This window comes from Aegilops tauschii, chromosome 2 (genome assembly GCF_002575655.3).
Source record: "Aegilops tauschii subsp. strangulata cultivar AL8/78 chromosome 2, Aet v6.0, whole genome shotgun sequence".
NCBI classification, from domain to species: domain Eukaryota; kingdom Viridiplantae; phylum Streptophyta; class Magnoliopsida; order Poales; family Poaceae; genus Aegilops; species Aegilops tauschii.
The window spans coordinates 392213738-392285826 of NC_053036.3; the positions used below are offsets into that span (position 1 = coordinate 392213738).

At 46.8% G+C, this 72089-nt stretch overlaps 1 protein-coding gene across 1 annotated transcript; it reads left to right on the plus strand.

Annotated features, from left to right (window-relative positions):
* Positions 1 to 29249: 29249 nt before the first annotated feature.
* LOC109738235 (uncharacterized) lies at positions 29250 to 29870 on the plus strand. Its single transcript, XM_020297338.1, has one exon. It carries the CDS (start codon positions 29250 to 29252, stop codon positions 29868 to 29870), a length of 621 nt encoding a protein of 206 aa, XP_020152927.1.
* The last annotated feature ends 42219 nt before the right edge of the window (positions 29871 to 72089 follow it).

A 72089-nucleotide genomic window follows, 5' to 3' on the forward strand; every position in this document is an offset into this window, starting at 1 on the left:
GGTGCGCCAGGACGTGTGGGCAGATTTGCTTCTTGCCACACACGCGAGGTGAGGATGAGTTGTAGTTTGTTGAGCGTGTGGCAGGAGTAGCAGCGCCCACATGTGTGGGCAATTTTAATTTCGCCCACACATGACCTGTGTGGGCTGTCTCATGCTTACGCCACACACAACATATGGGCGGATGTCTAATACCACACGTGTGAGCGTTATCAGCGTCCTTTTTCTAACACAGTATAGACGCGACGCTCATACAAACGCGCATAGACTCTCCCCTATGAACGCACACACTCATGCCCTATCTCTGTGAGCACCTTCGAAAAACTGAGCCGGCATATCATATTGAGATTTACGAAGTCACCGTAGGCGTCTCGTCGTCAACGAGAACGTCTTCTCCCACTGAAAGCGCATCGCCGAAAATCCTGAAATAAATACAGGAATAATGTGAGCACCAGGACTTGCCCTGGTGGGCTGAGATACCACTGTCCCTCTAAACATTCAATCACAGGTTGGTTCGCTTCGGTGTCCATGTTAGTAGGTTATTGTCACTAACAGTACTATATCTCGCGAACGTCAGCTGATAGGGTGCAAACAAACACAAGTCTACGTTGTGGAAAATGACAAATTCTTCCTTTATTCAGTAAAAAAAATCTCCTCTTCGAAAGTTCTCATGTCTTTCTGAATAAAATTGTCACTACAACATAAATTATGGGCCAAACCGTTCACAATTACCACCCCTTTGGGCATCCCGACACCATCCCCTAAAACTGACCATTATTTGTTCGCACACTTTGATTAGTTTACGAACACGAATGTAAGAGCCGGTCATCAAACCACATTCCCTAAATATTTGCGAAGACCCCCGCCATTTTTATTTCAAATGCATATTAATACGAGAGCAAGATAAATTGCGGTTTTCATAGCTCCAATCACAAACAACTAATCAGACGGTTGTACCCGGTCACAAAAGTATCAGTCCGCCAGTCCGTGCGAAAAATGGAAAATTTTGCCCTACTAGACCAGCTATCCGAGCCTCTGTGCTTACTGTGTCTCTGCCTCCTCCTCACCATCCGGCTCCTTCTTGGCCGCCTCTTTCTACGCGGCATCCAGCTCGGCCGCCAAGCACTTCTACATCTTGACACAGACGGCGCGCACGATCATCGCTACATCCTCCTCCAACTCGTCCATCTTTATGGTCAACATCTTTGTATCCTCTTAAGCAGACGCGAGCTCAACCCTCGTTTCTTCGAGTTTGGTTTTCTTCTCTTTGAAGTTGAGCATCTTCTCAGTCGCTGTCATCAAGATGTGTAATCTCTTGGCCTTCTTTTCCTCCTCCATGTTGGAGTGCTTGACACATCGCTCCATCTTCGCCAAGATGTCCTCGAACCACCTGTCATTTTGGCCATTGCCTCTTTTCGCTTCTCCTTCTCCTCCTCATTCGACTTTCTTTCTCCTGAACCTTCTTGGGCAGCTCTTTTATTGGGTCGGTTGAATCACCCGCTTCTTCCTTGGTGTCGATGTGGGCGGTCTTGATGGAGTTGGCAATGGGTAGTTGATACTACATGCTTGCCCCATTCAACTTCAACCAACAATGCATGAGAACGAAGCTCCTCTTCTCCACCTTCAACAACAAGTGACACGCGCGGGAGTGCTAGAAAGAAAATTATTGTCAATAAGTTGCATATCTACCCAAATGACCAACACACATGTAACACCGTGCTCACTCGGTGATTAGCGCACCACTTGGCCACCGGCGGATTAGTTGTTTCAAATGGCTGCAGTACTTGCTCATGGCCTCTTGGATTGTGTACCATCGATGTTGAGGGACTTTGTTCCACGATTGTGGATGAGTTTATTGAGGTAGGCTTGAAATTCTTGTGCTCATGGAACCAAGTATGAATGTTTGCCCAAAATTTTGTGCCCTTTTGCTCCATGCCATGGATCTAATCAATGTTAGTGGTCAATCACACAGCGCACAACAATTCATCATTTTTCATGTTTAACTTTCTTCTCTACCCCTCTTCTTGTGATCGTCCGGTCATTCCTCCGGATCAATGTCATCGTCGTCATCCTGCTCTTGCTGGTCGGTGTATGTATCCGACTACTCAATGTATGTGCCCGGTTGGTTGTTGTATGTGCCCGACTGATGGGCATGCACCTCCGGCTCCGAGTCATCCACCTTCCTGTCCTCGTAGAAGCTTGTGCCTCCATCACTGAAAGCACATTTGTGCCCTTGGTGGTTTTGGTAATTCATGTCAACATGCATATTGTTGGACTAATGTTTCTCTTAAGTACATTTTAGGAAAGATTCAACGTAGGCAAGTACATGGATGAAATGTGGACCCCTCAAAATGGAAATGACAAACATTGGCAAAGTTTCAAGACTCTACATTTTTGGTTGAGTGATCCAAGATCACATTGAGTACGTAGGAAAGCTAATACTTTTAAAAGGGGATGAATTGCTCAAGTGCTTAGAGATATTGCTCTGAAACCCTCAGCCACACTCTCACATTCATATATGTCCATGAAAGTGCTAGTTATTGACTAGAGGGGGGGTGAATAGGCGATTTTTATGAAAGTCTTCAAAACACGAGGTCTTTGAAGACAAACAGATGAAATGAACCTATTGATATGCAGTGGAAGATAGACTACACTAGACAAGCCATAGTCAAGTAAGCAGTATAGTGAAAGTACGAAGACTATCAGCAGCTAGGTAGTATGGATCAGAATGGAAGACAGTATGAAGCCAAACAGGTAATAGTCTTCACACAGTGAAGTCAAACAGATCAGACAGACAAGCAATGACTTCACGAAGACAAGCTGAAAAGTAAAGGAAGTAGGGAATAGAACCAGTTGCTTGATGAAGACAAGGATTTGGTATACCAGTTCCAGTTGCTGTGACAACTGTACATCTGGTTAGGGAGGCTGAGATTGAACTCAGAAGACCGCGTCTTCACCTTATTCCCCTTGAGCTAAGAACACCCAATCCTTGCCCTGTCACTCTGGTAAGTCTTCAAGGTAGACTTCCAAACCTTCACAGACTTTGTTCACTCGCGATCCACAATGGCTCTTGGATGCTCAGAACGCGACGCCTAATCGGCTGGAGGATTCACAGTCCTCAAGTGTAACAAGTCTCCAGGTCACGCAGACAGAAAGACTTCAGTGAAGCCTAACACTCTTTTGGCTCTGGGTGTTTTAGGATTTGTCCTCGCAAGGATATCTCTCTCAAAGGCTTCGGAGGTGGGTTTCTCTCAAACGACAAAAGCCGTGCACTAACTCCGAGAAGCCACCAATTTATGGTGTAGGGGTGGGCTATTTATAGCCTGGAGGCAACCCGACATAATATGTCCAAAATGACCCTGGGTCACTAAGAAACCGACACGTGTCCAACAGTCGGATTTCAAACACACATGGCAGCTTGGCTTGGGCTACAAGCAAAGCTGACTCATCCAGCTCTGGATAAGATTTACTCTCATTGTCTTCACTCGAAGACATAGGATTTTAGTTGAGCATCACATTAGTCATCTGACTTTGTTCACATGGACCCCACTTAATAGTACGGTGATTCCTATGACTCAATAAAGAAGAAAAGGAAACTACGAAACAACTATGTCTTCGCATTCCATAGTCTTCAAGTGAATGTCTTCACGTGTCATTATCTTCGTCGTGAATGTCTTCACGAACCACCATTGTCTTCAATGTCTTCATACATTTTTAGGGGTCATCTCTGGTAGGTAAACCGAATCAATGAGGACTACTACCTGTTTTATCCTGCAATTCTCACAAACACATTAGTCCCTCAACCAAGTTTGTCGTCAATACTCCCAAACCAACTAAGGGTGCACTAGATGCACTTACAATCTCCCCCTTTTTGGTGATTGATGACAAACTGGTTGAAGTTTTCAACGGGGATAAAAGTATCTGAAAGTAAAAGATCATAGACATTGTCTTCATAAGTTGTAAAAGGCTCCCCCTGAAGATGTGCATATAAGTAGTTTGCTTTTGAATGCGAATGCACATGGCAGGTTTTACTTTGTGGAGATCCTCTTCAACACATGAAGGCAATTCATCATGCATATATAAGAATAATGAAGATATGAAATGCATAATGAGAAATGGGCGTATGCAGAATGACTTCATGCGGAATTTATCATCGCATCACAAAGTAGCAGCAAAAGTAGCAGATGACCATAAAGTTTAAGTGTTACAACTCAAGAGCCAAATAGTTTCAAAACGAGAGTTGTAAGAACTTAGCAAAAATAGGCAACCACCCCGTATGGACCCGCTTGAAGACTATCAACTCATATGCTTCTCCCCCTTTTGTCAGTAAGGACCAAAAAGGTTTGAAGACATAGAGTATCTACTCGTTCCCAGTTGGAGAAGATGTTGGAGCAGCAGGGTCGACGTTGGTGTTGGGCGGTGCAGACGGGCCTGGTGCGGAGTCATGGTGCAGTGAAGCCATAGCTGGTGAAGTGGCGTCGTCTTCTTCATCAATGACTCTTGCAACAACAGTCGCAGCCGAAGATGAATACTCAGAATCTTCATTGGAAGTTGTTGGATGCCAACTTGCAGATTGTGGTGGCCTGGAGTCAAACTTGAATTTCTCTATGAAGCCATCTTCGTGAAGATCATCTTTGGAACAGAGTAGAGTGAGGCTCTTCCAGGACCGTCGACAGGCTTCATGCGCAACGAATGAATTCTTGGTGGCTAAGTTACGAATGCGATTGACATCAACCAGAAGACTCTGCATTTGGCGCTTCAGCCTGTCATGATGCCTATCCTGCTTCTGATGAAGTGATACAAGAAGCTCTCGGTCGTTGAGGACACGGGGACGCTTCTGAGGCCTTTGAGAAATTGTGCTGGCTGTGGCATCAGTGTTGGTATGATGCGGTAGACACAAGTTGCCAGCAAGAGGATAAGCAGAAGCACCAGAATTTGGCACATGAATACCTTCAATAGGCTTAGTGAAGCTTTGATGTTCAGCATTGTGCAGGTGAAGTGGCTTCTTGGCAGGCTCGGGGTAGATGGCTTCATAGGACATATCAACATCAGGCAGGAACACAACATGGTTAGGAGCTAAAGGTTGATAGTTGATTGTTGAGTGAAGCTTGATCAGACGCATCACCCAGGGAGCATAGAACTTCAGACCAAACAGATCAATTCCAGAGGCAGCAAGTTGACAGATGAAGAAATCTTGTGTATTGAACCTGATGCCATTGATGTTATAGAAGACCAATGTCTTCATTGTGCCTTCGAGTTTGGCATCAGGAGAGTTGCCTTTGATAGGCCACAGAGTATGCCTCAGAATGTGATATACTATGCGGGGCAGGTACTCGAGGTCCTTGACAAAGAACTCCTTTGGATAATCAGCGTCATGGGGCAAAGGCTTCATCATGCTCAGCATCTGGCTCATATTTGGCTCTGGCTTCTGAAATATGCTCTGCAGTTCATTCTGATGAAGCTGACAACCTGGTTCAAACAACTCACCTAGAGTGGGCAGGGAAGTAGCTCGATGATGTCTTGAGCTTTGTCTTCGTGATGTACAGCGCCTGTCATCCACTCAAGGATCGAAGTCTTCAGATCCTTGTTGTAGCCTCTGATTTGAAGTGTGGCATAAAACTGCAGCAGAAGCTCTTCATTCCAATGCTCCTTCTCAGTCACAAATGGGAGCAACCCAACATCTCTGAAGCAGTCAAGGGCCTCTTCAAGGCATGGCAGCCCAGCAATGGCATCACAATCAAGATGCTTGTGAGGAAAAATCCTGTCTTGATTGTACAGAATGCAGGAATAATAACTTCGTTCCTGATGGCTCCAGAACCTATCTAAGGTGATTCTTAGCTTCTTGTAGGGGTTCTTGGTGCTGTCAAAGAAGGTATTGTGCTCTCTGAAGCCGAGCACATTAAAGGAGCGTTGGGTTGTTGCAGCATTGGGAAGCCTTGGCAGTCTTGGCTTTGGCTTATGAGTTTGAGGCCTTTGCTCCATGTGATAATCATATTGTTGGCCAGGAGCAGTGGGAAGAACCATAATGGGCGATCTCACAGTAACAAGCTCACCACCACGGTTGTATGCACGTTCCATCGTGTGAGGCACTGGCGGAGGAACGGCTACGTCAGAAGTGGTTGGCTGCACATTATCTTCAGGGGCAGCATTAGCTTCGGGCTCCACATTGTCTTCAGCCATGACATCGTCATTGGCTTCAGTGGTGATAGTGGTGGCAGCCTCATTAGCTTCAACATCCATGGCTTCACGGACTGGAGGGTCTAGCACGATCACATTCTATTCTTGCACTACTGGATCACTGGCAGGGGGAATAACTTCTCTTTGTTCTTCTTTCTCTTCGTCGGCTGATGCAGCCGGAATGTCTTCAGCAGCTTTGGCTTCAGACTCATGAGCAGACTCTGAAGGGATGGCTTCAGGGAACACTTGACATGCTACTCAGCTGGTGTGTTGCACATCCTCTTCAGGAATACTCGACATGGAGACCTAAGGCCTAGGGCCTTTGCGAAGCCTTCGAAATGCGGGCAACGCCTTATGTGAGGGAGTGGTCTGGTCCATGTCATCATCAAGAAGTAGAGTGGTGACTTGAGTTGGTGGAGTACGGGGAATCACTTCATGTAGGGGGGTGTTTGGGTGTTGCTCTTCCCAAAATTCATCTTGAGCAATCGGCGTCGTGGGACCGCCAATGCTTATGAGTTCACTTCTCGTGGGAGCAGGCGATGATACCGGTTGGGGCTCGAGCTGAGGAAGGACTACATCATCTTCAACACGGTCCTCATGACCAACGTCTTCAACTGTGGTGGAGTCGTCAGCTGGAATCTCTTCAGTCTCTGGAGCCTCTGTGGAAGCAGGCTCATGGATCACAAGTCGACGCTCCCGATTTGTTGAGGCAGGTAGAGCAACAGAGATTGGTTCAACATTCAGCGGCTCTTGGGCAGCAACACGCTCTTTTCTTGAAGACTTTGAAGCCTTTGTCTTCAACTTCTTCTTAGAGTGTAACGCCCGGATAATCATGCTACAGTAATCCCACGCTAATCATGCCACGTCACTTTGGTTACTGTTGTTAACCGTGCGATGATTCAAAACCGTTTCATAATTTAAATTCAATTAATGTCAACAATAAAAGTTTTTCAAAATTTAAAACAAAATGTTCGGGAGGTGCCATATTTTGGATAAGTAAATATGGTGTAATAAACACATTTTTATAAAATGCCTAGATAATTTAAAATAAAATAAAACAGAAAAGAGAAATAAATAAAAGAAATGCAAAACAGAAAACAGAAGAAAAGAAAAGAGAAGCCCCCCCCCCCACTGGGCAAACTGTGGCCCAGCTGGCCAGCCCAACTGGGCAAAGGCCCAGCCGGCCGGCCCACACCCACTCTCCCCTTATCCACCCCCAGCAAACCCTAGCCCGATCCACCCCCCACTCCCCCACCCCCTCTCGCTCTCTCTCCCCCACTCCCCTGATCCAATCGGGGCGACGCCACCCCGACGACCCCGTCGCCCCGCTCGCCCCCGACGCCCCGCGCCCCCCCGTCGGCCTCGTCCCGACCCCGCCACCTCTCCCCGGCGACCGCGCCGCCCCACTCCTTGACGCCGGCGCCTCACCTCGTCACCGACCCCGAAGCCGACGGATCGAGCCGCGCCACGCGCCTGGACGCCGTCGCCGGAGCGCTCCCCCGCCGGCCTGCTTCACCACCGACGTCGTCGTCCCCGTCTCTCCCTCGCGCCCCACTGCCTTGTCCCCACGACCGCTGGTGAGGCCCCGGCCTCTCCTCCTCTCTCCCCCTGCCCGCGTCAGCTCCTCGCGCAGTCGTGCACGCGCGCGCCGGCGCGGCCACAACCACGCTCGTCGCCGCACCGTCCCGCTGCTCCCTCGTCCCGTCCGCGCTAACCGCGCGGTGCCGTCGCTGCGGGCGGCGCACCCCGCTCCCCCGGCTCCCCCTGCGACCACGTGCGCCCGCCGTGGCCGCGCTCGGCCACCACACTCCGCCCTGCCTCGTCGGGTCTCTCCCCCTCGCCCAGGCTCGTCGTCGCCCGCGCTCCTGGGATTGCTGGCCGCGCCCAGTGCCCTGTCGTGCTCACCGCCCCGCCTCGCCCACACTCGGCGCCGTGACCCGCGTCCCCCGCTCGCTCACCGTCGCCCGGGTTCTGCGCCCACTCCGTGACCCACACCCGCACCCGAGCGCCCAAACCCGATAGGCCCCTATGGGCCTATGACATATGGGCCCCGCCCACAGAGCGTAAAAAAATGATTTAAAAAAATTAAATTAATAAAAATAAATAAATAATTAATTAAGATAATTAATTAAGATAATTAATTAACTTAATTAATCATGTTAATATTAACTAATTAAGATTAATTAACTTAATAACTAATTAACCTAATTAACTACTGTTAATTAGCTAACAGCCCCTGACAGGTGGGACCCACCTGTCAGGTTGACCAGGTCAACGGTCAACGTTGACTGCTGACGTCATGCTGATGCATTAATTAAATTTCGAATTAAATTAATTTATTAAATTCTAAAAATGATTTAAATCTTTAAAATTTAATATAAAATAAACCGTAGCTCGGATGGAAAAACTTTGTACATGAAAGTTGCTCAGAACGACGAGACGAATCCGAATACGTAGTCCGTTTGTCAGCCACACGTTCCTAGCATAGCGAACATGGAACTTTCCCCCTCCGGTCCGTCTGTCCAAAAACGCGAAACATCGGGAATACTTTCCCGGATGTTCCCCCCCTTCGCCGGTACCACCTACTGCCGCGTTAGGGCACACCTAGCACCGCTCATTGTCATGTCACGCATCGTCATGCTTATGTTTGCATTGTATTTACTGTCCCCCCCCCCTCTTCTCTCCGGTAGACTACGAGACCGACGCTGCTGCTGCCCAGTTCGACTACGGAGTTGACGACCCCTCCTACTTGCCAGAGCAACCAGGCAAGCCCCCTCCCTTGATCACCAGATATCGCCTAATCTTCTCTATACTGCTTGCATTAGAGTAGTGTAGCATGTTACTGCTTTCCGTTTATCCTATCCTGATGCATAGCATGTCCTTGCTTCTACTGTTGTTACCTTTACCTGCAATCCTACATGCTTAGTATAGGATGCTAGTTTTCCATCAGTGGCCCTACATTCTTGTCCGTCTGCTGTGCTATACTATCGGGTCGTGATCACTTGGGCGGTGATCACGGGTATATATTTATATACTATATACATGACACATGTGGTGACTAAAGTCGGGTCGCCTCGTAGGAGTACCCGCAAGTGGATCTTTGTGGCGGAGCGACAGGGCAGGTTGAGACCACCTAGGCGAGAGGTGGGCCTGGCCCGGGACGGCGTCCGCGGTTACTTCGACATAACACGCTTAACGAGTTCTTGGTATTTGATCTGAGTCTGGCCATTTGGTCTATACGCACTAACCAGCTACGCGGGAATAGTTATGGGCACTCGACGTCGTGGTATCAGCCGAAGCCTTCGTGACGTCAGCGACTGAGTGGCGCGCGCCGGATTGGACTGGAACGCCACTAGGCTAGGTCTGCTTCCGGACGCGTTCGCAACGTGCAGGTGTGCAATGGACGATGGGCCCAGACCCCTGCGCCATAGGATTTAGACCGGCGTGCTGACCTCTCTGTTGTGCCTAGGTGGGGCTGCGACGTGTTGATCTTCCGAGGCCGGGCATGACCCAGAAAAGTGTGTCCGGCCAAATGGGATCGAGCATGTTGGGTTATGTGGTGCACCCCTGCAGGGAAGTTTATCTATTCGAATAGCCGTGTCCCTCGGTAAAAGGACGACCCGGAGTTGTACCTTGACCTTATGACAACTAGAACCGGATACTTAATAAAATACACCCTTCCAAGTGCCAGATACAACCCGGTGATCGCTCTCTAACAGGGCGACGAGGAGGGGATCGCCGGGTAGGATTATGCTATGCGATGCTACTTGGAGGGCTTCGATCTACTCTCTTCTACATGTTGCAAGATGGAGATGGCCAGAAGCGTAGTCTTCGACAAGATTAGCTATCCCCCTCTTATTCTGGCATTCTGCAGTTCAGTCCACTGATATGGCCCTTTACACATATACCCATGCATATGTAGTGTAGCTCCTTGCTTGCGAGTACTTTGGATGAGTACTCACGATTGCTTCTCTCCCTCTTTTCCCCCTTTCCTTTCTACCTGGTTGTCGCAACCAGAGGTTGGAGTCCAGGAGCTAAACGCCACCGTCGATGATGACACCTACGGCACTGGAGGTGCCTACTACTACGTGCAGCCCGCTGACGACGACCAGGAGTAGTTAGGAGGATCCCAGGCAGGAGGCCTGCGCCTCTTTCGATCTGTATCCCAGTTTGTGCTAGCCTTCTTAAGGCAAACTTGTTTAACTTATGTATGTACTCAGATATTGTTGCTTCCGCTGACTCGTCTATGATCGAGCACTTGTATTCGAGCCCTCGAGGCCCCTGGCTTGTATTATGATGCTTGTATGACTTATTTATGTTTTAGAGTCGTCGCCATTGGGTGGTACTAGGATCTTTTACTCCTCGACCTTTACTCTGGGACTCTAAACTCTCTTCTACTCGGGTTAAACGAATTTACTAACTCTAACACTAGGATCCCGTGACCGCGTTCACCCCAAAGTTGGATAAGCCATAGTTATTCTTAGAATAGTATTTTCAACAATTCACACACTGTCATTTGACTCCTTTGAAACATCTTTGCTTTCAGATGGAACCCACGAGGCAAGTCGTGCGCCACGCGACGGCCATTGGTGCCTCGGGATCACCTGCTGTGCTAGCTGAGATGATGACCTATCTGGGTTATCGCTGGCACCCTGAGTACACCGTCTACGAGGAGTACCAGGACTTTAACCAGGAGCAGTACCGTGCCATCGTCCACCTCTACTCGCAGGAGTATGACTCCACTACTGTGCTGCACACCGCTCATGGTGTTGGAATGACCATCGATATGGCTGTCCACGATGCTGCCTATGCTGCTCTGACACGTCTTCGTGGAGAGTATCGGGAGTTGGACACCTCCCCTTTCAGGCACATTGCTATCGCATCTGATGTTGGTGCGAAGGGATACTATACTGCTGCCTACTCCACTGTCACCCGAGAGCCCTTCTACCATCAGAACCTGGTTCTGCATGCTGATGGGTTGGATCAAGCTAACCGAGCTCTTCGCCACGAGTTGTACACCATCCGTCAGCACCTTTACCGTGCTCTGACGCTGTTGCACCCCTTTGTCCGATCTAGGGAGCTGCCCTGTTCTGCGATCTACCCAGCCAGGACTGTGATGCCCCAGGGTGTCGGCTGGCCAGATGTGGGAGGCCACTCTCCCGCACTTGGACCTCTTCTGCCACCTGAGCGTCAGGTTCTGCACCAGAGTATTCGCGGCCCCCAGGTTGCTGACATGGAGTTCCCGATGCGACACTACCAGCTTTCAGGCTACACCTACCTCCACAGTACCTCTTGGGACTGATGTAGGCTTGCATATTAGTGTTAGATGCATTCGCCGCGAGCCTGTGTGCCGCCTATGTTGTTTTAGTCTATGTACTGAACTCTGTGTACTGAACTCTATGCATGACCCCTTTTGTGAGTTATGCCGACTACTATGTAGTAGCTATCGTGCTCCTTTCATTATGCATGTTTCATCATGAATGATTCTTGTCTTTGCAAATTTCTCAATGCTGAACCCCTGTTATATATTAGCAGGATGGTTAGACCAGGTGGTCGTGGTAGTGGTGGCAATGCCCCACCACCACCTGAGTACATGGCTGGTATGATCCAACAGTTCGAACTGAACCGCCAATTCATGGAAAATATGATGGCTCAGTTTCCTCGCCCCAATATGGACCAGCAACCAACCCCAGTAACTCTGCAGGATTTCATGCGCCTCAACCCGACTGTGTACCGCAGCTCAACTCAGCCTCTGGATGCTGATGACTGGCTCCGTGACATCACCTATGAGATGGAGTCTGCCGATGTAGCCCCTGCCAGCTATGTCACCTTTGCTTCCTTCTTCCTGAAGGGACCCGCAGCTCAATGGTGGGACAGCCACAGGCGTACTCTGCCAGCTGGAACAATCATCACCTGGCCAGACTTCCAAGCAGCTTTCCGTGCCCGCTTCATTCCTCAGGGAGTCATGGACCGGAAGAAGCGTGAGTTCCGCAACCTCACCCAAGGCAACAAAACTGTTGAAGCTTATCAGCGGGAGTTTCTGGACTTGTCTCGCTATGCTGAAGAGGACATTGCAACTGATGCACGCAGACAAGAGAAGTTTTGTGATGGCCTTCAAGCTGACATCAAGCTCGCACTTCTAGTGCATGACTTTGCTGATTTCGCCACCTTGGTGAACAAGGCCATCAATGTCGAAACTGGTCTGCAGGAATACCAGAGCTCTCACAGGCGCAACCGTGACACGGGCTCATCTTCGGGCCCGCCCTCACAGAAGCGTAAGATATGGATCCCGAATAGCATGTACCGTCCAAATGCATCTGCCCCAAGGCAGACCTATGCTGCACCTCGTCTGCCTCCACCACCATCTAGGCAGTCAAGACTTCCAGCTCCACCACCCCAAGCTCCTGTTCCCACTCCCAATAATGGTTTGTGCTTCAGGTGTGGTCAACCAGGACACCGTGCTAGAGAATGCAACCAGAACCAGAATCAACTGGCCCTTCCAGCAACTGGCCATGGAAGCAACCAGCCCCGCAGCAACAAGGCCAAGTCTTATGGTCGTGTTCATGCCAACCACGTTGATCTCAATGAAGCTCAAGACCAGCCTGCTACTGTGATGGGTACACTCCTCGTAAATTCAGTACCAGCATCCATTTTATTTGATACAGGAGCATCCCATTCATTCATATCAGCAGAATTTGCATTCCTGCATGGCATTAAATACGAAGAGATGAACACTCCGCTAGTGGTACACACCCCTGCGGGCCAATGTCAAACCTCTATGGTTAGTCACGACGTTCCTATTAAAATTGAAGGACTGGAATTTCTTGTCTCTCCCATCGTACTGAAGTCCTGTAGCATTGATCTCATTCTGGGAAAGAATTGGTTAAAAGCGCATACTGCTTCAATCGTTTGCGCCACTAAGATCGTCCATCTGCTACACCCTTCAGATGAAATAGTTACTTACCAAGCTCTTCTGGTGCAAAATGCCGAGGCAAGGCTCTATGCATTGAATGCATTGAACGCTGCACCACTCGAGGGCATTGAAAACATTCCCGTCGTGCGTGAATTCCTCGACGTCTTCCCTGAAGAACTTCTAGGGATTCCCCCTGCTAGAGCTGTCGAATTCATCATCGACTTGAAACCAGGCACCACTCCTATAGCCAAGCGACCCTACAAGATGCCGCCGCATGAACTCCTTGAGCTTAAGGAGGAAATCGACAAATCTCTTCGCAAAGGATTCATTCGCCCAAGTTGCTCTCCTTGGGGAGCACCTTCTCTCTTTGTCAAGAAGAAGGATGGGACAAACCGATTAGTTCAAGACTACCGTCCTATAAACCAAGCTACCATTCAGAATAAATACCCTCTTCCTCGGATCAATGATCTATATGATCAACTGGCGGGTTCATCAGTGTTCTCTAAGCTTGACTTGAGGTTGGGTTACCACCAGATCCGTGTTCGCGAAGAGGATATCCCAAAGACTGCCTTCGTGACTCGATATGGTTCATACGAGTACACCGTCATGTCTTTCGGTTTAACCAATGCTCCAGCCACCTTCTCTCGTCTGATGAACTATATATTCATGGATTACCTCGACAAGTTCGTCGTGGTTTATCTGGATGATATCCTGGTATTTTCCAAAAACAAAGAGGAACATGCTGAACATCTTCGTCTTGTGCTGGAAAAGCTACGAGAGCATCAACTATATGCCAAGTTCTCTAAATGTGAATTCTGGCTACCCGAAGTAACCTATCTTGGGCATGTCATCTCTAAGGATGGTATTTCCGTCAACCCTGAACGAGTCCAGGCTATCCTTGATTGGACTCCTCCCAAGAACGTTAAGCAAGTCAGAAGTTTTCTCGGTCTCGCCAGCTATTGCCGTCGATTCGTCGAGAACTTCTCCAAGATCGCCAGGCCTCTGACTAACCTGTTGCATAAGGGCGTCAAGTTCCAATGGACAGACAAATGTCAGGAAAGTTTCCAGGCACTCAAAGACAAGTTGACTTCTGCCCCAGTTCTAGCTCCACCTGATACTAAGAAGGACTTCGTCATTTACTGCGACGCTTCCCGTCAAGGATTAGGCTGTGTCCTAATGCAAGACCGCAAAGTGATTGCTTATGCCTCTCGGCAATTGCGCCCTCACGAAGAGAACTACCCAGTTCACGACCTCGAACTTGCTGCTGTCATTCATGCGCTGAAGCAGTGGCGACATTACCTTCTTGGTAATCATTGCGAGATCTTCACTGACCACCAAAGTCTGAAGTATCTGTTTACTCAGCCAGACCTGAACCTCCGTCAGCAGAGATGAATAGAGCTTGTTGCAGACTTTGACTTGGGTATTTCCTATACGCCAGGCAAGGCTAATGTAATGGCTGATGCCTTGACCCACAAGTCTTACTGCAACCACCTCCAGGTTCACAAAGTTCATCCCTCCCTTGTTGAAGAATTCAGGAAGCTGAACCTCCATATTGTTCCTCCGGGTGCACTCGCTCCCCCTCCTAAGGAGTTTCGCAAGATGAACCTCCGTGTTGTTTCCCAGGGTTCCCTCAATACCCTGGCCGTCGAACCAGATCTCTTGGACTCCATCAAGAGAATACAGGGATATGACTCTGAAGCCCACAAGATTAAGCGCTACCTTGCAGAAGGAAAGCCCTCATTCTTCACTATTGCTGAAGATGGCACTTTGTACTTCAAGGGCCGCCTAGTGGTGCCATGGGCAGAGAAAAACCTGGATATGACACATGAAGTTATGAAAGAAGCTCATGATACGCCTCTATGTATCCATCCTGGTAGTACAAAGATGTACCAAGACATCCGTCAGAGATTCTGGTGGTCTAATATGAAGCAAGACATTGCTCGTTATGTTGCTGAGTGTGACGTTTGCCGTCGTATCAAAGCAGAACATCAAAGGCCTGCTGGAACTCTGCAACCTATCTCTATTCCTGAATGGAAATGGGACCATGTTGAGATGGACTTCGTCACTGGATTTCCCAAATCACAGAAAGGTAATGATGCTATTCTTGTCGTCATTGACCGACTTTCCAAAGTTGCACATTTTCTGGCGGTCAAAGAAACGATCACTGCTAGTCAGCTGGCAACGCTCTATATGTCCAGGATTGTTTCACTCCACGGTATTCCATTGGTTATCAGCTCGGACCATGGCAGCTTATTCACTTCAAGATTCCAGGCAAGTTTCCAAGAAGCTATGGGAACTCATCTGTCATTCAGTACTGCGTTTCATCCTCAGTCGCAAGGGCAAGTTGAACGCGTCAACCAAGTTCTCGAAGACATGCTTCGAGCTTGTGTTATTTCCTTCGGCAAGAAATGGGAGGAATCTCTCCCGTATGCTGAGTTCTCTTATAATAATAGCTATCAAGCTAGTCTAAAGATGGCCCCCTTCGAAGTGTTATATGGACGAAAGTGCCGAACCCCTCTGAACTGGTCAGAAACTGGGGAACGTCCACGCTTCGGTCCGGATATTATCCAACATGCCGAAGAACAAGTCCGCATTATTCGTGAGAATCTCAAGACTGCTCAGTCACGTCAGAAGAGTCAGTATGACCGTCATCATGAAGACATGGTCTATCAACCTGACGAAAAGGCTTATCTTCGAGTCACACCAATGAAGGGTGCTCACCGCTTTGGAATCAAGGGCAAACTAGCTCCTCGATATATTGGCCCATTCACTATTCTCGAAAGGCGTGGAAAAGTGGCATACCAACTGGAGCTTCCGCCGAACCTTTCTCAGGTTCACGATGTGTTCCATGTGTCACAGCTCCGCCGTTGATTCAAGGACCCAATCCGAGCAGTGGATCATGAAGTGCTCGAATTGCAGCAGGACCTCTCCTATAAGGAGCATCCGGTCCGCATTCTCGACCAAGCTGAACGCCGCACACGTCAGAAGGCGATCAAGTTCCTCAAAGTCCAGTGGTCGCACCATTCTGAAGATGAAGCCACCTGGGAACGCGAGGATCGCCTGCGTGATGAATACCCCGCCCTTTTTCCTTCTACCTCCTAAATCTCGGGACGAGATTTCTTGTAGTGGAGGAGATTTGTAACGCCCGGATAATCATGCTACAGTAATCCCACGCTAATCATGCCATGTCACTTTGGTTACTGTTGTTAACCGTGCGATGATTCAAAACCGTTTCATAATTTAAATTCAATTAATGTCAACAATAAAAGTTTTTCAAAATTTAAAACAAAATGTTCGGGAGGTGCCATATTTTGGATAAGTAAATATGGTGTAATAAACACATTTTTATAAAATGCCTAGATAATTTAAAATAAAATAAATAAAAGAAATGCAAAACAGAAAACAGAAGAAAAGAAAAGAGAAGCCCCCCCCACTGGGCCAACTGTGGCCCAGCTGGCCAGCCCAACTGGGCAAAGGCCCAGCCGGCCGGCCCACCCCCACTCTCCCCTTATCCACCCCCCAGCAAACCCTAGCCCGATCCACCCCCCACTCCCCCACCCCCTCTCGCTCTCTCTCCCCCACTCCCCCGATCCAATCGGGGCGACGCCGCCCCGACGACCCTGTCGCCCCGCTCGCCCCCGACGCCCCGCGCCCCCCCGTCGGCCTCGTCCCGACCCCGCCACCTCTCCCCGGCGACCGCGCCGCCCCACTCCTTGACGCCGGCGCCTCGCCTCGTCACCGACCCCGAAGCCGACGGATCGAGCCGCGCCACGCGCCTGGACGCCGTCGCCGTAGCGCTCCCCCGCCGGCCTGCTTCACCACCGACGCCGTCGTCCCCGTCTCTCCCTCGCGCCCCACTGCCTTGTCCCCACGACCGCCGGTGAGGCCCCGGCCTCTCCTCCTCTCTCCCCCTGCCCGCGTCAGCTCCTCGCGCCGTCGTGCACGCGCGCGCCTGCGCGGCCACAACCACGCTCGTCGCCGCACCGTCCCGCTGCTCCCTCGTCTCGTCCGCGCTCACCGTGCGGTGCCGTCGCTGCGGGCGGCGCACCCCCTCCCCCGGCTCCCCCTGCGACCACGCGCGCCCGCCGTGGCCGCGCTCAGCCACCGCACTCCGCCCTGCCTCGTCGGGTCTCTCCCCCTCGCCCAGGCTCGTCGTCGCCCGCGCTCCTGGGATTGCTGGCCGCGCCCAGTGCCCCGTCGTGCTCACCGCCCCGCCTCGCCCACACTCGGCGCCGTGACCCGCGTCCCCCGCTCGCTCACCGTCGCCCGGGTTCTGCGCCCGCTCCGTGACCCACACCGCACCCGAGCGCCCGAACCCGTAGGCCCCTATGGGCCTATGACATATGGGCCCCGCCCACAGAACGTAAAAAAAATGATTTAAAACAAATTAAATTAATAAAAATAAATAAAAATAAATAAATAAATAATTAAGATAATTAATTAACTTAATTAATCATGTTAATATTAACTAATTAAGATTAATTAACTTAATAACTAATTAACCTAATTAACTACTGTTAATTAGCTAACAGCCCCTGACAGGTGGGACCCACCTATCAGGTTGACCAGGTCAACGGTCAACGTTGACTGCTGACGTCATGCTGATGCATTAATTAAATTTTGAATTAAATTAATTTATTAAATTCTAAAAATGATTTAAATCTTTAAAATTTAATATAAAATAAACCGTAGCTCGGATGGAAAAACTTTGTACATGAAAGTTGCTCAGAACGACGAGACGAATCCGAATACGTAGTCCGTTTGTCAGCCACACGTTCCTAGCATAGCGAACATGGAACTTTCCCCCTCCGGTCCGTCTGTCCGAAAACGCGAAACATCGGGAATACTTTCCCGGATGTTCCCCCCTTCGCCGGTACCACCTACTGCCGCGTTAGGGCACACCTAGCACCGCTCATTGTCATGTCACGCATCGTCATGCTTATGTTTGCATTGTATGTACTGTTTCTCCCCCCCTCTTCTCTCCGGTAGACTACGAGACCGACGCTGCTGCTGCCCAGTTCGACTACGGAGTTGACGACCCCTCCTACTTGCCAGAGCAACCAGGCAAGCCCCCTCCCTTGATCACCAGATATCGCCTAATCTTCTCTATACTGCTTGCATTAGAGTAGTGTAGCATGTTACTGCTTTCCGTTTATCCTATCCTGATGCATAGCCTGTCCTTGCTTCTACTGTTGTTACCTTTACCTGCAATCCTACATGCTTAGTATAGGATGCTAGTTTTCCATCAGTGGCCCTACATTCTTGTCCGTCTGCTGTGCTATACTATCGGGCCGTGATCACTTGGGCGGTGATGACGGGTATATATTTATATACTATATACATGACACATGTGGTGACTAAAGTCGGGTCGCCTCGTAGGAGTACCCGCAAGTGGATCTTTGTGGCAGAGCGACAGGGCAGGTTGAGACCACCTAGGCAAGAGGTGGGCCTGGCCCTGGACGGCGTCCGCGGTTACTTCGACATACCATGCTTAACGAGTTCTTGGTATTTGATATGAGTCTGGCCATTTGGTCTATACGCACTAACCAGCTACGCGGGAACAGTTATGGGCACTCGACGTCGTGGTATCAGCCGAAGCCTTCGTGACGTCAGCGACTGAGTGGCGAGCGCCGGATTGGACTGGAACGCCACTAGGCTAGGTCCGCTTCCGGCCGCGTTCGCAACGTGCAGGTGTGCAATGGGCGATGGGCCCAGACCCCTGCGCCATAGGATTTAGACCGGCGTGCTGACCTCTCTGTTGTGCCTAGGTGGGGCTGCGACGTGTTGATCTTCCGAGGCCGGGCATGACCCAGAAAAGTGTGTCCGGCCAAATGGGATCGAGCATGTTGGGTTATGTGGTGCACCCCTGCAGGGAAGTTTATCTATTCGAATAGCCGTGTCCCTCGGTAAAAGGACGACCCGGAGTTGTACCTTGACCTTATGACAACTAGAACTGGATACTTAATAAAATACACCCTTCCAAGTGCCAGATACAACCCGGTGATCGCTCTCTAACAGGGCGACGAGGAAGGGATCGCCGGGTAGGATTATGCTATGCGATGCTACTTGGAGGACTTCAATCTACTCTCTTCTACATGCTGCAAGATGGAGATGGCCAGAAGCGTAGTCTTCGACAGGATTAGCTATCCCCCTCTTATTCTGGCATTCTGCAGTTTAGTCCACTGATATGGCCCTTTACACATATACCCATGCATATGTAGTGTAGCTCCTTGCTTGCGAGTACTTTGGATGAGTACTCACGGTTGCTTCTCTCCCTCTTTTCCCCCTTTCCTTTCTACCTGGTTGTCGCAACCAGAGGTTGGAGTCCAGGAGCCAGACGCCACCGTCGACGATGACACTTACGGCACTGGAGGTGCCTACTACTACGTGCAGCCCGCTGACGACGACTAGGAGTAGTTAGGAGGATCCCAGGCAGGAGGCCTGCGCCTCTTTCGATCTGTATCCCAGTTTGTGCTAGCCTTCTTAAGGCAAACTTGTTTAACTTATGTCTGTACTCAGATATTGTTGCTTCCGCTGACTCGTCTATGATCGAGCACTTGTATTCGAGCCCTCGAGGCCCCTAGCTTGTATTATGATGCTTGTATGACTTATTTATGTTTTAGAGTTGTGTTGTGATATCTTCCCGTGAGTCCCTGATCTTGATCGTACACATTTGCGTGCATGATTAGTGTACGGTCAAATCGGGGGCGTCACATAGAGGGAGCAGCATCAGAGGTGTCTTGGCGCTTCCTCTTCCTGGCTTTAGCCTCAACTAGCCGTGTCTTCTTTTGCTCTGAAACAGCTGAAGGGGCCTTTGGCTTCGAGCCAGTCATGCTGGCAGGGAAGACTATGCTGGGTCGATCCTGCCTTTGAGCTTCTGGTTCAGCTTCAGCGGACTTCTTCTTTTTCTTGGCAGCCATCTTGGGGTCGATGCTAGGACGTCCAAGTGCCTTTCTCTTTTCAGCCTCATTGTGTGCTTGAACACACTTCTGTGCATAATACTTCATGCGCTCACGGGAGCCTTTGGCTTCCTCATGCTTCTTATTGAACTGGGTCTTGGGGTCAATCATCCTTTGCTTGAAATTTTGCACATCGGCAACGCTGAGCTTGGCCATGTGCTTCTTGAACTGAGCTTTCTCAAAGTCGATCTTATTCTTCAGCTCAACAATTTTCTGAGCAATGGCAAGCTCGTTGGCTATGCCTCCTTGAAAAGTGACGCTGATGTCCACGGGCAGCTGCAGATCATCAATGTTGATGCTTTGGTCTTCAAACCATTCATCAATGAAGTTATTGAGTATATCAACATCAAACAAAGGCATATCTTGGAAGATCTCGGTCTCTTGTTTGCTCTTGATCAACATCTCCAGAGCATCATCTCCAAGATCTTCACCCCTTGACAGATCAATAGTGTTTTCCTCATTGCGCAGAATGGCAGCAGGAGTAAGGTCATGCACAGAAATTTTCTTGGGATTCTTGGTCTTCTTGGAGACGTGAGATTGATCTTCTGACTGCACACTGGATTCAGGAGGTGTAGATTTCAATGGTTTCACAGTAGAAGCTTTTGGAGCGGCAGAAGGCTTGGAAGCTTTAGTCTTCTTCTTCTGCTTCGGGGGCTCAGGAGCATCCTCACAGTCCGCATCATCAGCAGAATGATCAACTGTGGCCCTTTGAGCTGCAACATGGGAGAGAAGCCCATCAAAGCCATTGAAGGGTCCGATGACATTCGGATTGGCTTCACGAGTGCCATCCGGCCTTGGAGCAGACGGACATGGGTTGAAGTTGAGTCCGAATCCTTTTTGTTCTTAGCAGCAGACTCCTTTGCAAACTGATAGTTGCGCTTGAATAGATCATCATCATGACACCATCGAAGAGATGATGGGTCGGCATTGTCAGGCTGAGGTCCTCGGACCATGCAAGGATAGAAGCCTTGAGCAATGGCTTCAGGCTTCGTCTGAGGTTGCAGTTTCCTGTAAAGAATGTCGCCCCACGGGCGCTTGATAGCATATTTCTCCGCATACTCAGGAGTTACGAAGTGATACTTGAACCATTCCTTAGCCCAATATCTTCTGATCCATTGGATTCTGGACTTGCACTGATTGTATGTTTCTTCAGGATCAGACTTGTATAGTTCATAGAGATCTGGTGGCAGATCCAAGGCAGTATTGCCACGGCGTTGCCTACCACACCCTTCCTTGCAGAATTTTCAGTTGCCATAATATTCAGAGTGGAAGGCTTCAAGATCAGTGAATGGCTTCCGACGACTGGTCAGACAAGAACTGGCTTCAGGAGATTCAATATGATGTTGTAAGAATTCTGCAAATGAATGCAGACTATGAGAACCAAGGGATTCTCCCACAGACATGTACCTGTGACAGCATTAGAGATGCGAGGGAAGGGAAAGAGGTCATATGCATTCTCAGAATATTTTGAAGATAAATCAGTTTGAAGACATTGACCTCATAGTGCGAAGACATTCACTTATTTGAAGTGAGTTGGTTCCAGATTTGTACGAATCCATGAATAAGTACAAGTGAGAAATCTAACTAGTTGTGAGGCATAAGTGAATATACTTGCAAGTTATGAGATGCGGAACTAGAAAGATCTAGATTTGGAAGTTTAGAAACCACTTTTGGGAGAAGTGGATGGATTCAACATATCAAAAAAGCGAAAAAATGAGTTTATTTACCGCACAAAGAACTGCTAGATGAGGTGAAACGGAGGCTGAGTAGTCCAATCTCCCGCGCCCTAACTTGGTGGCGGAAGACACCTACGGCAGCGGCAGAGAAGACGAGGTCCGCGACCGGCGCGAAGACGGCGTTGAAGAGGTCGCGGCAGCTAAGTGCTTCGTCTCCGGCGTTGACTGGAGCTAGCAGTGGCGCTAGGGTTTGAGCAAGATGGCGAGGTGGGAGAGGAGATAATGACCACGCGGGTGTAGTATTTATAAGGTGAAGGGCGGCGCAGCGCAATTACGCAGGTGCCCTTGGCGGTTCACATCTGGTGGACACGTGGCTTGCATGCAACTTATTGAGAGTTGAGCCATGTTCCCACGCGCGCCTGGTTTGTCGGGTGGTCGTTCCGGCTTCTCCGGTTTTCAAGCAAAAGAGATAAGGCATTAAAACAGTTTTAAATGTGTGCCTCTGTATCTTCAGCTGACAAGGGCGCGGTGAAGACATTTAACACGTGTCAACAGAATGCATATGAAGAGGCAGAAAGAATTTGAGGAAGAAGCACAGAAGCGGTTAGGGTCCGATCACATTCACTTAGTTTAGAAAATGGCAAGTTTGAAGACATAGCTATAAGTGAATGTTGTAGAGGACAGAACACACACACACAAATATATATATATATATATATATATATATATATATATATATATATATATATATATATATATATATATCAGTAAAGACCAAATCAACATTGTGAAGATAAACTTGAAGTCAAACCAATATTGAAGACAAACCAAATATGAAGATAATGCAATCATGACGCCAAATGAAAATTTTCGAGAAAGTTTGGTGGTGGTGTTACCCACAGTATAGGAAGGATTAGACCCAGACACGATGCACAATTATCGTGGCGCTCCGAAGTCAAATTCGACATTAATGTATTCACACTTAGAGGGTAAGTCTTCATGAATTGAAGATATACATTACTTCGTGTGTTGCACATCTAAGTCATCAACATGCATAAGCGTTAGGATGTGTGTCCATTCACAGGACATTTGAGGATTCTAAGATATTTAGCTCACACCGCAGTTTGCAAAACCTTTTCTCATCCAAGGGCTTTGTGAGGATATCTGCCAATTGCTCTTCAGTGTTGACGTGAATGATATCAATGTCTTCTTTCAACACATGATCCCTGAGAAAATGATGACGGATTTGAATGTGCTTTGTCTTTTAGTGCTGAACTGGATTATGAGCAATCTTGATGGCGCTCTCATTGTTGCAGTAGAGTGGCACATGCTTCATGTTGATGCCATAGTCCTTGAGAGTTTGCTTCATCCAGAGAAGCTGAGCGCAGCAAGATCCAGCAGCAGTGTATTCAGATTCAGCAGTGGGGAGTGATACACAGTTCTGCTTCTTTGAAGACCAACAGACAAGAGATCATCCAAGAAAGTGACATGTGCCTGATGTGGACTTGCGATCAACCTTGTCACCAGCATAATCAGCATCTAAGAATCCAACTAGATCAAACTCTGAGCCCTTTGGATACCATAATCCTAGTGTTGGGGTGTGAGCCAAATATCGAAGAATTCGCTTCATTGCTAAGTGATGCGACTCCTTTGGTGCCGCTTGGAATCGAGCAGACATGCAAACACTAAGCATTATATCAGGCCTAGATGCACATAAGTACAGTAAAGAGCCAATCATGGAGCGGTATACCTTTTTATTGAACTCTTTACCATTATCGTCGGGGCCCAATTGGCCTTTGGTTGGCATTCGCGTCGTGTACCCTTTGCAGTCTTGCATTCCAAACTTCTCTAGGCAATATTTGAGGTACTTCTCTTGTGATATGAAGATGCTATTTCTTTGCTGACGGATTTGAAGACCAAGGAAGAACTTCAGCTCACCCATCATGGACATCTGATATTGCTCTTGCATCATATGCCCAAACTCATCACTGTATCTCTTGTTAGTGCAGCCGAAGATAATGTCATCCACATAGATTTGGCATACAAACAGTTCACCATCATATGTCTTCATGAAGAGAGTGGGATCTAGAGAACCAGGTTTGAAGCCTTTGCTCTTCAGGAAGTCTTTGAGTGTGTCATACCAAGCGTGAGGTGCTTGTTTGAGACCATACAGTGCCTTGTTGAGCTTGTACACCATGTCAGGATGCTTTGGATCTTCAAAACCAGGTGGCTGTGCAACATACACTTCTTCAATTTTACCATTGAGGAAGGCACTCTTTACGTCCATTTGGTACAGAAGAATGTTGTTGTGGTTGGCATAGGCTAACAGTATGCGAATGGCTTCAAGCCTAGCCACAGGAGCAAAGGTTTCATTAAAGTCAATTCCTTCCACTTGTGTGTAACCTTGAGCAATGAGACGAGCCTTGTTTCTGACAACTTGACCATGCTCATCTTGTTTGTTGCGATAGATCCATTTGGTGCCGATGATATTGTGCTTGCGAGGATCAGGACGCTTTACAAGCTCCCATACATTATTCAGCTCAAACTGTTGAAGCTCTTCTTGCATAGCTTGAATCCATTTAGGTTCCATGAAGGCTTCATCAACTTTCTTGGGTTCAGATATAGAGACAAATGCAAAGTGCCCACAAAAGTTTGCTAGTTGTGTTGCTCTTGAACGAGTGAGTGGACCAGGTGCATTGATACTATCAATTATCTTCTCAATCTGGACTTCATTTGCAACCCGAGGATGAACTAGACGAAGATTTTGTCGTGCTGATGATTGTCTTCATCTTCAGCATTGGCTTCAGTCTAAGCATTGTCTTCAGGTTGATTAGGTGCAGAAATGATGATTTCTTCTTCAGCCTGTTCCTCAGAAGGTATGATTTCTCCAGTACCCATTAGCTTGATAGATTCACTTGGTGTAGCTTCATCTAGCACATTTGGCAGGTGCTCTCTTTGCGAGCCGTTAGTCTCATCGAACCGCACATCCGCAGTTTCAACCACTTTGTAGTGAAAGAGGTTGACGACTCTGTAGGTGTGTGAATCCTTTCCGTAACCAAGCATAAAACCTCCATGTGCTTTCAGTGCAAATTTTGAAGTGTGATGTGGATCCTTGATCCAGCACCTAGCACCAAAGACTTTGAAATAGTTGACGTTTGGCTTCTTACCAGTCAGAAGTTCATAGGATGTCTTATTGAAGAACTTATGAAGATAAACACGGTTGATGATGTGGCAAGCAGTATCAATGGCTTCAGGACAGAACTTCCTTGGAGTCTTGTACTCATCAAGCATCATACGTGCCATCTCAATGAGGGTTCTATTCTTGCGCTCCACGATGCCATTCTGCTGAGGTGTGTATGGAGCGGAGAACTCATGTGTGATGCCCAATGTATCAAGATAAGTGTCGAGGCCGGTGTTCTAGAATTCCATGCCGTTGTCACTTCTGATGTGCTTGATCTTGATGCCATAGTTGGTCATGGCACGATTGGCGAATCATCTGAAGACATCCTGCACTTCAGTATTGTAGAGAATTATGTGCACCCATGTGTATCTTGAGTAATCATGCATCAACAATAACGAAGCCATAGAGACATGCAGTGGTAGTAAGGGTGGAGTAATGAGTAGGGCCAAATAAGTCTATGTGAAATAGCTCGAAGGGGCTTGATGTAGTCATGATTGTCTTCGAGGGATGCTTGGCCCTTGTCATCTTCCCGGCTTCACAAGCACCACATAGATGATCCTTCTTGAACTTGACGCCCTCGATGCCAATGATATGCTTCTTCTTCACGAGAGTGTGTGAGTTCCTCATGCCCGCATGTCCTAGCCTCCGATATCAGAGCCAGCACTCTGAAGCTTTTTCTAGAAGACATACGACAAGCTGTGGTCCTGCGGAGAAATCTACCATATACAGATCGTCTCTTCGATACCGTTCGAAGGCTAGAGATTTGTCAGATTCCATAAGCACAAGGCAACGATATTTTCCAAATATCACAATCATGTTTAGATCACAAAGCATTGAGACAAACATTAAGTTGAAACCAAGGGATTCAACAAGCATCACTTTATCCATGTGCTGATCCTTTGAGATTGCAACTCTACCTAGGCCCAATACCTTGCTTTTACCAGTGTCAGCAAATGTGATGTGACTCTTGTCAGACGGACATAGGGTTGAATCCATAAGAAGACTTCGACCACCAGTCATGTGGTTAGTGCATCCATTGTCCATAATCCACTCAGTAGCCTTCGGAGCCGTACCCTTGGCACCTCATGCCATGAAGCAGTAGGTCAGAGCAGAGTCGTCCTCATCATCGGCTTCAGTGTTGGCGACGTCACCATTGTCTTCAGTGTTGAAGATAGACTTGGCGACGAACGCCCACACTAGAGCCAGGCTTGCCACGCCTGAATCAGACTCCTCCTCAGACTTCACCTCCGCGTCCTCAGAAGCAAACTCCTCCTCTGAATCCATCTCCTTGCCAACGAACGCACGAGCCTTGCCGGATGAGCTCTTCTTGTGAGACGAAGACTTTGATGAAGACTTTGAGGATTTCTTCTTCTTCTTGTCATCATAATCATATTCCTTGCTCTTCTTCTTCTTCTTCTTCTTCTTAGATTCCTTGTCCCATTGAGGACACTCAGAGATGTAGTGGCCTGGCTTCTTGCATTTGTGGCATGTTCTCTTCTTGTGGTCACGAGAGGAAGCCTCATCATTTCTTGAGTTGGATCTTGAAGACTTTCCGAAACGATTCTTTTTGGAGAACTTCTGGAACTTCTTCACGAGCATTGCTAGCTCCTTTCCAATGTCTTCAGGATCCTCAGAACTGCAGTCAGATTCTTCTTCAGATGAGGAAACGACCTTTGCCTTCAAAGCACGGGTTCGGCCATAGTTGGGGCCATAGATGTCTCTCTTCTCAAATAACTGGCACTCATGTGTGTTGAGCCTCTCAAGTATGTCAGACGGATCAAGATCTCTGAAGTCAGGACGTTCTTGTATCATCAGGGCCAAGGTGTCAAATGAGTTGTCAAGTTATCTCAGAAGCTTCTTGACGATTTCATGCTTGGTGATTTCAGTGGCGCGAAAAGCGCGAAGCTCATTTGTGATATCAATGAGGCGATCGAAAGTGAGCTGGACATTTTCATTGTCATTCCTCTTTAAGCGGTTGAAGAGATTGCGAAGAACATCAATTCTTGAGTCTCTCTGAGTTGAGACGCCTTCGTTGACCTTGGGCTTTGTCCTCCCAAGGATCTCTCTCTCAAAGGCTTCGGAGGTGGGTTGCTCTCAAACGACAAAAGCCGTGCACTAACTCTGAGCAGCCACCAATTTATGGTGTAGGGGGTGGGCTATTTATAGCCTGGAGGCAACCAGACATGATATGTCCGAAATGACCCTGTGTCACTAAGGAACCGACACGTGTCCGACGGTCAGATTTCAAACACACGCGGTAGCTTGGCTTGGGCTACAAGCAAAGCTGACTCATCCAACTCTGGATAAGATTTACTCTCATTGTCTTCGCTCGAAGACATAGGATTTTGGTTGAGCATCACATCAGTCATCTGACTTTGTTCACATGGACCCCACTTAATAGTACGGTGATTCCTATGACTCAATAAAGAAGAAAAGGAAACTACAAAACAACCATGTCTTCACATTCCATAGTCTTCAAGTGAATGTCTTCACGTGTCATTATCTTCATCGTGAATGTCTTCACGAACCACCATTGTCTTCAATGTCTTCATACATTTTTAGGGGTCATCTTTGGTAGGTAAACCGAATCAATGAGGGACTACTGCCTGCGTTAGCCTGCAATTCTCACAAACACAATAGTCCCTCAACCAAGTTTGTCGTCAATACTCCAAAACCAACTAAGGGTGGCACTAGATGCACTTACAGTCCAAAACTCTAAAGTCTATATCGGTCCCACCGAACACATCTAACCGGACCCACCAAGAAACACTTGACATAGCCACTACCTAAACCCTAGCAACTTGTTCCATCGAAATGACCCTTCGGTCTCATCGAAGAGCACTTGCCAACCTTATGTAACCTATCGATTTCATCTCAGAATTTCCGAGTGGTTTCAATCAGTCTCACCGAAGTGTGGAAAGTGATTAGGTCATCACCATTCAGTCTAACCAAGCTGTTCCATCCGGTCTCACCGAAAAGCCTAAAGTTCAAACCATTTGTACTAGTCGGTCTCACTAAGTGTTTCCACCCGGTCCCATCGACTAGTGTACAAAGGTGTGTAACGGTTAGGATTTTGGTGCTTCCTATATATACCCCCATCCATTCCACTAGCTCTCAGAGAGAGCAACCCGGACGAAACTATCACTTCCCACATCCATTTTCTGATAGAGAAGTGTCTACACTTGTGTTTAAACCGACGGGGTTCCACTCCAACCTTTGATTCTTGATTTCTAGCCTCCCAAAGTTGATTCCCACTCCAATCCTTCTCCTACCACATTTCCAAATTTGTGAGAGAATGATTGAGTGTTGAGGAGACTATCTTTTGAAGCACAATAGCAAGGAGTTCATCAGCAACAACAACATCTGTTACCTTTTGGAGAGTGGTGTTTTCTAGATTGGTTAGGTGTCACTTGGGAGCCTCCAAGATGTGGAGTTGAACCAATGAGTTTGTAAGGTGAGGAGATTTCCTACTTCATGAAGATCTACCCTGAGTGAGGCTAGCCCTTCATGGGCGTAAACCATGATGGCATAGACAAGGTTGGTACTTCATGGACCATTTGTGGGTGGAGCCCTCCGTGGACTCGCATAACCATTAACCTTGGTGGGTTAAAGTCTTCATCAACGTGGATGTGCGATAACACCACCTATCGGAAACACGAGAAAAATCATCGTGTCTTCATTGCGTTTGATCTTCTAAACTCCACCCCTTTACTTTCTTGCACTTGCATGTCATTTACTATCCGCTGCTCATACTCTAGATATGTTTGTGTAGATTGTATTGCTTACCACTTAACTTGTGCTAAAATCAGCCTAAACTTCAAGAAAATTGAAAATTGCACCTTTTGTCTTGTTGGGGCATCTCCAAGGCGGCCCCGTAAACCTGCCGCAACCGTCCAGACCGCACTGTCCGGACCGCGGAAGCCATTCAACGCGGCCCTGTATCAGACTGTGAGGCAGTCCGGACGCGATTTCTCCCGCAAAATGGAGACAAAAGTGGGGGAGGTTTGCGGGAATCCGGACACGCGAAACGTACGAATACAACACCCCAGGTCCACCAAAAACCCTTCCCGGACCCCGTGACTCCATCCTCCCCATTTTCTCTCCTTCCTTCTTTCTCTCTTACCGTCACCGCCGCTCCACCACCCGGCCACCACGCCACACCCCTGTCAGAAATCTGCATCTCCGTCACCTCCGGCCATCCAACAGGGCTCCTCGCTGCTTCTCTCCCGTCTCCGTTCAACCTCCCGTCCTCCAACCGCCCCGCCAGGTACCATCCTCTACCATGCCCGACAACTGTTCGATGAATCGCCGGAGCTAAAAACAACTGTCCCTTCTTGTTTGTAGCAATGGATTCTGATTTGGTGTACATATACGAGCAGTATGTTGAGTCCTCCGTTGGCTCGTCGGACGAGGAGGAGTACTCCGATGAGACGGCAATGATGCAGGCGGTCCTTGAAGGCGTAGAGCGTGCGGAGGAGCATGTTCTCAATTTCAAGGGCTCAATCAAGGGTCATCGCGTGCTCAGCCGCAATAGGGCACGTTGGCAATTGACACTAATGGCCGACTACTTTTCCTCTGATGCTCTCTTCGCTGACTATTTTCGCCGGCGTTTTTGGATGCGCAAGACCGTCTTCGATCGTTTGTACCATGGTGTCCGGTCCTACGATGACTACTTTATCCCGAAGAAGGACGTCGTGGGAACGATTGGCTTCTATGGTTACCAGAAGTGCACGACCGCACTCCGGATGCTTGCATGTGGCACGGTCGCTGATTCGTGGGACGAGTACCTACCGATGTCTCAGAGCACATGCGGAGATGCCATGGTCAGGTTTGTAACTACCGTGGTTGAGGTGTTTAGACCTCAGTACCTGGGAGAACCAACTGTGGCAGACACAGAGAGGATCCTAGCAATCTCAGAAACAAGAGGGTGGCCAGGTTTGCTTGGATCTCTTGACTGCATGGATTGAAAATGGAAGAACTTCCCGAAGGCTTTACAAGGGCAATATCAGGGTCATGTTAAGAATCCCACCATCATTCTTGAAGCAGTTGCATCACATGATCTTTGGATTTGGCACACTTTGTTTGGCATGCCCGGGTCTCACAATGACATCAATGTGCTGCAACAATCACCGTTGTTTACGAGGCTTACTGAAGGAAAAGATCCTCCTTGCCACTATACTGTCAATGGACATGAGTACAACATGGGCTACTATCTGGTTGACGGTATGTATCCTCCATGGGCTACCTTTGTGAGCACCATCTCAAACCCAATTGGCCAGAAAAAGGCTCACTTTGCCCAAAGATAAGAAGCAGCCAGAAAGGATGTTGAGAGGGCATTTGGAGTTCTTCAGGCCCGTTTTGCAGTTGTTCGTGGACCTGCAAAACAATGAGATCCAGAGACCTTGTGGGAGGTCACGACATGTTGTATGATCATGCACAACATGATCGTCGAGGATGAGGGTGACGATGCTGTCGCAGCTCTGGAATTTGAGAACATGGGTGATCCTATCCAACTCCCGGACCAGAATCCGACAACATTTGACGAGTTTATTCAAATGCATCAACTAATTCAGCATCGACCAACTCACGAGTAGCTCAAGGAGGATCGACGGTGAAAGGGGACAACAATGTTGGGATGTAAAATATTTGAACTTTTTTAAATCTAAACTAGTGCTGCATGTGGCTATTTGAACTTCTTTGCCCTTTGCATGTGGCTATTTGAACTTCTGTGCCCTTTGCATGCGGCTGCCTGATCGTGTGGACTGGGGGGAAAAATCTGGAAGGCCGGATGTATGCGGCTACGGTTGGATGGCTGCCTTCCGCATCCGTGTTCGCGGACTGGTTCCCCCTGTCCGCGGACAGAAGTGGGAGCTTTTTTGCGGGTTGCCGTTCGAGACATCTCCAACAGATGCACATCTGTTCATGTTGTTATACCCCGTGTCGTGTTGCCGAGTTGATCTTCCGGGTGACCATTTTCTCCGGATCCTCCACCTCCGCCATCTCCGGCAGCTTTTTGTATGGGTCCATGCGGCAGCAGCAAAAAGACAAGATTTGGGGTTGAGAGCGACAAGATGGTAGTGGAGAGGGTAGAGAAAGTGTGGTTTTGCCGCGGAAATAAGGCGACCGTTGCAGTTGCGGGGGCTCTGCCTCGGTTTTGGGTGGGCCAGGGATGTCTGAGCCCTATGTGGCGGGTGTCCGGACTCCCGCAAAGCTCTTCCAGTTTGCTTCCGGCTTGCGGGAAAAGAAACATCCGTCTGGCCGCAGGTAAATACGGGACAATGTTGGATGGCTTGCAGCGTGCGGACAACTCGGCCCGAATGTTTGCGGGCGATTTGAGTGTTCCTTAGAAATGCCCTTACCGGTTCACGTTTGCCATACAAGAGGGTCCCACTAGAAAACCAAGTCCGCGGCCAAAACTCAAGTGTCGGTTTAATCAGTTTCCAAAGAAAAAAAAGGGACCCTCTTGTACTTACTGCGAGGGTGTTTCAATTCTTGAGTGTCCAACGGTATGTATGCACCATATTGGCTGTCGCGCACTGTATTAATTCGATCCGTGTTGGTTCGACCGGAATCTAAGCAGGGCGGGAGGACAAACCCCACTTGCTCCGCCCATGGATGGAGCGCGGGCAGTCTAAACAGTAAACACCATCACTGCGAGGCCAAGAGCTGCTCGATCACGCGTTACCGCTGATGAGCGGCTTCGCCATAAACAGAAAGTTTAGGGCTCGAACCATTTGCTGTTGCAGCTGAGCCGCAATGAATACGGGCGCTCATTCAAGCCCGTCACACGGCGCTCGGTCGCACCTGCAATCAATCCATCCGTCCATCCAGTACGCTACAGTGGGGATAACGAGACCGGGTCACTCGATCGGCAGCCGGGCGTAATAAAGAGAAGAGGATATCCGTGATGCGAGTGGTTACGTACAGATCTCGCGGCTCGGCTGGTAGTAGTACTTACCACGCACTATGTGTGTAGGAGTAGTGCGTACGTGGATTTTGGTAGGTGTCGGGCATAATTTTTTCTGCTGGTGATGGTGCCGGTACTGGAATGGATTTTGGTGGATCTCTTGGCTTCCCTTCCCTTGTGTGCCAGGGCGGTCATGCGAAGCTTATCTCGCACGTAAGCTGCATGCCCGCGCCGCGCCTGATCGATCTGCCACCCGCGCGTGATGTCAGGGGCGGTTGATGGGGTTGGATGGAGCGGCAATCAATGCCCCTCCCCCGTCTCCTCCACATCCTGCCTCCGCTTTTCTCATGTCCCCCTCCTCGTCAGTATTTCCAAGGGATCAGCGAGGAGGCATGGTGGTGTGTGTACAGCGTTCGTTGCTGCTTCTTTTGTTCGACATGAAATGAAATCACTGGGTTCCAGTAACAGTAACATGGTAACAACAGTGTTTTTCGCCGATCAGCGACAGGGTAGCTATGGCGTGTAGGGATAAGCAGAGGGAGGGAGGGAGCCCTATCTTCTTTTTTTGTAGCCTGGTCTGATGAGTCAGGTAGCTCACATCTTGTCGTCCCTTCCCTTCCCTGCTGGGCTGGCTTTCAGCTTTCGGTTTTGTTTGCTTGCCAGGATCAAAAAGCTGACCCGGGGTATCATTTCGCCGCCTGCACACACCTCCTGCTTACAGTAGTAAATTGCTTCCAGCACTCACGGACGGATTGATGCAGCTTGAGCTTTTTGCCCCCTACCTAGCTCACCTCCACTCCCGCCCTACTCTGTCTTCCCCACGTTGTTGCACATGTTTTGGGACTTGGGCGTCATCATCATCCTCTCTGCGACTGTGTTTTGCTCCTTACGGCGCGTGCTTAAACATAAGTGCAGCTATGCAAATGCAATGCAAGCACCATTTAACAAGAATGAATTGTCTGTTAAGAATGTGACCCGAGTGATTTGAAGGTGTTTAGTGATCATTGCTGGTAGACAATTTATCACTAGCCAGAGCTAGGGATGGCAATGAGTAGGGTATGGGCGGGTACAACCTCCTTCTGCCCAAACCCAAACCCACAGAAAATTTCTATACCCATCCACTTCAATACCTATGGGCGTAAATTGATACCTATGCCCATACCCATCGGGTATCCTATACCCAATGGGTACAATATATAACATTAAAAAATTAAATGATAGATAAAAAGTTTAAAATTCAAGTGATGATGGACGAGCACCACTAGCGCGGGCTTCTCCAGTGGGTGGTCTCTTGGAGGCATCTAGGGAGTATGATCAACGGTTCGTGGAAGCCCAGCATAGTGGGAGGCGGTGGTGGGAATGGGGGGGGGGGGGTCGCTGGATCGATAGTTGGACACAGGAGTCCGGTAGTGAAGAGTCGATATTTCATCTTTTCGAGGAGTTATATAGGACGTAGGAGGAGTGGTGGGCAGGCGATTACGAGCCTATGAGATATGGCCGGTTTAAGGAATACAAGATTTAGGGTGGGCCATGGGAGTTGGATGTTGTCCCCCACATGTCATAGCAGCTATTTTCATTAATTAAATTTTTTCTTGATATCCATTGGGTTACCCATGGATAAAATTTTATACCCATACCCTATCCATATACTTTGCGGGTATGTATTCCCATTACCCGTGGGTACAAAATCGTTCCATGTCTTGCCCATGCCCATTGTTTTCGGGTAGGGTACCCGCGGGTATCCATACCCATGGGCAAAACTATCATTCCTAGCCAGAGCAGCGACCCTTAGAAGCATATCATCAAAGAATACAAGCTGGCAGACAGGAAATACATTGCAGATTATCTCCAAGCATCCAAAAATATACATGCACAAGTTTATCATATTTCGAGAGATCTCAGTGGAGTCTCTCATAATTGTGCGCATCAGGTTCTAAACTGTCATGGCGTTCCGGGATGACGAACAACTACCCTTGGCCCCGCCGTTGCCGAGGTAGTGGAGAATACGACCGCGCGCCTTCGCCGCAATCGCATTGGGCAGCGGCGGCGGCGCGTGGCGCTCCTCCTTGACGACGCATTGGGGCAGCTGCGAGCGGTGCTCCTCCTTGACGAAGCGCCAGGCTCTCGCCGCTCCTCCTTCACGTGTCGAGGCGGCGGCAGGCGGTGCTCCTCCTTGACGATGCGTCGGGGCGACGGCGAGCAGCGCTCCTCCTTGATGAAGCGCCGGGCGGCGGCGAGAGCCGCTCCTCCTTGAGCGCCGGGGCGACGGAGAGAGCCGCTCCTCCTTGATGCGCTGGGCCGACGGCGAGAGCCGCTCTTCCTTCACGCGGCGTCCGATTTAAACATCGCAGTTGCGCGGCGGAGAACGCCGAGGGGATGCCAGCTCTGGCTTCACGGGGAGGAGCGTCCCCAGGGGCGAAGCCGGACTGTTGAGGTGGAGCATGGAGCGATGGAGCATCAACGCCATCTGCTCCTCGTACTCCGTGTCGGTGGCGACATACACCTGGCCAGCCACCGCGGGCGCGGACTGTTGCTGTCGAGGCGGCTGGTCCTCCTCGTCGCCGGAGGAGATGATGGTCCCCGCCTTCGTCGAGGAGCCGCCCGCCGATGAGGATGATGACCCCGGAGTTCGAGGGCGGCGTCGCCACGATCCACCCAACCCCGCCCTGGAACCTCTGCCTGCCAGCGCCGCGCCCATGACTTGCCCATCGTCGGAGGTGTGGATGAAGATGGGCGGGGAGAGGGAAGGAGGACGAGGAGGCTAGATTGCGATCTGGAAGGCGCCAGAGTGCAACTTATATAGCCGCGACCAGGCAATGCGAAGGGGCCGGTCAACCGCTTCAATGTAGCGCAACGGCCAGAGTTGGTTCCTCGAGAAGCTGCATCCGCATTGAATTGGCGGCTCCTGAGAGGTCAGGTCGGTCAGCGCCACTCTCCCTCCATCCGGCCACACCGCGGTACCAATTTTGGCCGTTGTGTGCTCTGGGCCGGCATTAATGCGGTGTGGTAAGCGGCAGGTGCATAGCAAGAAAAGCGGGTGCGGGGCGGGGGGGGGGGGGGTTGGGTGGGTCAGGGCGGTAGAAGTGGGCGTGGTAGCGATCTAGATTTCCGCAAAGCCCCTACGTTTATCTCCAGTTTACGAGAGAAAACGCGTCCGGACAGCCCAGCAGACCGATACATGTCCACGTTGGATGGCTTTCATGGTCCGAACAACGCGGTCCATATGTATGCGAGCGGTTTGTGGGTCACCGTTGAAGATGCTCTTAGTTCAGCTCATAGAAATAGGCCTTGTCCAATTATTTAGATATTACATTTTCTTTCTCCGCGCAAGGCTGTGTAATCCATGTTGTAGACAAGAATGAAAATGTCAAATGGCAAGATTACATTCGATTAGGAAAAGTCAAACACAGTTTAACGCTGTAAAAAAATCATAGGGAATTAAAGTTTTCTTAGGAAAATCTTTACTTGTTTGACTTTAGCTAATTTTTTTCCTAGGATAGCTTGTGGTTGACCTTGAATATATTGATTGATTGATAGTTTGCCTAGGAAGCGTGAAAGCCCAATGCAACCAGTGAAACCTAGATAGCCTGGTAGGAACCCAAGCCAATTGAAATATTGTTGGGCAAAAGTATTCTTAATAAGTCCCAAGAATATCCAAGATAATTTATTTCTCCTAAGAAAATATTTGAGTTGGATTCATTTTGAAATCAATTCAAACCCAAAGGGAAATTATTTAAGAAGGTTTTGCACTTATTTTGGCAGGAAGATGAATTCCACAAGTCCAAATAATGACCTAGACCCTCTGCCATTTTTCTAAAATGAATTTGAAACATATTTGGTTTTGAAATCAAATTCAAATTCAAAAGAAAATATAAGTGCATAAAAATAAACATGTCCAAAATACCGCGACAAAAAGTTGACATGTTTATAAATATTCCATTTGGAATTTAGGAAAGGTTCACTGTTGGAAGAGAATTCAAATTCAAAGTCCATTTGAATTTACAGAAAAAGGCCCAGCCGAGCCAGCCAGCCAAGTCGAAGCCCAAGTAGCCAGCTCAGCCAGACCAGCGCACCGCACCCCTCCCTCCCTACCCCCTCTCTCTCGCTGACGCCCCAGCCCCACGCGTCATCCCCACCTCCCGCAGTCGCTCCCTACCTCGTGCGCGCCCACACGCCCGCACTGACGATCCTACATCACGCATGTCCATCGTGCATGCCAGCCCCAGCCGCCATGTCCTATAAATCCACCCCGTCGCCCTCTTCGTTTTGTCCCAACCCGCAACCCTCCTTCCCCTCAGGCTGCCTCACCGTCGACCCTCGTGTCCACCGCTGACCTAGTTTTACTTCGGCAAAATTCCGGCGACCATCGCTGCCACCATTAGATCCGCTGCTCCATGGTGCATCACCCAGACAACCTCGTCGTGCTCGAAGTCCATTGCAACCCCCACTTCACTGGAACCCGAGCCCCTCCGCCGCCGCGCCATTGACTCCGTGTGAGATGAGCACGCACATGACCCTCTCGACTTATCCATCGTGTTCCCCGTGGTCGTCTGAATCTTGATAACCCATGAGCCAAAGTGCACGGTTTCGAGCACAACGGCCTCACCCGAGACCTCCGCCGCTCGCACAAACTCCGGCGAGGCCCTGACATCGCTGCAGTCATCCCTGAGGCTGGCAATGACCACGAGAGGACCCGCGACACCGAACCGCGTCCAGCCGTGCCACTCGTGCAGCCCAAGACCCTCGCATCACCGTCCCCGACCACCGCCGAGGCCAGCGCCGCCGTCTTCGCGTTTTTCGACAAAGATCCGGCAGATCTTCGGTGACCTAGCACCGCCCCACGGTGAGCTTCTAATCTTAGTCGTCCATCTACATCAAATGCACCACACGCACCCACTTAAGCGAATCGGTACAGGATCAGAACACGCCACGTCACAACCTTATCTGAAACATTATCTAGAAGAAAATCCGTTAATTAAATTGAAATGGAAATTTTACAGAAAACCCCCTAAACTTGAACACTCATAACTAATTATCTATAAGTGAAATTGAGTGATTATTTTTGCAAAATGATCCTTATGAAATGTACTATCACCCTGAAAATTTGATTTCAAACAGAATGGGTTCAAACTTAAAATGGGCATAACTTGCAATTTAGCAATCTAATTAAAGTGATTCTTTTTGCAAATTGAAGCTAGTAACATGTAGTTCATCTTAGCTATTGTAGTCTAATTTTAAAATAATTTAAAATTTGAATTTGCACACAGTTGAATAGTAGCTATAATTCAAATAATATTTAAATCAAATTCTAGTTTAATTGGGTAGTAAAATGTTTATTAGAATAATTGTGACACAAATGAGTTCAGAACCCTAAAATGAACTTTAGTAGATATTCTTGGATTATTATTTGACTTTAGGAAATTAAAATAAAGTTTGAATTAAATTTAACATAGTTTTATTATAACTCTGAAACCCTAGGTTTAATTTAAGTAAAACTAATGCGATATAGTTTAGTGAATTGAATTAAACTCATTAGTTATATCTGGAGTTAATAATTTACTTTAGGGAAAAATGAACTCAAATTAAATTTAGTTCAAACTCAATACAACTTGAAAACTATTGCACATAGTAAATCATTTTGGGATTGTATTCGACTTTAGTTCAAATTAAGAAATGAGCTTAGTCATATTGTTGGATGTATATTTGACTTTAGATTTAATTTAGAATAAATAAACTTTAGTGGTTACATTGGATTTGTATTTGACTTTAGGAAAAGTTCAACCATAATTTGAATTTAGCTAAACCCAAGTGATACCTAAAAGTCATTTAATTGATCTAAATTAAAAGAAATAATTTGCAAATGAATTCTTGACCAACTTATCCAAATAATTCATAATTCAATTTAACTTAGTAGAACCAAATCAAATTATGAACTCAATTCAATTTGAATTCAAATAAGATGAACGTAATTGAAATCCAAATTGAATTGGAAGCCAGAACAAGTTATCATTTTCAGACCTTAGTGTATTTAGGATCATGAAAGTTTAACAAGTTTGAATTGTCATTCAAACTTGAACATGAACTTGTCTATCCAAGATTCATAGACCATGACTCTGTTGTTATGATTCCTTTCGATTGGATCTGACAACCACAACTTGACATCACATACTTCTTATGTGATGAACCCTTACTGAAACTTGCATGTGAAACCTTATGTCACATGTATTCCAATTAACAACCACTATGTTGTTTTCCCAAACCCTTACGAGTTAACCCTGGCACCTGATCTTGCAGCACGATGACACCGACACCATGCAAAACACTTGTTGTATGTTTGATTGCATTGTATGGTTGTTTATGATTGCTCTTTACTTACGTTAGATTGTACAGAGAGTAAAGAGTAACATGATCAAGACTGTGAGTTTGAAGAATCGTCAATACCAGGCAAGTTCCACTTTGATCATGTTACCCAGTATTTTATTTGCATTGTAGTTTTACCATGTTAGGTGTGTGTAGGATGCTAAATTTTGTACAACCCAACAGTTAAGAACTTAGGTCCGAACTTACCCTGACCTTGTAACCATCGAGTAGTTGCTTAGCTGCTATAATGTGGATTAGGAAACATCAATTATTATTGCACCATACAACCTTAGGGTTGACCACTTAGTTATAACTTGATTAATGAATCATTTGGGCAGTGCTTTGGTATTGCTTGGTGGTTGACAATTTTTGTGGGCGATCGCCCAGGCTCAAAGGGATTGTACGAGTTTGAAGTTGAGTGGCTTCCGTGTGTAACCGTGATATAATATGGGCTCTGTCGGAACCAAGTAGGTGTGGGAACCCTCCTGGGTAGACAAATAGATGTAGGTGTGTAGGTTGTACTGGATCTACCATTTCTGAGACAGCTACTACTTCCCAAAAGTCTCGTCTTGATCTACCTAGCCACTTCACAAATGAAGTTTAGTGGTACAAGGGTGTGATCGGGAATCAGGGGTGAAGTACACAAACCTCTGTAGAGTGTATAAAACTAATCATGATTAGCCATGTCGCCGGTTATGGACAACTTGAGCAACTCTTCCGAGAACTGTCAGCTTGATTTCATGACCTCTTCCATTTAAAAATAACTGGTTGAAGTGGTGGGGACCGTGGACCAACTCAGATTGCTGGCGTGATACCAGTAGCATTGTCTAGGAAGGTTGGGGTTACCGTGCGAGACAGGAGCCCACATACTCAAATTACATTTATGGGTGATTGCGTGATACGATTTGCCCATGCTACCGTGTGATGCGGTATGTCTAGCTATTAGAGTAGACCACTACTAAAGTAATAGGGCAAAACTATATTTCTGCAAAGAGCCTTGAACCCCACCAGCCAAAGTGACCCTGGTTAAACCCTGCTGAGTATGACAGGTGGGTCCAGCCCACCATTTAACTGGATAAGGTTGACCCGTAACCAGCTTGCCCCACCAGCTAGCCTCTGCTGACTAGGTAGTTGACCCAGTCAACTGGGTCTACTGTCAGCCTCTGTGTTGTACACCTGGGTACTATTTTGGGTGCACTTAGCATTTCAGCCAATGTTTTTCAAATTAAAATAAATCCAGTAAATTCCAGAAATTGTTTAAATATTTGAAAATTCATATAAAATAATCTATAACTCGGATGAAAACAATTTATATATGAAAAATGATCAGAAAAATATGACAAATCCACTTATGACCTCCACATACCTGTCCCATGCCTCTAACACTACAAACATGGAACCTTCCCCTTCGGTTTGTTTGTGTGATAACTGCCTAAAGCCGGGAAAATAATCCCAAATATTTTCCCGCCCCGTCTGTAACGCGTAGCACTGCATTAGGTAACCCTTAGCATTTCTTACTACCATGTCATGCATCATGCTGCATCTTTGTGCTTTATATTTACCGTTTCTTCCCCCTCTTCTCTCTGGTAGACCCTGAGACCGATGCTGCTCCCGAGTATGACTACGCTCCAGACGACCAGCCCCTTTCAGTAGAGCTTCCAGGCAAGCAAAACCCCCTTGATCACTCCTACATCGCCTACTGTTGTTCGATACCTCCTATTCTGATGCATAGCATGTTTTTGTAACCTGTTGTTGTTGTTGTTACTTTGCCTGTTATCCTATATGCTTAGTATATGTTGATTAGTGATCCATCAGTGGCCCCGCACCCTTGTCCGTATTACCATGCTTTGCTTCCGGATGACTCAATCAATGTGATCGACGTGCAGAGACTGAACACAACACCGGCACCCCTTTAGTTGTACGACTCTGCAAAGTTACTATTGAGTGCCAAGGGTGATACCTCGTAATGCACTCCTGATGATATCTCTGTAGTGTAGCTAATCGGTCATGGATTATTGAGGGTGATTCCTCATTTACCACTCCCGATAATGACTCTGTCGTGCGACACCCCAAGTGTGAACCCTTCGAGGGTGATTCCTCCAAGGTCACCATGATGGTTACATTGAGTAGGAATTCATCGAGGGTGATTTCTTAGATTCCCCCTTGTAGTTGCGGATGCTTGCAATAGGAGTTAATCATAAGTGGGATGCTTGTCCAAGTAAGGACAACACCCAAGCACCGGTCCACCCACATATCAAATTATCAAAGTACCGAACGCGAATCATATGAACGTGATGAAAACTAGCTTGACGATAATTCCCATGTGTCCTCGGGAGCGCTTTTCTCTATATAAGAGTTTGTCCAGGCTTGTCCTTTGCTACAAAAGGGATTGGGCCACCTTGCTGCACCTTATTTACTTTCATTACTTGTTACCCGTTACAAATTATCTTATCACAAAACTATTTGTTATCTATAATTTGAGTGCTTGCAGAGAATACCTTGCTGAAAACCGCTTATCATTTCCTTCTGCTCCTCGTTGGGTTCGACACTCTTACTTATCGAAAGGACTACGATAGATCCCCTATACTTGTGGGTCAGCACACCTCTATTAAGATGCTTAAAGAAGTTATTTTTCCGAGGTTTGGAGTCCCTAGATATTTAATGACTGATGGTGGTTCACATTTTATTCATGGTGCTTTTCGTAAAATGCTTGCTAAGTATGATGTTAATCATAGAATTGCATCTCCATATCACCCGCAGTCTAGTGGTCAAGTAGAATTAGTAATAGAGAGCTCAAATTAATTTTGCAAAAGACTGTCAATAGATCTAGAAAGAATAAAAAGAAATAAAAGAGATCATGTTGATCTTATGGAGAGTAATGACTTCACATATAAAGAGTATGATGAATAAAAGTTGTTGAGAGTTGACAAACATAGTTTTGGTCATCGTTGCAATTAATAGGAAGTAATAAAGAAAGAGAGGTTTTCACATATAAATATACTATCTTGGACATCTTTTATGATTGTGAGCACTCATTAAAATATGACATGCTAAAGAGTTGATGTTGGACAAGGAAGACAACGTAATGGGTTATGTTTTCTTATATCCGAAATAAGTATATTGTCATGGATCATCCAACATGTTGAGCTTGCCTTTCTCCCTCATGCTAGCCAAATTCTTTGCACCAAGTAGAGATACTACTTGTGCTTCCAAATATCCTTAAACCCAGTTTTGCCATGAGAGTCCACTATATCTACCTATGTATTGCCTAAGATCCTTCAAGTAAGTTGTCATTGTTGCATGCAATAAAAATTGCTCTCTAAATATTTATGATTTATTAATGTGGAGAAAAATAAGCTTTATACGATCTTGTGATGTGGAAGAAATAAAAGCGACGGACTGCATAATAAAGGTCCATATCACAAGTGGCAATATAAAGTGGTGTTCTTTTGCATTAAGATTTCGTGCATCCAACCATAAAAGCACATGACAACCTCTGCTTCCCTCTGCGAAGGGCCTATCTTTTATTCTTGTCTTATACCTTATGCAAGAGTCATGGTGATCTTCACCTTTCCTTTTTGCATTTTATCCTTTGGCAAGCACATTGTGTTGGAAAGATCCTGATATATATATATATATATATATATATATATATATATATATATATATATATATATATATATCCAATTGGATATAAGTTATCATGAGCTATTATTGTTGACATTACCCTTGAGGTAAAAGGTTGGGAGGCAACACTATAAGCCCCTATCTTTCTCTGTGTCCGATTAAAACTCCATACCCATAAGTATTGCGTGAGTGTTAGCAATTATGAAAGACTAAATGATAGTTGAGTATGTGGACTTGCTGAAAAGCTCTTATATTGACTCTTTCCGATGTTATGGTAAATTGCAATTGCTTCAATGACCGAGATTATAACTTGTTAGTTCTCAATGAAGTTTCTGATTCATACTTGACATTGTGAATAGATTGTTACTTGAGCATAAGAAATCATATGACAAAAAATATATATATGTAGCTGTTATAAGAATGATCATGATGCCCTCATGTCCGTATTTTATTTTATCAACACCTCTATCTCTAAACACGTGGACATATTTATCGTTATCGGCTTCCGCTTGAGGACAAGCGAGGTCTAAGCTTGGGGGAGTTGATACGTCCATTTTGCATCATGCTTTTATATTGATATTTATTGCATTATGGGCTGTTATTACATGTTATGTCACAATACTTATGCCTATTCTCTCTTATTTTACAAGGTTTATATGAAGAGGGAGAATGCCGGCAACTGGGATTCTGGGCTGGAAAAGGAGCAAATATTAGAGACCTATTCTGCACAGCTCCAAAAGTCCTGAAACTTCACGGAGGCAGTTTTTGGAATTAATAAAAAATACTGGAGAAAGAATTAACCAGAGGGGCCCACACCCTGGCCAGGAGGGCGGGGGGCGCGCCCTACCCCCCTGGGCGCGCCCCTGCCTCGTGGGCCCCCTGGCAGGCCTCCGGTGACCATCTTCTGCTATATGAAGTCTTTTACCCTAAAAAAAAATCGTAAGCAAGCTTTCGGGATGAAACACCGCCGCCACGAGGCGGAACCTTGGCAGAACCAATCTAGGGCTCCGGCGGAGCTGTTCTGCCGGGGAAACTTCCCTCCGGGAGGGGGAAATCATCGCCATCGTCATCACCAACGATCCTCTCATTGTGAGGGGGTCAATCTCCATCTCCATCAACATCTTCACCAACACCATCTCCTCTAAAACCCTAGTTCATCTCTTGTATCCAATCTTTGTATCAAAACCTCAGATTGGTACCTGTGGGTTGCTAGTAGTGTTGATTACTCCTTGTAGTTGATGCTAGTTGGTTTATTTGGTGGAAGATCATATGTTCAGATCCTTTATGCATATTAATACCCCTCTGATTATGAACATGAATATGATTTGTGAGTAGTTACGTTTGTTCCTGAGGACATGGGAGAAGTCTTGCTATAAGTAGTCATGTGAATTTGGTATTCTTTCAATATTTTGATGAGATGTATGTTGTCTTTCCTCTAGTGGTGTTATGTGAACGTTGACTACATGACACTTCACCATTGTTTGGGCCTAGAGGAAGGCATTGGGAAGTAATAAGTAGATGATGGGTTGCTAGAGTGACAGAAGCTTAAACCCTAGTTTATGAGTTGCTTCGTAAGGGACTGATTTGGACCCATATGTTTCATGCTATGGTTAGGTTTACCTTAATACTTCTTTTGTAGTTGTGGATGCTTGCAATAGGGGTTAATCATAAGTGGGATGCTTGTCCAAGAAAGGGCAGCACCCAAGCACCGGTCCACCCACATACCAAATTATCAAAGTAACGAACACGAATCATATGAGCATGATGAAAACTAGCTTGACGCTAGTCCCCATGTGTCCTTGGGAGAGTTTTCCTTTATATAAGAGTTTGTCCAGGCTTGTCCTTTGCTACAAAAAGGATTGGGCCATCTTGCTGCACCTTATTTACTTTCATTACTTGTTACTCGTTACAAATTACCTTATCACAAAACTATCTGTTACCGATAATTTCAGTGCTTGCAGAGAATACCTTACTGAAAACCGCTTATCATTTCCTTCTGCTCCTCATTGGGTTCGACACTCTTACTTATTCAAAGGACTATGATAGATCCCCTACACTTGTGGGTCATCAGCTCCCAGGCAGGAGGCTTGTGCCTTTTTGATCTAGATGTCATTGTTTTGCTCAGCCTTCTTAAGGCAAACTTGTCTATTTATGTCTACACTCAGGTATTGTTGCTTTCACTGACTTATGTATTCGAGCCTTCATGGTCCTGTCTTGTAATATAAAGCTTTATGTTTGAATTTGTGTCTAGAGTTGTGTTGTGATATCTTGATCATGCGCATTGTGTATGATTAGTGCCTGATTGAGTCGGGGGTGTCACAAAAAGGTAATAGATGGTGTTGTTGTTGTTGATGAACTCCTTGCTCTTGTGCTTCAAATGATAGTCTCCTCAATACTCAATCACTCTCTCATAGATTTGGCTTGGGTAGGAGAAGGATTGGAGTGGAAAGCAACTTGAGGAGGCTAGAAATCAAGGTTCAAATGGTTGGATTGGAATCTCTTGATCTCAACACATGAGTAGGTGGTTCTCTCTCAGAAAAATGAATGGTGGAAGTGTAGATTCATTCTGATGGCTGTCTCTTGAGAGTACATGGGGGTGGAGGGGTATTTATAGCCTTCACCCAAAATCCAACTGTTACACACTTTTTACTCAACTTGGTGAGACCGACCTGTTTAAAAGATATGAACGTTGGGCTTTTCGGTGCCATCGAAGTGGAAATCTCGGACAGACCGAAATGCGATAACCTAGGCAAGACTTTGTTTTGGTAGTTCCGATCCGTTCAACTCGGTGATTCCGAAGTGAACGAATTGGCTTACAGAAACTTGGTCACTACAACTCGGTGACATCGATCTCAATCTCGGTGGGACCGAAATTCTAGGGTTTGGCTCTGGCAGTGTGTAGGATCAACTCGGTGGGTCCGGATGGAATGCTTTTGGTGGGATCAAGTTGGCTATTTAGGGGTTGGACATATATAACTTGGAGAAAGTGGTGGAGGGTTTTTGGAGCAATATCATCGAGAACTTGGGCAATTGACTCATGATCAAAACCTCATCCCCTTTTCATAGTATTGACTTTCCTATGGACTCAATGTGATCTTGGATCACTTAACCGAAATGTAGAGTCTTGAATCTTTGCCAATCCATGTCCTTCGCATTTTGAGGGGTCCACATCCTCATGTCCTTGCCAAGCGAATCATTGATCTTTTCTGAAATATATTTTCAATAAGCATTAGATCAATGATATATATGTTATTATGAATTACCAAAACAACCTAGGGATTAGTTGCACTTTCAAAACTCAATGTGGTCTTTTATGCAAGTCGGAGCTTGGATGAAGATCAAATACATTTAGCTAACACTGAGAAAGAATTTCTTGCTATTTTTTTGCTTGTGATAAATTCTGATCTGATATCATTAGTTCCAAAGTGATAGTTCACATGGATCATCACGCCTTATGTTACCTTCTTGCAAAGAAGGACGCTAAGCCCCGATTGATTCGATGGATATTGCTACTCCAAGAATTTATTTGCGGATAATAGACCGCAAGGGAGATGATAATCCAGTGGCAGACCACCTGTCATACATGCAAAGGATACTGTATGATCTAGTTCCTATGAATGAATCCTTTCCAGGTGAGAGTTTGGCTATGATAAAAAAGATAGAACCTTGTTTTGCAGATTATGCTAACTTTCTTGTAGGAATATATGCCACCTCATATGAATTATCATCAAAGGAAAAGGTTCTTCAGTGACCTAAAGCATTATTACTGGGATGATCCTTTTCTTTATCGGCACAGACCAGATGACATAATAAGGCGTTGTGTCCCAGAGCATAAGATGAATGCCATACTTGAAGGTTGCCACGGCAACACTTATGTAGGACATCATGCTAGTGACAGAACCATTGACAAGGTGCTTCAATTAGGATTGTATTGGCCAACTCTCTTCAAAGATGCTCACAAGTTGGTTAAAAATTGTGATGTGTGTCAATGCACAGGTAACATAGGAAGTGAAGGAAATATGCCCTAGAGGCAATAATAAAGTTGTTATTTTACTTAAATAAATGTGTGAATACATAAAGGTTTATTATTCATCCTAGAATTGTATTGATCGAAAACTTAAATAAATGTGTGACCTAAAGTTGTTATTCATGATAAAGGTTTATTATTCATCCTAGAATTGTATTGATCGAAAACTTAAATAAATGTGTGAATACATAAACAAATACCGTGTCCCTAGTGAGCCTCTACTAGACTAGCTCGTTGATCAAAGATGGTTAAGGTTTCCTAACCATAGACATGAGTTGTCATTTGATAACAGGATCACATCATTAGGAGAATGATGTGATGGACAAGACCCATCCATTAGCTTAGCATATGATCGTTCAGTTTATTGCTACTGCTTTCTTGAATGTCAAATACAGGTTCCTTTGACCATGAGATCATGCAACTCCCGGATACCGGAGGAATACCTTGTGTGCTATCAAGCGTCACAACGTAACTGGGTGATTATAAATATGCTCTACAAGTATCTCCGAAGGTGTTTGTTGAGTTGGCATGGGTCGAGATTGAGATTTGTCACTCCGAGTTTTGGAGAGGTATCTCTGGGCCCTCTTGGTAATACACATCATAAGAAGCCTTGCAAGCAAATGACTAATGAGTTAGTTACGAGATGATGTATTACGGAATGAGTAAAGAGACTTGCTGGTAACGAGATTGAACTAGGTATGAAGATACAGACGATCGAATCTTGGGCAAGTAACATACCAATAGACAAAGGGAATTACGTATGTTGTCATAATGGTTCGACCGATAAAGATCTTAGTAGAATATGTGGGAGCCAATATTGGTTATTGACCGGAGAGGTGTCTCGGTCATGTCTACATAGCTCTCGAACCCGTAGGGTCCGCATGCTTAACGTTCGTTGACGATATAGTATTATAGGAGTTATGTATGTTGGTGACCGAATGTTGTTCAGAGTACCGGATGAGATCACGGACATGACGAGGAGCTTCAGAATGGTCTGAAGGTAAAGATTGATATATAGGATGATATGGTTAGGCCAAGGGGTAAAGCCCATGGGGCTTTAGGTCGGTGCAAAAGGAGTTTTGCGGAGGCTAGGGGGCCAAACGCCAGAGACCCAGGCGTCTGGCCCTGGGCCAGACGCCAAGGCCCATGGCGTGTAGGCCAGACACCAAGGACTATGATGTCTGGTTTTGGAAGTCCGAGAAGGACTCTTCCTTGCGAGCAAAACCGACTTTGAGGAGCCTTTTATTCCAAGTTTTGACCCCAGGGCTCACCATATAAATAGAGGGGCAGGGCTAGCACCCGAGACACATCAAGATTCACCAAGCCGTGTGCCGGCAACCCCGTCCCCTCTAGTTTATCCTCCGTCTAGTTTCCGTTCTGCTTGGCGAAGCCCTGCGAAGATTGTTCTTCACCAACACCGTCATCAGGCCGTCGCGCTGCCGGAACTCATCTACTACTTCGCCCCTCTTGCTGGATCAAGAAGGCGAGGACGTCATCGAGCTTAACATGTGCTGAACGTGGAGGTGCCGTACATTCGGTACTTGATCGGGACGGATCGTGAAGGTGTACGACTACATCAACCACGTTGATAAACGCTTCCGCTTAGCGATCTTCAAGGGTATGAAGATGCTCTCCCCCTCTCGTAGCTATGCATCTCCATGGATAGATCTTGCGTGTGCGTAGAATTTTTTTGTTTTCCATGCAATGTTACCCAACAGTGGCATCCGAGCCAGGTGTATGTGTAGATGATATGCACGAGTAGAACACAAAGAGTTGTGGGCGGTGATAGTCATAGTGCTTACCACCAACGTCTTATTTTGAGTCGGCGGTATTGTAAGACGAAGCGGTCCAGACCAACCTTACATGTCCACGTACATGAGTCCGATTCCACTGACAGACATGCAACTAGTTTTGCATGAAGGTGGCTGGCGGGTGTCTGTTTCTCCTACTTTTGTTGAATCGAATTTGACTGCAACCGGTCCTTGAAGAAGGTTAAAATAGCAAACTTGATAAATCACCATTGTGGTTTTTGCCGTAGGTAAGAATGGTTATTGCTAGAAGCCCATAGCAGCCACGTAAAACTTTCAACAACAAAGTAGAGGACGTCTAACTTTTTTTTGTAGGGCATGTTGTGATGTGATATGGTCAAGACATGATGTGATATACGTTATTGTATGAGGTGATCATGTTTTGTAATTTAGCGGCAACCGACAGGAGCCTTATGGTTGTCTCATTATTGTATGAAATGCAATCGTCATGTAATTGCTTTACTCTATCGCTATGCATTAGCAATAGTTGGCGAGACGACCCCGACGCTACGATGGAGATCAAGGTGTCGAGCCGGTGACGATGGAGATCATGACGATGCTTTGGAGATGGAGATCAAAAGCACAAGATAATGATGGCCATATCATGTTACATATTTTGATTGCATGTGATTTTTATCCTTTATGCATCTTATTTTGCTTAGAACGACGGTAGCATTATAAGATGATCCCTTCACTAAATTTCAAGATATAAGTGTTCTCCCCTTGTATGCACCGTTGCAAAAGTTCATCGTTTCGAGACACCAGGTGATGTTCGGGTGTGATAGACTCTCCGTTCACATACAATGGGTGTAAGAAAGTTTTGCACATGCAAAATACTTGGTTCAAACTTGACGAGCCTAACATGTACAGACATGGTCTCGGACACTGGAGACTGAAAGGTCGAATGAGAGTCATATAGTAGATATGATCAACATATAGATGTTCACCATTGATGACTACCCCATCTCACATGATGATCGTACATGGGTTAGTTGATTTGGATCATGTATCACTTAGACAACTTGAGGGATGTTGATTTAAGTGGGAGTTCATTAGTAATTTGATTAATTGAACTTAATTTATCATGAACTTAGTCCTGGTAGTATTCGCAAATTATGTTGTAGATCAATAGCTCGTGATATAGCTCCCCTATTTTTTGATATGTTCCTAGAGAAAAATAAGTTGAAAGATGATAGTAGCAATGATGCGGACTGGGTCCGTGATCTGAGGATTATCCTCATTGAGGGAGTCCTGGACTAAAGGGTCCTCGGGCGTCCGGCCTGTTGGACATGGGCCGGACTGATGGGCTGTGAAGATACAAGACCGAAGACTATCATCCGTGTCTGGATGGGACTCTCCTTGGCGTGGAAGGCAAGCTTGGCGTCTGGATATGAAGATTACTTTCTCTGTAACTGACTTTGTACAACCCTAGTCCCCTCCGGTGTGTGTATAAACCGAAGGGCTTAGTCCATAGGGACAGAATCATAATCATAGTCATACAGGCTAGACTTTTAGGGTTTTAGCCATTACGATCTCGAGGTAGATCAAATCTTGTAATACTCATATTCATCAAGATCAATCAAGCAGGAAGTAGGGTATTACCTCCATAGAGAGGGCCCGAACCTGGGTAAACATCGTGTCCCCTGTCTTCTATTACCATCAACCTTAGACGCACAGTTCGGGACCCCCTACCCGAGATCCGCCGGTTTTGACACCGACATTGGTGCTTTCATTGAGAGGTCCGCTGTGACGTCAAAGACAGGATTGATGGCTCGCCTTGTCGTCAAGGATAGTATCACTTCCGGAGGAGCCCTGGCCCCAGGCCAAACCCTCCGGCTTGGCGGCCTTACCATGACCGCCCGTTCGGACGTCAAGCCGACGATGACTTCTCGAGTCATCAAAAATCGCCTCCGCATTGACTCCAAATACTCCAAACGGATGGATCCGATGGAGTTATCGTCTTAAAACGAACTCCTACATCGCATCGCCGCCTTGGGGGTCGCTACAGACTACGATCGGATTGGGCTTAAACCCGACCAGAGAGAAATCAAATCTCCACCGATCACCCATGAGATAATGGTAGTAGAGGAGCAAAACAATGATTCTTCCTCTATATTGAGGACGAACTATGTTCGGATTTCCGAGCTCAAAGAGCTGGATACCTGTCCGCAGAACGACGTGCCCTGCCCTCCGAACCTAGAATCGGACGACGGGCCTAAAACATCAGTTGATATCCCGGAGCCCGAACTATTAAGGTCGAAAGATTTTCAAACTCCGGATCCCAAATTGGGTCAGGGTTTGGATTTAAAGCCACCCACCCACCCAGCTATACGCGATCTTATGTACATACGACAGCAGCCTCAGGAAACGGTCCATCACTTTTGGGCCAGATTCCTCCTTGTCAAAGGCGAGATTAAAGATTGCCGCGATGCAGACGCGATCTCAGTATTCTGCGACAATTGCATGGACGAAGGAATCCTCAACGCCATCAACCGCCGTCACGTCTTACACTTTGCTGACTTAGCAGTCATAGTACAAAAGTACTGCGCAATGGAAAGCGCCCGAAAAACTCAGGCAGCTCGCTGGGAACCACCGGTTTTAACTCAGCCCCTCGTCCGGGTAAAAAGGACACACCCTCGTGGGGCGCCTGATCCAATAGTAAAGAAATCTAAGCCCATTACGGGGCGCGGAACCGTTCTGGAGGGATGGCTCGATAGGCCATGCAAAATACATACACCACCGGATACCACACCAACCCATAGCCTTAGAGCATGTTGGATACTCTGGCAAGTGGCCAAGAGCGGCGAGGATCTCCTCAACAAAAATACCCCAGAACAACACCCCCCGGAAGACGACGACCTCTGAGTATTGACGGTCTTCAAGACTTTCGCTTCAAAAAATCAGCGCAAAAGGGCACTCTGTGACCTCGCCGAAGTCTGCCAAGTCACAGCAATAAACCCTTGGAACGACACAACCATAACTTTCAACGCCGGTGATGAACCAAGATTCAGGACAGTCCGGGCACCTGCCGCCTTGGTCCTCAGTCCAATCGTGGATGGATTTTGGCTCACCAAAGTGCTCATGGATGGCGGCGGCAGACTAAACCTCATTTACGAGGACACACTCATTAAAATTGAAATAGACAGGAGCCGCATCGAGCAAAGTAGCACGACCTTCCGAGGAATCATTCCCAGTCGGGAGGCGCGATGCGCGGGAAAAATCACACTTGATGTGGTATTCGGCACGCCGGAGAATTATCGATCCGAAGAAATAAGCTTCCAAGTGGCCCCTTTCAATAGTGGATATCACGCCCTATTGGGGCGCGATGCATTTACACGCTTCCAAGCTATACCTCATTACGGGTACTTGAAGCTCAAAATGCCCGGGCCCAATGGTATTATCACTCTTGCCAGTGATCCGGACATAGCACTCCGCGCCGAAAATAAAACCGCATCCCTGGCCCTCGAGGCATCGTCTAAAGCCCTCGCGGCCAAAGAGCTAACTGCGCTGCTTTCCACTGTGGATAGGGACGACGTAATCCTGGACAAACGACCCAAATCCACCTCCTTTAAACCAGCAGACGAAATAGTCAAATTTCAAGTCCACCCGACGGACCCCAAGAAGACAACGTCCATCGGGGCACAGCTAGACCCAATGGTGGATGCCGCGCTACGAGAGTTCCTGCGCGAGAACTGGGACATATTTGCTTGGCATCCTTCTGATATGCCAGGAATCCCACGCAGGTTGGCTGAACACAGCCTTAACATATTAAAGGGGTATAAGCCGGTCAAGCAAACACTGCGGCGCTTTTTCGAACCCAAATGACAAGCTATGGGAGAGGAGCTAGCCAAGTTAATCGAGGCCAGATTCATCAAAGAAATAAAGCACCCGGACGGGCTAGCAAACCTGGTGATGGTGCCCAAGAAGGATAAATCCTGGTGCCTATGCGTCGATTTCAAAAACCTCAACAAGGCCTGCCCTAAGGATCCCTTTCATGTCCCTCACATCGATCAGATTACTGATGCTACTGTCGGACATGACTCACTATGCTTCCTCGACGCATACTCCGGATACCATCAAATCAAAATGAAGGAATCCGACCAAGCCGCAACAGCATTCATTACCCCATATGGGCCGTTCTGCTTCAACACTATGCCCTTTGAACTCAAAAATGCCGGTGCCACCTACCAACGCATGATTCAAACATGACTGGAGAAACAAATCGGCAAGACAGTCGAAGCTTATGTGGATGACGTCGTCATCAAAACTAGGCACGTTGAGTCATTGATAGTCGATCTGCGTCTCACATTCGACAACCTCCGTACATATGACATCAAGCTCAATCCGGAAAAGTGTGTTTTTGGCGTTCCCGCTGGAAAACTGCTGGGCTTCATCATTTCCAATAGAGGAATTGAGGCGAACCCAGCCAAAATCCGAGCTTTGTCGCAGTTGGCTACGCCAATAGACCTTAAACAAGTCCAAAAGCTAGCCAGATGTGTGGCAGCTTTCAGCCGCTTTATCTCCAGACTAGGAGAAAAAGCATTGCCACTTTATCGCCTTCTCCGACGCACTGACTGAGGGAGTCCTGGATTAGGGGGTCCTCGGACAGCCGGACTATATACTTCTGCCGGACTGTTGGACTATGAAGATACAAGATTGAAGACTTCGTCCCGTGTCCGGAAGGGACTCTCCTTTGCGTGGAAGGCAAGCTTGGCAATACAGATATGTAGATCTCCTCCCTTGTAACCGACTCTGTGTAACCCTAGCCCCCTCCAGTGTCTATATAAACCGGAGGGTTTAGTCCGTAGGACAACAACAATCATACCATAGGCTAGCTTCTAGGGTTTAGCCTCTACGATCTCGTGGTAGATCAACTCTTGTAATACTCATATCATCAAGATCAATCAAGAAGGAAGTAGGGTATTACCTCCATCGTGAGGGCCCAAACCTGGGTAAACATTGTGTCCCCCGCCTCCTGTTACCATCCACCTTAGACGCACAGTTCGGGACCCCCTACCCAAGATCCGCCGGTTTTGACACCGACATTGGTGCTTTCATTGAGAGTTCCACAGTGCCGTCATCATAAGGCTTGATGGCTCATCTCGTTGTCAAGGACAACATCACCTCTGGGGGAGCCCTGGCTGTAGGCCAAACTCTCTGACTAGGCGGCTTCGTCATGACCGCCCGCTCGACCGTTGCGCCGACGATGACTTCTCGAGTCATCGAAAACAGCCTCCGCGTCGGCTCGGAATTCGCCGAGCAGATGGATCCAATGGAGCTCTCTTCCTTGAATGAGCTCTTGGATCGCATCGCCGCCTTGGGAGTCGCTATGGACTATGATCGGATCGGGCTTAAACCCGACCAAAGGGAGATTATCTCTCCGCCGGTCACCCATCAGATAGCGGTGGTGGAGGAGCAACGCAACGATTCTTCCTCTATCTTGAGGACAAACTATGTCCGGATTCCCGAGCTCTCCGAGCCGGATACCCGTCTACGGGAGGACATGGACCAAGCTTTGAACCTAGAATCAGACAGCGGGCCAGACCTATTGGGCAACATCCCGGAGCCCGAACTTCTAAGATCGGGAACTCCCCCGCCCCTGGGTCTCAGATCGGGTCAGGGTTCGGACTTAAATCTACCCACCCACCCAGATATAAATGATCTTTCCCACATTAGACAAGAGCCCCAAGATACAGTACATCACTATTGGGCCAGATTCCTCCTTGTAATGAACAAGGTCAAGGACTGTCGCGAGGAAGACGCAATTTCATTATTTTGCAAAAACTGCACGGACAAGGGAAACCTCAACGCCATAAGTCGCCGTGACATAGCACACTTCGCTGACTTGGCGGCCATAGTACAGAAGTACTGTGCGATGGAAAGCGCCTGGAAAACCCAAACAAAATTCTGGGATCCTCCGGCTCTCACTAAACCCCCTGTCCGAACTAAAAGGGTGTACTCTCGTAAGTCACCCGATCTAATTACAAAGAAACAAAAGCCCACTGCAGGGCGTGGGACTATATTGGAGGGATGGCTCAATGGGCCATGCAAAATTCACAGTACACCGGATACCACACCAACTCATAGCCTTAGAGCATGTTGGATACTCCGGCAGGTGGCCAAGAGCGGTGAGGATATCCTCATCAACAATACCGCAGAGCACCATCCCATGGACAATAACAATATAGTACTGACAGTCTTCGAGACCTTCGCCTCAAATAATAGGCGTAAGCGAGGACTCCGCAGCCTTGCCGAAGTCTGCCACGTGGCAGCAATAAATCCATGGAGTAATACGGCTATAACCTTCAATGCCAGTAACGAACCTAAATTCCGAACAACCCGAGCACCAGCCGCCTTGGTCCTTAGTCCAATTGTGGACGGCTTCCGGCTTACTAAAGTGCTCATGGACGGTGGCAGCGGATTAAACCTCATCTATGAGGAGACTCTTCGAAAAATGGAAATAGACAGGAGCCGCATTGAGCAAAGCAGCACGACCTTCAGAGGGATCATCCCTAGTCGGGAGGCACGATGTGCAGGAAAAATCACACTAGATGTGGTATTCGGCACGCCGGAGAATTATAGGTCCGAAGAAATCACATTCCAAGTGGCCCCGTTCAGTAGCGGATAGCACGCCCTTTTAGGGTGGGAGGCATTCACGATATTCCAAGCTATACCCCATTACGGGTACATGAAGCTCAAAATGCCCAGGCCTAATGGAATCATCACTCTAGCTAGTGATCCGGACATAGCACTCCACGCCAAAAATAAAACCGCCACACTAGCCCTCGAGGCATTATCCGAAGCCCTTGTGGCCGAAGAACTAACCGCGTTGCGCTCCACAGTGGACAGGGACGACGTGATACTTGACAAAAGTCCCAAGTCCACCTCTTTTAAACCAGTGGACGAAATAGTCAAATTCCAAGTCCACCCAACGGACCCTACAAAAACTGCATCCATCGGGGCACCGTTAAACCCCACAGTAGACGCTGCACTACGGGAGTTCTTGCGCGAGAATTGGGACATCTTCGCCTGGCATCCTTCAGACATGCCAGGAATCCCACGCAGGCTGGCCGAGCATAGCCTCAACATTCTAAAGGGGTTCAAGCCAGTCAAGCAAACTCTTCAGCGTTTCTTTGAGCCTAAGCGACAAGCCATGGGACAGGAGCTAGCCAAGTTACTTGAGGCCGGATTCATTCGAGAAATAAAACATCCAGACTGGCTAGCAAACCTGGTGATGGTACCCAAGAAGGACAAATCCTGGCGCCTATGTGTCGATTTCAAGGACCTTAACAAGGCTTGCCCCAAGGATCCCTTCCCCCTCCCTCGCATCGATCAAATTATCGACGCTACCGCAGGACACGACTCATTGTATTTCCTCGACGCATACTTCGGATACCATCAAATTAAGATGGCGGAGTCCGATCAAGCCGCAACGGCATTTATCACTCCATACGGCCCCTTCTGCTTCAACACCATGCCCTTCGGGCTCAAAAACGCTGGTGCAACCTATCAACGCATGATTCAGACATGCTTGGAAACACAAATTGGCAAGGCAGTGGAGGCATACGTAGACGACGTGGTCATCAAAACCAGACACGTCGAATCCTTAATAGACGACTTGAGGCTCACGTTCGACAATCTCCGAACATACGACATCAAGCTCAATCCGGAAAAATGCGTTTTCGGCGTGGCCGCCAGAAAGCTCCTGGGCTTCATCGTCTCCAGTAGAGGAATTGAAGCAAATCCGGCTAAAATCCGAGCTTTGTCAGAGTTGGCCATCCCAACAGACCTCAAGCAAATCCAGAAATTAACTGGATGCGTGGCTGCCTTAAGCCGCTTTATCTCCCGATTAGGAGAAAAGGCACTACCCCTTTATCGCCTTCTTCGACGCACCGAACACTTCGAGTGGACGGATGCGGCCACGGCCGGATTGGAAGAAATAAAAGCCATCCTGGCCACCAACCCAATCTTGACGGCGCCAAATGTCGGCGAACCAATCCTGTTATATATAGCGGCAACACACCAAGTTGAAAGTGCAGTGCTCGTCGTCGAACGAGAGACGGAAGGACATAAGTTCCCGCTTCAAAAGCCGGTATACTACGTATCCACTGTCCTCACTCCATGCAAATCACGGTACCCACATTATCAAAAGATAGCATACGCGGTCTTCATGGCATCCCGGAAACTACGACACTACTTTCAAGAGTGTTCAATTACGGTGGCCTCTGAAGTACCACTCAACAACATAATAAACAACCGCGATGCCACGGGCCAGATTGCCAAATGGGCTATTGAGCTCCTCCCGTTCGACATAATATACAAACCACGGCGAGCCATTAAGTCACAAGTACTGGCTGATTTCGTCGCCGAATGGACAGAAGCCGAACTCCCTAAAGAGTACGGCGCATACTCCAATTGGATCATGCATTTTGACAGCTCTAAAATGTGGCTGGTCTGGGGGCTGGTGTCGTCCTGACATCCCCCACCGGAGATACAGTCCAATACGTACTCCAAATACTATACACAGACTCCAACAACGCAGCAGGATATGAGGCCCTGTTACATGGTCTCTGGATGGCAGTCTCCATGGGCATTCAACGCCTAGAGGTGCGTGGGGATTCGAACCTTGCAATATCTCAAATAAATGGAGACTTCGACGCCAAGGATCTGAAAATGGCGGCCTACCGCAACGCCGTCCTCAAGATGTCAGCTCGGTTCGAGGGGCTTGAATTCCACCATGTGGTCCGGGAAAACAATCAGGCGGCGGATATCCTCGCCCGCATCGGCGCTAAGCGCGACCCTATCCCACCTAATATCTTCTTGGAAAGGCTGTTTAAGCCATTCGTGGTATGGGAAGGAGAGACCGGCAACAATAGTCCGGACCCGGCCACAACGCCAGATCCCGAACACTCCGACGTAATCGAAGGCTCAACCACTGAAATAACACCTTCGGCCCACGTGATTATGGCCGTCATCGCCCTGTGGACAGAACCCTTCTTGGCTTACCTAAATAGGCAAAAACTCCCCGAGGACCCAAACGAGGCACGTTGCATTGTGCGGTGGTCTAAAGCCTACAAGGTCCACGAGGGAGAGCTTTATATGAAAAGCGCTACCGGAGTACTTCAAAGGTGCATCTCCGAAGAGGAAGGACGACAGCTATTGGCAGAAATTCATGCTGGGCTTGGCGGCCATCACGCCGCAGCCCGGGCCCTTGTAAGCAAGGCCTTCTGAACAGGTTTCTACTGGCCGACAGCCCGAGCAGACGCACAGGACCTCGTTCGACGTTGCGTCGGCTGCCAGCTTTTTGCAAACCAAAGCCATATGCCACCAACCGCTCTCCAAACAATCCCCATTACTTGGCCCTTTGCGGTCTGGGGGCTTGATATGGTCGAACCCCTTAAAGGCGGAAGCCATAAGAAAAAATACCTATTGGTCATGGTGGATAAATTCACCAAATGGATAGAAGCCAAACCAGTTAAAACGGCCAAATCCGGACCAGTGATAGACTTCATATCCGGGGTTGTACACCGTTATGGCGTCCCCCACAGCATCATCACCGATAACGGCTCGAACTTTACAGCCGACGAGGTAAAAACTTGGTGCAGCAACATGGGCATTAAGCTCGATTATGCCTCCGTCTACCACCCCCAAACAAACGGTCAGGTCGAACGGGCAAATGGTCTTATCATGAGCGGCATTAAACCTAGATTAGTGCGATCCTTAAAGGAATCAGATACGCACTGGGTAGAGGAGCTCGACTCCGTACTATGGGGGCTGCGGACCACGCCGAATCGCACCACCGGATACACACCGTTTTTCATGGTGTATGGCGCAGAGGCGGTACTGCCCCGCGACATCATTCATGGCTCACCTCGAGTGCGCATGTACGAAGAGAAAGAAGCCGAGCTTGATCGGCAGGACAGTTTGGACGCCCTGGAGGAGGAGCGTGACATGGCAAAAGCCCGCTCCACATTCTATCAGCAACAGGCTCGACGATATCAAAGCAGAGAAGTACGGGCCAAAACTTATAATGTTGGCGAACTAGTTCTACGCCTACCAGAGAAGAAAAAGAACAAATTCGAGCCCAAATGTCGTTATCGACCAAGTTCTGACCGGTGGAGCGTACCGTCTGTGGGATGCATCGGACAATCGACTCGAGCCAAACCCATGGAACGCAGCCAGACTCCGAAGGTTCTACGCCTAGTTCCGGACTATGTGTTCGTCTCCTTACCTCCATCAATTTTTTATATATCAGCTATTTGTCCTTTCTTTCTTTCTTCCTTTTTTCTTCACAGCCTTACAAGGTTCAAATGTGTCTTGACTACACAATCTTGACGCGCTAGGCGTGCTCATTATACCTGGGGGCTTCTTATACAGAAGCTTAATATAATTATGTCCCGGGCTTTATGCCCCCGCACATGTGTTACTTTTCCACATGTACCTTTTCTTCGACATTATATGCATCAATATGACTTAAGTTTTGGCCAAGCTGGGTTGCCTGGCTCTTGTGTTTATGCCCTACGTTCCCGTTAATTCGGCTAGGGCATAGGGGGAGCACCTCTGCGATTGTTACTGTCGGGTCAGCCGGATGTGTACCTCAGACTGGGTGAAGCCGAAAGCTAGCGTTCTTAAGGGAATATTCGGTCGGTGAACAAAAGACAACTTTTATTTATTGTAATACATGCCCCCAGATGTTTATATCCTGCATCTCCTTTCGTAGTTCGGATATGCGCATTAATGCATGCGTACCCAGGGAAAGGAACCCTTAACGGAACTATTCTCCCTGGAAGACGTTTCTTACTATCCATGTAATATAACATAGCTAGTTGGGTACTTGTCTGTTCAAGCACTTATGACCCCTACGCCCGGTTTCCACGCATACCCCAGTTTTTACATAACTGAGCAGGTATTCGGATTCACTCCGGACTGTCGGGTCCGGAGGTCGAAGCAAAAGGGTCCGCCATGACAAATGATTTACAATCCGGCTACGGACAATATATGTCAATTGAAGTACACAGTCACTTAGATTGACTAAATTCTTCTTCTATACCATCCAACATGCTATCTAGCCTAAAATCCTGTCGGGAATACTTTGCGGCTAATTTCACCTGGTCATACACCAAACTGACGGGGATTTCTTTCCCATCAGACCCTACAGGTCCGACTTCGGCCATATGGTTCGGGTCAGCCTTGGTATATCGAGTCTTCACAATGGCCCAGGCTTCCCTCGCACCTTGTCAGCAGGCAGATATCTTCCATAATCGGAAGCGCCGCCGCGCTCCCTTGAGCATCTCTGCGAGCTCCCCCATGCCTCCTGGCAGGGAGGCGGATGGCCACAAGGCCTGGGCAATGCCCTGCATCACCCGCCGAACTTGTTCGTGCAGTCGTGAGAGCTCGGGCAGAAGATCACCTGCAGACTCGGGCATCTCTTCTGCGGGACGATCCGTCAGCATACCTATAGACATAACTCCGTTAGTCGGTTTCTTCGCTGAACTTTATAAAAGTTTGTTCAAGCACTTACTAAAAATGCCGTGCCGAAGCCTCTTATTCTCCTTTACGGAGTCAGCAAGCTGGGCCCGAACATCTTTCAGTTCAACACTCAGCCGGATATTGGCATCTTGGAGATCGTTTTTCTCCTGCCTAACCTTCTTAAGCACGCGCTCGCCAGCCTTTAGCTGTCGTTGAGCATGTTGCTCATCGCCTTGCACAGCCTCCGGATTCACTCCGGGGTCATCTGCGGAATCTATTGTTAGATTTGCATACATGCTGCATTCTACCTGGTACATGTCATTCTTTGCAATAGAAACAAGTATTACCACATGGGGCCTTCTCGGACTCCTTCACTGCGGCAACTGTGGCCTGAAGCTGGGCTTTACACTCCTCCAGCTCTTGAGACAACTGGGTATTCTTCTCCGTAAGAACCTACACAAATAATGATCCTTAAATCAGTTGTGTCAACTGTTTCAAGTCTCAGGGGCTACTGTTATACATAATTATTAGATTTTCTTACTCGTATATCCTTAACATACTAGTCCCTGGCTTTGGCAAGACCATTTTGAGCAGCTCGGATGTACGCGTCTCCTGAGTTGAAGCCTCTTGGGAGAAACAAGCATCGCGGAGTACGGCCCGACGACGCGTGTGATTCATGGCGCTGTCCACTTTAGAATTCGTAGCGGACAGCCTATCCGCATCCTCTGTAGGAGGAACGTCCGGTGTTAGCCCCATGTTAGCGTCCACCTCTAAGTCCGGCTCTGGAGCCCGACTGGTGGAGGCGTGGTCGGCAACCTCTCCAGATATAGTCCGGCGAGCGTTTTTCCTACTAGGAAACATGGGCGTTATTGTATTTTAAAAGACGACGACCATGGAGCAGGGTTCTTTTTCATACCTCTGCGACGGCGTCTCAGTCCTGACCGCCTTCCTTTTAAGCCTACCCGGCTTCGGTGCCCCTTGTTGGTGAGTCACTGCGGGTTCGGCATGGCGTCCCGAGGGCCTTCCCTGTAAGACACCATATGTGTGCGGTAGGTGAAGTGCAGAAAAAGGGATCCTTCTCGGAAGTTGGGACTCCGGTTTTACTTACATGCGATGTAGGGAGTAGTCCAGGATAATCGGCTATGATGGCCACCATGGCACCGTCGCAGCTTAATTGATAGAACGTCCTGTCAATAAGCTCCACAAATGTGTCCGGGTCTTCCTCGAGTCCGGGGTCGAGGGCCCGGTCAGGGTCCTCTGGTTGTGGAGGCGGGCTGTGGACCTCCCTCACAGCTTTTCGTAGTTCCTGCTATGAAATGGCAAGGTAAATACTTATGACGAGGAATGCGGGAAGGTTTGGAGTAAAAAGTAGCAGCTCACCCAGCTTGGGGGTTGTACATGGAGAATCCATCTCGTGGCTTAATGCGGATGAACTCCTCTTCCTCTCCTTTGTACAAATCAGACAGAATTTTTGCTAGAGCAGCGATTGAGTCCGGTCCCTTACGACCGCAGTGGGTGGCATCGTCTTCTCCATTGAAGTGCCACATGGGTTGTCCCCGATATTGAAGTGGCTGCACCCCCGCATTATACATATTGACATAACCTCGATTATTGTCAATCCTGATTTGGCCAGCGTCTTTATCCGACCCATCAGGTAAAGGACTTCTCCGTTATCTTCCTCCTGGGGGCTCCGAGGGCACCAGCTGCGTGTTTCTTCAAGGGAGCGTTGTCGAACTCAGGAAGGCCCATCCGAATAGGGTCCGGAAGGGGGACGTCCTCCATATAAAACCACTCCGAAGGCCAGTCTTCGGATGTCTTCTTCGGAGTACCGGACAGGTACCCGGTCCCGGTGATGCGCCATATTTCGGCTCCGCCCACTTGATATATTGACCCCTCCTGTGTATGGGGTACGAGGCAGAATAGCCTCTTCCATAGCTCGAAATGAGCTTCGCAGCCCAAAAACAGCTCGCAAAGGGCGACATAGCCAGCGATGTGTAATATGGAGGCAGGAGTAAAATTATGCAGCTGGAGGCCGTAGAACTCCAGGAGCCCGCGGTGGGACGGATGGATTGGAAATCCAAGTCCCCTTAATAAGTAAGGGACAAGGCATACCCGCTCCCCCATAGATGGGTTGGGAAAGCTCTCCGCTTGCTCCCCACCATTATAAGTGGCTAGTCCGGCTCGAACGGGGACCATATACGCTGGAGGGAGGAAGCCCTGGGTCTGTAACTCTACTAATTGGCTGTGAGGGACGGAACACTTCTTCCAATTGCCTGGCTTAGGGCTACTGGAGTGAGAGGAGGAGCTGCGATGGCCGGCCATGATGGGATGGACTTTTCCGGGCGCGCTCCGATGGATACTCGCTGTGGGAAGACGGTGTGATCTAGATCTGAGGATCCCCGCCTCTTTAAATAGATGATTTACTTACATGGTTAGGGTGGCAAGTGTAAAAATGCCCCGACTTCTCGCATTCGCTTGACGCGTGGAGGATAGCCATTATTAGGCGCAGAAGCCAAGGAGTGCAACATTCATGGGAAGCCGGACACTACTCGACAGGTACTCAGAATTTGGAGAAGAACCTGCCTTGCAATGCCGAAGACAATCTGCGCGCCGGACTCATCGTCATTGAAGCCTGGTTCGGGGGCTACTGAGGGAGTCCTGGATTAGGGGGTCCTCGGACAACCGAACTATATACTTCTGTTGGACTGTTGGACTATGAAGATACAAGATTGAAGACTTTGTCCCGTGTCCGGAAGGGACTCTCCTTTGCGTGGAAGGCAAGCTTGGCAATACGGATATGTAGATCTCCTCCCTTGTAACCGACTCTGTGTAACCCTAGCCCCCTCCGGTGTCTATATAAACCGGAGGGTTTAGTCCGTAGGACAACAATAATCATACCATAAGCTAGCTTCTAGGGTTTAGCCTCTACGATCTCGTGGTAGATCAACTTTTGTAATACTCATATCATCAAGATCAATCAAGCAGGAAGTAGGGTATTACCTCCATCGAGAGGGCCTGAACCTGGGTAAACATTGTGTCCCCCGCCTCCTGTTACCATCCGCCTTAGACGCACAGTTCGGGACCCCCTACCTGAGATCCGCCGGTTTTGACACCGACACCGACCACTTCGAGTGGACGGATGCGGCAACGGCCGGACTGGAAGAAATAAAGGCTCTTTTATCAAGCAACCCAATCCTGGCCGCACTGAACGTCGGCGAACCCATGTTATTATACATACCGGCAACACACCAGGTCATGAGTGCGGTGCTCGTCGTTGAACGAGAGGAGGACGGACATAGATTCCCGCTCCAGAAGCCGGTATATTACGTATCAACTGTCCTCACACCATGCAAATCCCGGTACCCTCATTACCAAAAAATAGCATACGCGGTCTTCATGGCGTCCCGGAAGCTACGACACTACTTTCAAGAGTGCTCAATCATGGTGGCCTCTGAAGTACCACTCAATGACATAATAAACAACCGCGATGCCACGGGCCGGATTACCAAGTGGGCCATTGAGCTCCTCCCATTCGACATAACATACAGACCGCGCCGGGCTATTAAATCCCAAGTACTGGCCGACTTCGTTGCCAAATGGACAGAGGCCGAACTCCCTAAAGAGTACGGCTCATATTCCAACTGGGTCATGCACTTCGAGGGTTCCAAAATGCTGGCAGGCTTAGGAGCGGGCGTTGTCCTAACATCCCCCACTGGAGATACAGTTCAATACGTACTCCAAATATTATACACAGACTCCAATAATGCAGCCGAATACGCGGCCTTATTGCTTGGCGGATGGCTGTCTCCATGGGCATACAATGCCAGGAAGTGCGCGGGGATTCAAACCTCGCAATATCTCAAATAAATGGAGATTTCGACGCCAAAGATCTGAAGATGGCCGCTTATCGTAACGCCGTTCTCAAAATATCGGCTCGGTTCGAGGGGCTCGAGTTTCATCATGTGGCTCGAGAAAGTAATCAAGCGGCAGATGTCCTTGCTCGCATCGGCGCCAAGCGCGACCCCGTCCCACCTAACATCTTCCTAGAAAGGATCTTCAAGCCATCCGTGGTGTGGCAAGGGGAGAGCGGCAACACCAGTCCGGTTCCGATTATAACCCCAGATTCCGAACACAACGATGTCATCGGGGGCTCAGCCATCGAAATAACACCGTCGGCCCATCTTATCATGGCAGTTATTGCCCCATGGACTGAACCCTTCTTGGCCTACCTTAATAGGCGAGAACTCCCCGGGGATCAGAACGAGGCTCGCCGCATTGTTCGGCGCTCGAAAGCCTACAAGGTTCATGAAGGAGAACTCTACAAGAAAAGTGCCACCGGAGTACTCCAAAGATGTATCTTCGAGGAAGAGGGGCGGCAGCTCTTGGCTGAAATTCATGCCGGTCTCGGCGGTCACCACGCTGCAGCTCGGGCTCTTGTGAGCAAGGCCTTCCGTACAGGATTCTATTGGCCGACGGCCAGAGCAGATGCACAGGACCTTGTCCAACGTTGCGTCAGATGCCAGGTTTTCGCCAACCAAAGCCATATGCCACCCACCGCTCTACAAACAATCCCCATTACTTGGCCTTTCGCGGTCTGGGGGCTTGATATGGTCGGACCCCTTAAAGGAGGAAGCCATAAGAAAAAATATCTACTGGTCATGGTGGAAAAATTCACTAAGTGGATAGAAGCCAAACCAGTTAAAACGACCGAAGCCGGGCCAGTGATAGACTTCATATCTTGTGTTGTGCACCGTATGGTGTTCCACACAGCATCATCACCGATAATGGCTCCAATTTCACAGCCGATGAGGTGAAAACCTGGTGTACTAATCTGGGCATTAAGCTCGATTACGCCTCCGTCTATCACCCGCAAACAAACGGTCAAGTCGAACGAGCCAATGGTCTTATTATGGGCGGCATTAAGCCCAGACTAGTGCGGTCCTTGAAAGAATCAGACACGCACTGGGTTGAGGAGCTCGACTCCGTACACTGGGGGCTGCGGACCATGCCTAACCGCACTACCGGATATACACCTTTCTTCATGGTGTACAGCGCAGAGGCTGTCTTACCTTGCGACATTATTCATGACTCACCTCGAGTGCGCATGTATGAAGAGAGAGAAGCCGAGCTTGATCGGCAGGACAACTTAGATGCCCTGAGGAGGAGCGCGATGTTGCAAAAGCCCGTTCCGCATTTTATCAACAGCAGGCTCGCAGATATCAAAGCAGAGAAGTGCGGGCGAAGACTTATAATGTTGGCGAACTCGTTCTACGCTTGCCGGAGAAGAAAAAGGACAAACTCAAGCCCAAGTAGGAGGGTCCCTTCATCATTGACGAAGTTCTCACGGGAGGAGCGTACCGCTGATACGTCTGCAACGTATCTATAATTTTTTATTGTTCCATGCTATTATATTATCTGTTTTGGATGTTTAATGGGCTTTACTAAGTACTTTTATATTATTTTTGGGACTAACCTACTAACCGAAGGCCCAGTGCAAATTGCTGTTTTTTTTGCCTATTTCAGTGTTTCGCAGAAAAGGAATACCAAACAGAGTCCAAACGGAATGAAACCTTCGGGAGAGTTATTTTTGGAACAAACGTGATTCAGAGGACTTGGAGTGGACGTCAAGAAAGAAGCGAGGAGGCCACGAGGCAGGGAGGCGCGCCCCCCACCCTTGTGGGCCCCTCACAGCTCCACCGACCTACTTCTTCCTCATATATATATATATATATCCATATACCCCAAAAACATCTAGGAGCACCACGAAACCCTATTTACACCGCCGCAACCTTTTGTACCCATGAGATCCCATCTTGGGGCCTTTTCCGGCGCTCCGCCGGAGGGGGAATCGATCACGGAGGGCTTCTACATCAACACCATAGCCTCTCCGATGATGTGTGAGTAGTTTACCACAGACCTTCGGGTCCATAGTTATTAGCTAGATGGCTTCTTCTCTCTCTTTGGATCTCAATACAAAGTTCTCCTCGATCTTCTTGGAGATCTATTCGATGTAACTATTTTTGCGGTGTGTTTGTCGAGATCCAATGAATTCTGGGTTTATGATCAAGATTATCTATGAACAATATTTGAATCTCCTCTGAATTCTTTTATGTATGATTTAATATCTTTGCAATTCTCTTTGAATTATCAGTTTGGTTTGTCCTACTAGATTGATCTTTCTTGCAATGGGAGAAGTGCTTAGCTTTGGGTTCAATCATGCGGTGCTCGATCCTAGTGACAGAAGGGGAAACGACATGTATTGTATTGTTGCCATCGAGGATAAAAAGATGGGGTTTATATCATATTGCTTGAGTTTATCCCTCTACATCATGTCATCTTGCCTAATGCGTTACTCTGTTCTTATTAACTTAATACTCTAGATGCATGCTAGATAGCGGTCGATGTGTGGAGTAATAGTAGTAGATGCAGAATCGTCTCGGTCTACTTGTCGCGGACGTGATGCCTATATACATGATCATGCCTAGATATTCTCATAATTATGCACTTTTCTATCAATTGCTCGACAGTAATTTCTTCACCCACCATAATACTTATGCTAACTTGAGAGAAGCCACTAGTGAAACCTATGGCCCCCGGGTCTATTCTCCATCATATAAGTTTCCAATCTATTTTTACTTTGCAATCTTTACTTTCAATCTATATCATAAAAATACCAAAAATATTTATCTTATTATCTCTATCAGATCTCACTTTTGCAAGTGGCCGTGAAGGGATTGACAACCCCTTTATGTCGTTGGTTGCAAGGTTCTTATTTTTTTGTGTAGGTACGAGGCGACTTGTGTGTAGTCTCCTACTGGATTGATACCTTGGTTCTCAAAAACTGAGGGAAATACTTATGCTACTTTGCTGCATCACCCTTTCCTCTTCAAGGGAAAAACCAACGCAAGCTCAAGAGGTAGGAAGAAGGATTTCTGGCGCCGCTGCCGGGGAGATCTATGCCAAGTCAAGTCAAGTCAAGACATACCAAGTACCCATCACAAACTCTTATCCCTCGCATTACATTATTTGCCATTTGCCTCTCGTTTTCCTCTCCCCCACTTCACCCTTGCCGTTTTATTCGCCCTCTTTTTCTGTTTGCTTTTTCCTTCGCTTGCTTCTTGTGTGTGCTTGTGTGTTGGATCGTTCGTCACGATAGCTCAAGATAATACTAATTTGTGTGACTTTTCCAATACCAACAACAATGATTTTCTTAGCACTCCGATTGCTCCTATTGCCGATGCTGAATCTTGTGAAATTAATGTTGCCTTTTTAAATTCGCCAACCTTCCTAGTGAAGATGCCGCTACCCATCTAAACAACTTTGTTTATTTGTGTGATATGCAAAAGAAGAAAGATGTGGATAATGATATTGTTAAATTGAAGCTATTTCCTTTTTCTCTTAGACATCGTGCTAAAACTTGGTTTTCGTCTTTGCCTAAAAATAGTATTGATTCATGGAATAACTGCAAAGATGCTTTTATCTCTAAGTATTTTCCTCCCGCTAAGATCATCTCTCTTAGAAATGATATTATGAATTTTAAGCAACTAGATCATGAGCATGTTGCACAAGCTTGGGAAAGGATGAAATTAATGATACGTAATTGCCCTACACATGGTTTGAATTTATAGATGATTATACAAAAAATTTATGGACATCTTTTAGATTCGGCCGCGGGAGGCACTTTTATGGAAATCACTTTAGGAGAATCTACTAAACTCCTAGATAATATTATGGTTAATTATTCTCAATGGCACACTAAAAGATCTACTAGTAAAAAGGTTCATGCGATAGAAGAGATTAATGTTTTGAGGGGAAAGATGGATGAACTTATGAAATTGTTTGCTAATAAGAGTGTTTCTTCTGATCCCAATGATATTCCTTTGTCTACTTTGATTGAGAATAATAATGAATCTATGGATGTGAATTTTGTTGGTAGGAATAATTTTGGTAACAACGCTTATAGAGGAAACTTTAATCCTAGGCCGTATCCTAGTAATTCCTCTAATAATTATGGTAATTCCTACAACAATTCTTATGGAAATTTTAATAAGTTGCCCTCTGATTTTGAGACTAGTGTTAAAGAGTTTATGAATTCTCAAAAGAATTTCAATACTTGCTTGAAGAAAAATTGCTTAAGGTTGATGAGTTGGCTAGGAACGTGGATAGAATTTCTCTTGATGTCGATTCTTTGAAACTTAGATCTATTCCACCTAAGCATGATATCAATGAGTCTCTCAAAGCTATGAGAATTTCCATTGATGAGTGCAAAGAAAGAACCGCTAGGATGCGTGCTAAGCAAGATTGCTTTGTAAAAGCATGTTCCTATAGTTTTCATGATAATAAGGATGAAGATCTGAAAGTTATTGATGTGTCTCCTATTAAATCTTTGTTTTGCAATATTAATCTTGATAATGATGGGACTGGAGATGAGTCAACTTTAGTTAAAAGGCGTCCCAATGATTCAGAGTTTTTAGATATTGATGCAAAAATTGGTAAAAGTGGGATTGAAGAGGTCAAAACTTTACATAGCAATGAACCCACTATTTTGGATTTCAAGGAATTTAATTATGATAATTGTTCTTTAATAGATTGTATTTCCTTGTTGCAATCCGTGTTAAATTCTCCTCATGCTTATAGTCAAAATAAATCTTTTACTAAACATATCGTTGATGCTTTAATGCAATCCTATGAAGAAAAGCTTGAATTAGAAGTTTCTATCCCTAGAAAACTTTACGATGAGTGGGAACCTACTATTAAAATTAAAATTAAAGATCATGAATACTATGCTTTGTGTGATTTGGGTGCTAGTGTTTCCACGATTCCAAAAACTTTGTGTGATGTGTTAGGTTTTCGTGAATTTGATGATTGTTCCTTAAACTTGCATCTTGTGGATTCCACCATTCAGAAACCTATGGGAAGAATTAATGATGTTCTTATTGTTGCAAATAGGAATTATGTGCCCGTAGATTTCATTGTTTTTGATATAGATTGCAATCCTACATGTCCTATTATTCTTGGTAGACCTTTCCTTAGAACAATTGGTGCAATTATTGATATGAAAGAATGGAATATTAGATTCCAATTTCCGTTAAGGAAAGGCATGGAAAACTTTCCTAGAAATAAAATAAAATTGACTTATGAATCTATTATGAGAGCCACTTATGGATTGCATACCAAACAAGATAATACCTAGATCTATTCTTGCCTTTATGCCTAGCTAGGGGCGTTAAACGATAGCGCTTGTTGGGAGGCAACTCAATTTTATTTTTGTTTCTTGCTTTTTGGTTCTGTTTAGTAATAAATATTTGATCTAGACTCTGGTTGTATGTGGTTTTATGTTTTAATTAGTGTTTGTGCCAAGTAAAACCTATAGGATCTTCTTGGATGATAGTTATTTGATCTTGCTGAAAAAGTCAGAAACTTTCTGCTCATGAAAACAATTGTTAAAAATCACCAGAACGTGATAAAATACTTATTTCAATTGCAGTAGATCAATAAACAAATTATCCAGGTCTTCCTATTGTGGTAGAAATTTTTAGTTAAATAAAGTTTGCGTTTGATACAGATTACTACAGACTGTTCTGTTTTTGACAGATTCTGTTTTTCGTGTGTTGTTTGCTTATTTTGATGAATCTATGGTTAGTATCGGAGGTTAAGAACCATAGAGAAGTTGTAATACAGTAGGTTTAACACCAATATAAATAAAGAATGAGTTCATTACGGTACCTTGAAGTGGTGGTTTGTTTTATTTCGCTAACGGAGCTCATGAGATTTTCTGTTGAGTTTTGTGTTGTGAAGTTTTCAAGTTTTTGGGTAAAGATTTGATAGATTGTGGAACAAGGAGTGGCAAGAGCCTAAGCTTGGGGATGCCCAAGGCACCCCAAGGTAAAATTCAAGGACAACCAAAAGCCTAAGCTTGGGGATGCCTCGGAAGGCATCCCCTCTTCCGTTTTCGTCTATAGGTAACTTTACTTGATGCTATATTTTTATTCACCACATGTCATGTGTTTTTCTTGGGCGTCTTGTATGATTTGAGTCTTTGATTTTTAGTTTACCACAATCATCCTTTCTGTACACACCTTTTGGGAGAGACACACATGAATCGGAATTTATTAGAATACTCTATGTGCTTCACTTATATCTTTTGAGCTAGAAAATTTTGCTCTAGTGCTTCACTTATATCTTTTTGAGCACGGTGGTGGTTTTATTTTATAGAATTAATTGATCTCTCGTGCTTCACTTATATTATTTTGAGAGTCCTTTAGAACAGCATGGTAATTTGCTTTGGTTAAAAGTTTAGTCCTAAAGTGATGAGCATCCAAGATAGGTATAATAAAAACTATCATATAAAGTGCATTGAATACTATGAGAAGTTTGATTCTTGATAATTGTTTTGAGATATGAAGATGGTGATATTAGAGTCATGCTAGTTGAGTAGTTGTGGATTTGAGAAATACTTGTTCTAAAGTTTGTGATTCCCGTAGCATGCACGTATGGTGAACCGTTATGTGATGAAGTCGGAGCATGATTTATTTATTTATTGTCTTCCTTATGAGTGGCGGTCGGGGACGAGCGATGGTCTTTTCCTACCAATCTATCCCCCTAGGAGCATGCGCATAGTACTTCGTTTCGATAACTAATAGATTTTTGCAATAAGTATGTGAGTTCTTTATGACTAATGTTGAGTCCATGGCTTATACGCACTCTCACCCTTCCACCATTGCTAGCCTCTCTAATACCGCGCACCTTTCGCCGGTATCATACACCCACCATATACCTTCCTCAAAACAGCCACCATACCTACCTATTATGGCATTTCCATAGCCATTCCGAGATATATTGCCATGCAACATACCACCGTTCCATTTATTATGACATGCTTCATCATTGTCATATTGCTTTGCATGATCATGTAGTTGACATCGTATTTGTGGCAAAGCCACCTTTATAATTCTTTCATACATGTCACTCTTGATTCATTGCATATCTCGGTACACCGCCGGAGGCATTCACATAGAGTCATATTTTGTTCTAAGTATTGAGTTGTAATTTTTGACTTGTAAGTAAATAAAAGTGTGATGATCATCATTATTAGAGCATTGTCCCATGTGAGGAAAGGATGATGGAGACTATGATTCCCCCACAAGTCGGGATGAGACTCCGGACTAAAAATAAAAGAAGGGATAAAGAAAAGAGGCCAAAAAAAAGAGAAGAAGGCCCAAACAAAAAAAAATAAAAAATGAGAGAAAAAGAGAGAAGGGACAATGTTACTATCCTTTTACCACACTTGTGCTTCAAAGTAGCACCATGATCTTCATGATAGAGAGTCTCTTATGTTGTCACTTTCCTATACTAGTGGGAATTTTACATTATAGAACTTGGCTTGTATATTCCAATGATGGGCTTCCTCAAAATGCCCTAGGTCTTCGTGAGCAAGCGAGTTGGATGCACACCCACTTAGTTTCTTTTATTGAGCCTTCATACACTTATAGCTCTAGTGCATTCGTTGCATGGCAATCCCTACTCACTCACATTGATATCTATTAATGGGCATATCCATAGCCCGTTGATACGCCTAGTTGATGTGAGACTATCTTCTCCTTTTTATCTTCTCCACAACCACCATTCTATTCCACATAAAGTGCTATGTCCATGGCTCACGCTCATGTATTGCGTGAAGATTGAAAAAGTTTGAGAACATCAAAAGTATGAAACAATTGCTTGGCTTGTCATCGGGGTTGTGCATGATTAAATACTTTATGTGATGAAGATAGAGCATAGCCAAACTATATGATTTTGCAGGGATAACTTTCTTTGGCCATGTTATTTTGAGAAGACATGATTGCTTTGTTAGTATGATTGAAGTATTATTATTTTCATGTCAATATGAAACTTTTGTCTTGAATCTTTCAGATCTCAACATTCATGCCACAATAAAGAAAATTACATTGAGAATTATGCTAGGTAGCATTCCACATCAAAAATTCTGTTTTTATCATTTACCTACTCGAGGACGAGCAGGAATTAAGCTTGGGCATGCTTGATACGTCTCCAACGTATCTACAATTTTTGATTGTTCCATGCTATTATATTATCTGTTTTGGATGTTTAATGGGCTTTATTAAGTACTTTTATATTATTTTTGGGACTAACCTACTAACCGAAGGCCTAGTGCAAATTACTGTTTTTTTGCCTATTTCAGTGTTTCGCAGAAAAGGAATACCAAACGGAGTCCAAATGGAATGAAACCTCCGGGAGAGTTATTTTTGGAACAAACGTGATCCAGAGGACTTGGAGTGGACGTCAAGAAAGAAGCGAGGAGGCCACAAGGCAGGGAGGCGCGCCTACCCCCTGGGCGTGCCCCCCACCCTCGTGGGCCCCTCGCAGCTCCACCGACCTACTTCTTCCTCCTATATATATCCATATATCCCGAAAACATCCAGGAGGACCACGAAACCCTATTTCCACCACCGCAACCTTCTGTACCCGTGAGATCCCATCTTGGGGCCTTTTCCGGCGCTCCGCCGGAGGGGGAATCGATCACGGAGGGCTTCTACATCAACACCATAGCCTCTCCGATGATGTGTGAGTAGTTTACCACAGACCTTCGGGTCCATAGTTATTAGCTAGATGGCTTCTTCTCTCTCTTTGGATCTCAATACAAAGTTCTCCTCGATCTTCTTGGAGATCTATTCGATGTAACTCTTTTTGCGGCGTGTTTGTCAAGATCCGATGAATTGTGGGTCTATGAACAATATTTGAATCTCCTCTGAATTATTTTATGTATGATTTAATATCTTTGCAAGTCTCTTCGAATTATCAGTTTAGTTTGGCCTACTAGATTGATCTTTGTTGCAATGGGAGAAGTGCTTAGCTTTGGGTTCAATCATGCGGTGCTCGATCCTAGTGACAGAAGGGGAAACGACACGTATTGTATTGTTGCCATCGAGGATAAAAAGATGGGGTTTATATCATATTGCTTGAGTTT

Excerpts from the sequence above, each read along its gene's own strand:
- LOC109738235 (XM_020297338.1), top strand. The coding sequence starts at position 29,250 with ATGGATTCTGATTTGGTGTACATATACGAGCAGTATGTTGAGTCCTCC.